The sequence below is a fragment of the Cibotium barometz genome, chromosome 61 (genome assembly GCF_041138505.1).
Source record: "Cibotium barometz isolate CiBa-2024 chromosome 61, ASM4113850v1, whole genome shotgun sequence".
NCBI classification, from domain to species: Eukaryota; Viridiplantae; Streptophyta; class Polypodiopsida; order Cyatheales; family Cibotiaceae; genus Cibotium; species Cibotium barometz.
The window spans coordinates 28,451,916-28,524,004 of record NC_141106.1 but is presented as its reverse complement, the minus strand read 5'-3'; the positions used below and the strand labels follow the sequence as shown (position 1 = coordinate 28,524,004).

Below are 72,089 nucleotides of genomic sequence, written 5' to 3'. Positions count from 1 at the left end.
CTAGAAATTTACCAATTTGCTTGCGTTTTCTTCTTCTTTTTCCTCCTCCTCCTCTTCTTCTTGTCGATGATGAGGATCACCTTCTTCTTCTTCTTCAAAGCTTCAAGAACTTGTTGATGATGACGGAATCTCCTCTTGATGAAGCTCTTTTGTTGCTTTCCTTCTTGACACCTTTTTGCTTCTCACCTTCTTCTACCACCGCCCTTCTTTATGAGGATGTGAATGGCTCATGATAGTGAGAGAAAAAGAAAAAGGAGATTGAAGGGGAACTTAGCCTTTTCAAGGCTCTGATACCATGTCAAAATTATGGGGAGTATGCACAATGGCAGCAATAGTTGATAGCAAGATAGAGCAACATATATGAGAGAGAGCAAGAACACAAGATGTATAAAAAGCTTCTATATTACCTTTTATTTTAGCCACTCCAAAGTTGGCTTGACCTTCACCTTGTGAATGTCTTGATTGTGTTACAAAAAGTGAGGCCTCCTACCCTTTATATAGGGTTCACCAAAGGCTAGGGTTGGGCTAACCCTAGATCCCTTTTCCACCCATATGCCCACTTTATTTGGGGTGTGTTCACACCTACATGACCTCTTTCTCTCACCCTTTATCACTTGTACATCATATATTTCAACAGGAATGAGCTATTGTTCAATGATTCTTCCTCCCAAGGACTGACCTCATATGGTAATATTTTCGGTCAAATCTAATATAGCTAATATTTTAAGTTCACTTGTCTTTTGGGAGATTCTTCCTCCCAAAGGACTAACCTTGCATATGGTAATATTTTAGGTCAAACAATATTTTAAGTTCACATACCTTTGGAAGATTCTTCCTGAGCTCCCATATGATAATATTTTAGGTTCACTTGCCTTTGGGAGATTCTTCCTCCCAAGGACTGACCTCCCATATGTTAATTTTATACGTCAAATCTAATATAGATAATTTTGTAGGTTTAACAAATGGGTCTCAGAGCCTATGTTTCTCTACTTAAGTTACATATTCCTCCTATATGAGAAAGCTAAGTGGAGATATATCTACAATAAGGAGCTATTGTTTTCATTTTTTAACAAAATAAAATGATATAAAATATTTTTTGTATATAAAAATAAAAAACAAGATAAGAACAATTGGTTACAGAGAGTCTTAAATGGAGTGATATTTTTCTAATCAAGGTTATTTTTGGTTGATTATAATCTACAAAATAGTTTTATTTTGTACCCATGGACACACCCACTAATTATTTATGCATATTCTTCTTACTTTTATGCCACCTAATAACTAATTTATTAATTATATATTTAAGCTCATTCTAGTCCCTAATCATAACCCTAACCCTAAACCTAACCCTAATTTTTTAAATTTAAATATTTAAGTTTCTTGGATTATTTCTCCCTTTCCCTCCCATCCTCTCTCTCTCTCTCTCTCTCTCTCTCTCTCTCTCTCTCTCTCTCTTTATGGAGGCCAAGCTACTATTCTCCCAGCTTACAGATGCTGACATGTGTGTTCCAGTGTGCAATGGAGAATGTATTAATAGCAAAAGGAAGCTCCTATTCCCCCAGCTTACTGATGTTGACATGTGTATTCCATTGTGCAATGGAAAAGGTATTGTTCGCAAGGACTTTTTGATTAAAAAATCTTATCCCAAGGAGTTCAAGTCCTTAGATGCCATCATTTATAGAGAAGATGAGGAAAAGCATGTGAGCCTTATTCCACATCAAGATATGGAGGGTAATGACCTAGGTTTTTAATCATTATTAATTTTTATTAATCTTGATTACTTTTAAATTAGGATTTTTAATCATTATTTATTTTTATTAATCCTTATTATTCTTTATAAATATAGAGCAAACCTCCTTCATTCCATTGTAGCCTCCTTTTCAAATCCTCCCCCTTGCCAGGTTCTCTCTCTTTCTCTCTCTCTCTCTCTCTCTCTCTCTCTCTCTCCCCCTTCCTTCGTATTTATTTTTTTGATCATCATAGTGTTTTGTCTTTTAAGAGCCTAACAAGCGTTGTTGTGTGTGTGTTGTGCCTTCTGATTAGCCTTTACACGAGGGTAGCAGATGGCTCCTAAAACTTGTTTTCTAAGAAGGCTCATACACAACACGATGTGGTGGATGTCTCTAATTAGAAGGATCCAAAAGCACCGAAGCACCTCGTGTGAGTGAGGAAGCCTCTACATTAGTCACACCCATAGTGGATAGTCATGTTGGTGGCTCAATGATGCCCCAAAGCTCTAGGAAAAGGCTATTTCGTGAAGACCCACCAACATAAGATGTGCCTTCTTTGCTAGATGAGTTTGGCCGGTTGGTGACTACAGAACTATTGCAAGATTGGTTGTCTAAGAATTTTGTGGACAAGGAAGAAAGGCTTCTAAGGGTACCATTGTGTAGGCTTTTGGTGAACCCAGCCATAAGGACCATGGATGATCATCTAAGAGAGCTTGAGGAGAGTTTTGATCAACATGGGTATGTGCTTACACAGGGTGAATTTATTATGTCACAGAGTTTTCTAGGAGAACAACTAGTGGAATTTAACCCTCGAGAAGCAAAATGGGCTAATGGATTTTGGACAAATTAGTCCCATTGTTTCCATGTGGCAGTATGCATATCTCCTTATCTTTACTTTATTGATGCTATTTTATTTTATGGTTTTTACACATGATGATTGTGTTATGTGTTTCTGTAATTTGCAGAGATTGATTCACAAAGATGGAAACACCTTCATAACAAGAAACTTATCGTATGGGGGGATGGAAACCACAGGGTGGTTGCATAGACTAATGAAATATTTAAAAGTAAGTACAACTTATCTCAATGCTTTATTCTTTTGTTTCCATTACCTATGTTGGTTTGATCTTGCCTTTGATTGTAGAGTGGGATAAATTCCTCGAAAGATATCCGTTAGTTTGTTGTCATATCATCGCCTTCACCAAGGAAGAGGAGGCTAAGCTATTAATGTACCTAGCGAATCTAAACAGGTGACTTCATGAATTAACCTAAAATTATTGCATATATTTGATAGTGTAGCTAGTCTTTAACTTTGTATGAGTTACTTTAAGCAGAGTGACACACGTGCATGTGCCTCAAACGATGGCCCATGATGTATTTTTAATGCAAAGGTTTGGGCTTGCCAGCCCAACCACCTTACTCGATAAGCTAACGGATGAGGAGCGAAAATGGGTTGAACTCATTAACGACACGTGATAAGCACAAGCCAAGGTCAAGATGGTAAAAGGTGCCCATGACCTTGTTGTGCCAATTTGTATTCCAAGTATGCTATTTTTTCTTGCCTAATTGTAGAAATGTCTTTACTTTTGAAACTTCACATCTTAATATATGAAGCTTTCATGCTTGAGTGAAATAGGAGGAGTTCAAAACAACATTAAACGCGAGGACACATCAATTGCCTAGTGGAGGCGATCACACAGAAGAGGAGGTCGTACCAAACACATTTGAAGGATGTAGAAAAGGTCTTCACCAAAAGGGGGTATCTCTTCATGGCCATTTCTAATCCTGCCAATGGAAAGGGATTCTTCGATGTAATTTTTAAATACTAAGATTGGAACGTGAAAGGCTAACAATTGACCATGGACAAGTTACAACTTTTGGGGCACTTAATCTTGCTTGAGAGAAAGTAAGTGTCCAATACATAAGGTTGAAAGAACATGCATATCTCTCTCTTGCACGCAACCCTTATAATTCTATTTTAATTACATCAGGAAGGCAAAGATTGTACAAGTAATTGTGGGTGGAAAACAAGCAATGATAGATGCAAGTTATGGTCATAGTGACAATACATTCCGATCTTTCTTGTGTAAATATGTTTATTGATATTGCCTCTAAAAAAAACGACATTGGAGATATTGCTTGGTATTGAGTGTGAGTCTGCAGAGGTTCAAAAGGCTCATGAGAGGATGCAGTGGATCTTGGAGCTAAACCATTCTTGACTTACCTCAAGGAGTGAAAAAATAAGCATTTTGCACATGTGTTTGGATCATGGCTTTCTATTATGAAGCTTACCCCCTTTTGGTGAAGACCTTTTCTACATCCTTCAAATGTGTTTGGTATGCCTTCTCCTCCTCTTTTGTGCGATCGCCTCCATTAGGCAATTGATGTGTTCTCGCGTTTAATTTTGTTTTGAACTTCTCCTATTTCACTCAAGTAAGAAAGCTTCATATATTAAGATGTGAAGTTTCAAAAGTAAAGCAATTGCTACAAATAGGCAAGAAAAAATAGCATACCTGGAATAAAAATTGGCACAACAAGGTCATGGGCACCTTGTACCACCATCTTGACCTTGGCTTGTGCTTATCACATGCCGCTGTAAATGAGTTTAACCCATTTTTTCTCCTCGTTTGTGAGCTTATCAAGTAAGGCGGTTGGGTTGGCAAGCCCAAACCTTTGCATTAAAAATATATCGTGGGCCAACGTTTGAGGCACATGTACGCAAGTCACTGTGCTTAAAGTAACTCATACAAGGTCAAAGACTAGCTACAATATAAAATACATGCAATAATTTTAGGTCAATTCATGAAGGCACCTGTTTAGGTTTGCCAGGTACATTAATAGCTTAGCCTCCTCTTCCTTGGTGAAGGCGATGACATGACAACGAACTAATGGATATCTTTCGGGGAATTTATCCCACTCTACAATCAAAGGCAAGATCAAACCAACATAGGTAATGGAAAGAATAGAGTACAACATTGAGATGGAGAATACTTACTTTTAAATATTGCATTAGTCCATGCAACCACCCTGTGGTTTCCATCCCATACAATAAGTTTCTTGTTATGAAGGTGTTTCCACCTCTATGAATCCATTGTCTGCAAATTATAGAAACACAACACAATCCTCATGTGTAAAAACCATAAAATAAAATAGCATCAATAAAATAAAGATAAGGAGATATGCATACCGCCGCATTGAAACGATGGGACTGATTTGTCCAAAATCCATTAGCCCATTTTCCTTCTCGAGGGTTAAATTCCACTGGTTGTTCTCTTGGAAAATTCTCTGACATAATAAATTCACCTTGTGTAGGCACATACCCATGTTGATCAAAACTCTCCTCCTCGAGCTCTCTTAGATGATCATCCGTGGTCCTTATGGCTATGTTCACCAAAAGCCTACACAATGGTACCCCTGGAAGCCTTTCTTCCTTGTCCACAAAATGCTTGGACAACCAATCTTGCAATAGTGCTGTAGTTACCAATCGGCCAAACTCATCTGGCAAGAAGGCACATCTTATGTTGGTGGGTCTTCATGAACTAGCCTTTTCCTAGAGCTTGGGGGGGGCATTGAGCCACCAACATGACTATCCACTGGGTGTGACTATTGTAGAGGCTTCCTCACTCACACGAGGCACTTCGGTGCTTTTGGATCCTTCTGGGTTAAAAAACATCCACAACATCATGTTGTGTATGAGCCTTTTTAGAACGAGTTTTAGGAGCCATCTTCTACCCTCATGTAAAGGCTAATCTGAAAGCACAACACACACAACAACACTTGTTAGGCTCTTAAAAGACAAAACACCATAATAATCAAAAAAATAAATACGAAGGAAGAGAGAGAGAGAGAGAGAGAGAGAGAGAGAGAGAGAGAGAGAGAGAGAGAGAGAGAGAGAGAGAGGGGAGGGAAAACCTAGCAACAAGGGGGAGGGGTTGGAAAGGAGGCTACAACGGATTGAAGGAGGTTTGCTCTATATTTATAAAGAATAATAAGGATTAATGAAAAAATAATGATTAAAAATCATAATTTAAAAGTAATAAGGATTAATAAAAATTAATAATGATTAAAACCCTATATTTTATTGCATAGCTTGATCCTATCCGAGTGTGTAAAATACTTAAATTGCATGGCTTGATCCTCATACCATCTCCTACGGTTGGAGCAAAAGCCCAAGGGCTGGCGATGGTGCACAAGCTCTCCGATGAAGCACTGCTAACTCGGTGGATGCACTACCTCATGAGAGAGAACTATTATACTATTATTACCTCTGTTGATGTGGCCATGCTATTATTACGTCGTCATGGGGGTCTCCATGAGAGTCATCATTCAAACCATAGTTGACGCTTACATGGGCACCGTTGGAGCGACCTCTGTTGAGCGATCCTCTCCACCAAGTTGCAATTCTTCTTCTCCATTCCCTATTCATCACACAACAGAGCTGCAAGGATCTGGGACATGACTCACTCGCCACCTGCAGAGGTCCCCACTATTGAAGCTACTTAAATCTACCAAGTTCAATGGAAAGATTATGGTGAGGCATTTACCGATTGATCGAGGGAGATGTCGACCAGTGTTGCTACAGGCAGAAGGTTCAGATGTGATTCAACTTGATCTCATTAAGGCCAAATTGACGAAAGCCCCTTCTCTAGAAAGAGGATTATCTAAAGCATGAGTTACAATACTCCACCTAATGGGTTTCTAATCCACACCAACCACCAATCTCTTCAATATCATCTCAGCAGTCCCATTAGGATTTGTCATCTTGTCGGATTTGTTATTGGCATTTTCTCTCATGAATTACCCTTTAAATTGAGTATTTGCCTCAGATGGAGTATGCGGTGGCTAATGCCATTAGTACAAGGCGGTATACAATGCAATCAATGCACAGATCTCACAACGAAGTCAATTACCAAGGCTATTCATGACATCAAAAAAATGAGGGTGAAGAAAAATGACAAGAAGCAATCCAGATTATTTCCTAGCAAGTTGGCGCATAGCTTGCATTGATCAGCTTCCTCCTCATGCTCATCTTGCTTGTGCCACCTTAGATTGCCGACGGTCGGCAATCTGACGTGGCAAAAGCAAGATGCATATTTGCTCACTTACTATGCACTCATGCTCATCTTGCTTCTGCCACATCAGATTGCCGACCGTTGGCAATCTGACGTGGCATACACACGTGGCAATCAATTGATGCCTCTAAGTACTATTTGCATATAGCATAAATCATCTTGCATGGCAGTCAATTGATGCCTCTAAGTACTACTTGCATGGCAATCAATTGATGCCTCTAGCTACTTTGAAATACGTGGCTAAGACACATAGATTGATGCCTCTAAGTACTACTTACGTAGCATAAATCACCCTTTAAATATTTCATTATTTGTCCACACCCTTAGCAATAAGAACCCACAATTCTCAGTGGGAAGCTATGGGTTGAAACCACACTTTTGAAAGTCGATTGTTTGGTCACTATTGAACTTGCATGTCACTTCGATCCCTTTGCTCATAAACACCAGTGCTTCCTCACAAGCTTCTTCCAAGAAGGGTACCAAACCTCAGCTCCCTTAGAGTAGGTAACTCCACCACAAAAATCATTGTCCAAATTTTTGTAAGGCATTAAAAGATGGGTGAAAAAATAGATGCTTATAGCTCAAGGCTACTACAAAGGTGGAAATCTAATTTGGCTACCTTGATAACCCATGCTACACACTCAAACACTTAACATAAATCTCAAAAGTCTTGAAAGAAGAATATCTAACTACAACTTCAACATAAACCCACAGGATCCCTCTACCAACTCAAACATTGTTGTAGATGGCTAGCCATGTCATGAGACTAGTCCTTGGTAGCAATTTTTTTTCTTTTTATTTCATATGTTACCAAATTTTGTAACACAACTTCATAACTTTTATCTCCTATAGATTTATGGCCTTTTGAAGACATTTAATAGAAATCTCTCTCTCTCTCTCTCTCTCTCTCTCTCTCTCTCTCTCTCTCTCTCTCTCTCTCTCTCCCCCCCATACTATTTATTATCATATCAAGCTTGTCCTCTGCATGGTCTTGTGTTGTTTGTCACTATAAATTGTTTTATCTCTCTTTATTGGGATATGTCAAATGTATAGGATCATTTGACCCTTATCCCTAGTGATATTATATATATATATATATATATATATATATATATATATATATATATATTTATCAGGATACACCAAGCACATAGGATCATTTATCCCTCATTGTTTAGACCCCTTTTTTGTAATATACATCTTCATTATTTATGTACCCATTTAATCTGCCAAGCATGTACAAGCTCATTTAATCTGACTAGTTTCACCTCCTTTATTAGTGTGTGTCTCTATAGAGGAACAAAAATTGGCATAGACATAGGTCAATGCAAGTGACTACTCTATGGTCTCACTATATGATCTCTCTCTCTCTAACCTGCTCTTGCTACCATGTCTCTCTCTCTCTCTCTCTCTCTCTCTCTACTTTCCCCTCTCATGAGATGTGGTAGCAAGATCAGGTTAGAGAGAGAGGGGGGAGAGAGAGACAGAGAGAGAAATATATCTTATACTTACAAGTCTTTATACGTTCATTTGTTAAGATACACCAAGCCCATAGAATCCTTCACAAATGCATTCAAGGTTAGACAATATCCAACCTTGGAGTATGTTCTAATGATTACATAAGTGGCTAGTTTACTTTGTGTAGTCATCTATAAACAGAAGAGAATTGTAGGTTGTATAAATACATAATGATGTAATTATTTTTTGTGCCACCTAATAACTAATAACTAATTTTTTGTGCCACCTAATAACTAATAACTAATAACTAATACATAATGATGTAATTATTTTTTGTGCCACACCTAATAACTAATTTATTAATTATATATTTAAGCACATCTTAGTTCCTAATTATAACCCTAAACCTAAACCTAAACCTAACCTTAAATTTTTTAATTTAAATATTTAAGTTTCTTCGATTCTCTCTCTCTCTCTCTCTCTCTCTCTCTCTCTCTCTCTCTCTCTCTCTCTATGGAGACCAAGCTACTATTTCCCCAGCTTACTGATGCCGACATGTGTGTTCCATTGTGCAATGGAAAAGGTATTGTTAGTAAGGACTTTTTGATTAAAAAATCTTATCCGAAGGAGTTCAAGTCCTTAGATGCTATCATTCATAGAGAAGATGAGGAAAAGCATGTGAGCCTTATTCCACATAAGGATACAGAGGGTAATGACCTCTATATCCTTAAGGGGTCACTTTCTCTCTTGTATGAGGTGACATTCACTTCAGAATGTCATACACCCATGTGTAGTCAGGTGTTTGTGGATCTTGAAAGTCCCTCACAGTTTGTTGATGCAGTTTCCTTTTACGGACAGAGGTTCCTCAGAGACAGGATCATTTTCTCGTCACAATAGTAAGAGCACCGTGGATTTCTTGCTTACAATGAAGAAGGAAAACACTTTGACAAAGCTTGTGTGGGGAATTTAACGAGTTGTACAAGTTGAAGAGCTTCTAAGGTTTTATGATGGAGATGTGATATTCGAGTTTCCAAACATAAAGGGATCTGGTTCAACAATGGCAGTGATGAACCACAAGTTAGATGGTAATATTTGGACAAAGCCAGCCACTTCATATGTTTCCTTTCAAGAAGGAGTATGCAGGATTAGCCATTGTATCGGCATAATGGAGTGCCCAAATACAACTTGTCCACCTGGTATTTAAACACTGGCATTAGCAATGATAGTTGTTTCAAAGGATGCATGAAGAGGACTTGCATAGTGGGCCTCCTAGCCATACATAAAGGGAAGATCATTTGCCACTACTGCAAAGAAGCCAGCTACATGCAAGGGATCATGTCGTTGTTATGTGTATTATGTCATGCCTAGTGATGATGAGACCCTCACTTGGTTAATGATACACATGGGAAATCATTCACACACTGTGCAGGTAAGAACATCGAAGAAATTATTGGACAACACAAGAGAAATGGTGGAAAAAGTGGTTAGTGTTAATAGGAATGCTGGTCCAAGAAGGGTGCAAATGTGTGTAGCCAAAGAATTGGTTTTGACATCATTGGTAAGGGAAGGGGGACATGTAGAGCAACTTGGAGAAAAGGAGTTCAGTGATGCATTGGAGGAGCTTGGACCTCTAGTTGAAAATAATAAGTAAGTATGCATTGAGAATTACTCGAAGAGGTGGTTTTAGCTTATTTAACCAATTGTATATTGCAGGTTAGTATTGCAAGCACGTAAGGGTCCTCCAATCAGGTCTTTTGGCTATGATGATTTATTGTGGTTGAAGAGGGATTATACCTATGATTTATTGTGGTTGAAGAGGGATTATACCTATGATTTCTTTCATGGAAGCAGATTTCTAGGCCAAGGGAGTGAATTCGATCGATGTTTTGTCTTCAAGATGTCAACAAAGGGACCTGCAGCATCAGGTGTTGATCTTGTAAATAGAATCAGGCACTCTGGCAATGGTGATTTAAGGAAAGCTTAGATACAATTTGACCACACACATCACATTTTAGATTGGGTGACAATGGCATGCCATGTGTACGATCTAAGGTAGCAAGGAATTCATTTATGAAAACACTATAATAGCATTAATGTACATCATGTCATCATGTCATCACTTTTTTTTTGTTGTTTTTGTGTGGTAGCTTACAGGAGCTTCTTACAGTAGCTACATGTGAAATGAAACAGGAGGACAAGACCTCCCAAGTCTTATTTTGGGAATGCTTGAATAATGTCATGGGGTGACACATGGATTTGAGAAGGCCGATTTCTCTGGGTTTGGCAGATGAGGCCCAAGCAAATCAGAATGATATAAGAGAAGTATACAATGAAGGGCTAGATATGAAGGGTCGAGAATGGTTATGCTTGTTCCATTGGGCACAAAGCCTCAACCTTCATACCACAAAGTATGTCATGAAAGCAGTCCAAGGTGTACACAAGAACATGTGTGAGCAATGGCGAACGACAACGACAAAAATAGTAGCACAAGCGCAAGCTCTGTCATCCGACAATGGTGGTAAAGTGGAAATGTGAGTGATTGAGACATACCTGCTATGGACGTATGGTTTAGTTGGTGGGAAATTCGTATTTCCCATTGGGGCAATATAATGATTTCTGTATGACTACTACCTCTATCTCTTATTAAGTTTGGGTTTTTGAAAACATAACCTGCTGAGAAATTATTGTCATTGGCATATTTGAGTAAGTATTGTAGGTAGAGAAGAGTAGTGATCAAGCACGCACACCACACTCAAACTTATCAGCATCCAAGCATGGAAGTTGGTTAGTCGGGGAGGGTTTCAAGCAAAGAATATCATTATATGATGCTTGTGTTACACAGACATGGCCAATGCCCTCTTGCAAAGTGCAAAACAGAATTCCTACAACCTTGGCAAACACATTGGAGCAGGGCCTAGTATTGAGAAGCTTGTTGAAAGGGAAAATTCTACCACTCCTAGTCCAGCACAGGTTATATGGACTATGAAAAGCAGCACTGCAGGTACTCCCATGTACAAGGAACCAACTCCTTTAAGTGCTGATCGAGAGTCAACAAGCCATAAGAGGCAATCTTCTTTGTAATTGATGTGGAGGATGATGCAAGCCATAGGCCAGAGTTCAATGTGCATATTTGAGATAGAAAACTAATTGGAAGACCTAGAAACATTCATTTCTTAGATGAAGAGACAAGTGCGGGCAGTGAATCCACATATACTAGTGTGGTGGAAGCACCAATACATCAAACCTTCTGGGCAATCAGGAGGACTCCATAAAATAGCAGGGTCAAATGTCTGTGGCATTTAGGAAGGATGGGAAAATGTGGGCGAACTATTGTGGGATGTGCAAAGGGGGCACCTGCTCCCTCGTTTTTTTCAACAAGGTCTCATGTGGCTGGGAAGACTAGTAAGATGATGTGGTTTTGCAACACAGATGTAATGCACACATGGGCCATTGATTAGAACATTGATCATCCTCCACACAAAGTCCCTTCAATTGATTTAAATTCGTTTGAGATTAAATAAATAAATTGCCATCTTTTTTCTTTTGAAAGAGAATCGGTTCTCCCCAAGGGGATATGTTAGGCTAAATAAACTCTTAATTAATTAAATGAGAGAGTCGTTCCTTTAACTCAATTTCCTTTAGGTTTGACATCTTATAAGCTCTTTTGGCCACAAGTTGGAGAGGTAGGCTATACCTCTATCTCATGATTAACTTCCCTATAAGGCGGTATTTTTGTAAGCTCCTCAAGGAGGAATAGGTCCACATATTCACTAAGCCATTGCAATTCCCATTTTGGGGGCTGGGCTTGTCTTTAGCTTTATTTAATTTCATAACATACAAAGCTAATCCTTTTGACCTTTGACTAAACATGTAGCTTTAACTACATGCAATCTAGTCTTACCATGTACCCCATTTCCTTGTAATTTGATGATGTATTGATGAGACATGCTGAAATATTTAAACATGCAACTTGAATGTCAACATCATTCCTACTAAGCTAATCCATACCCAAACTATTATAAAATATTCCTAAGGGAATAACCTTGAAAGATTGAGAGGCAGGTTTTCCATCAAGGAGACATGGAATTTCATCTATTTTTGACTCAGAAAACTCCATGTGTCCAACAACCATTTCTAACTTTAATGATTTCTTAGTTTCCTTAACCTTGCTACTAAGCATCTTTAGACATTGAGGAGAGATAAATGAATGCGAACTACCTAAATCAGTTAAAAGATGGAAACTTATAGCTTTTAGGGTTTCTGTAATCTCAATGATAGAATACTACCTATTTGTCCCTCCATAGGTACATGAACACGGGTCTCTTCTTTCGACAACATGAACACGGGTTTCTGTAATCTCAATGATAGAATACTACCTATTTGTCCCTCCATAGGTACATGAACACGAGTCTCTTCTTTTGAGACAACATGACCTACACTCTAGCTAGATCGATTTTTTTGAGGATTGGAGTAAGAGTTAACTGAAGGGGCTAGATGCCGATTCTTTGTAGAAGGGGGAGACAAAGTCAAGGTTCCACGAAGGGGCGAGAGTTAACTTAAGTAGGGTTGAACATCAATTCTTCATAAGGAGGAGGAAAATTCCACATTCACAAGCTTGGTGGTTCTTATCAACACACTTAAAGTATCAATTCTCCTCTTTGGTCCTTCAAAGAAGTTTATGAGTAAGATTCAAAAAGAAAGGAGGGGTACTTTGCGTATCAAGTTGAGGGGCCTTGAAAGCTTGACCATCATGGGATTGCCCACTTCTAGGAGGAGAAGAAGGATGCTTTCTCTTTAGAGGGCAAGGCTAACTTGATGCTTGATTGGCCCCAACAAGATTACCTTGGCTTTGTATGGCTCCTTCTTTGGCCTTGGCTTAGAGCACGACATCAGAGATAGAGGCTGAAGAGCTTCAACTTCAAAATTTAGTGGATGACCCAAGCCAATGATAGAGGTTGGTTGAAGAGCTTCAACTTCAAAATTTAATGGATGAGCCCAGCTAGTGATAAACCACCTTAGTCCCTATGCCTTAGTCAAAGGAGGTGCACACTTAAAAAGTTGGATAAACTCGAACAATGATACACATTCAAAGGTATACCTCTTCTTTGCCACTATAAAAAGGTATCCATATTTTTTAATTCAAAGTTTATAGGGCAGTACCTCTCCTTAAGAATTGCTTTGATTTTCTCCCAAGTAAGACTATTTTCATTAATAAGTTGATGTTGGCATGCAGACTTCCACTAAGACTTGGCTAGGGCACAAAGCTTTTGATAGGCCATGATTAACTTACTAGTTTTATTATAGCCAGCCATGGCAAAGTAATCCTTGATGGAGTCTCTGCATTCACCTAGAGTCTATCCTACCTTTGGGCCTTTGCTTGAGAATGTCCCAGGTTAGGCTCCATGCAAGAGATCTCAAAGGTCATGCGAATAACCCCTTAGACAACTCCACTAGATTCTGAAAAAAAAGAAAAGAGTACAAAACTCTTTAGCTTATTGGATAGCCCTTAAAAAGAAACAACTTCTCAAAAGTAAAACCTTTATATGTGAGAAATATTTACACCACTAAAAAAATCTTAAAAATGTTTATATACAAGGGTTTCCTTTCCCCCAAGTTTCCCTAAACGTTTCCAAGACCTTGAAGCCTCCTAATATTTTCTAGGATGACTATTTTATGGGCATGAAGGAGTTGTCTAGGCTGATCAATTTCTCAACAAAAGTCATCATTCTCGGAGTTGTTGTTTATATCGACAATCCAACAATACTCTATAAGCCCTGCCTCTTCTAACTCATGACATGTGGTGATATTTTGAACTAATATCTCTATATCTCGAATAGAGATTTTCACAATATAAAGTCAATATTGGTTGTCCCAAATTTGGGTCCACCTAGCCCATCCTCTATCCCCAAGTATTTCTACTTCATGTTCTAGAATTTGTCGAACGGTACAGATGCATTGCTCATAAATCAAACCCATTCATGTTGTAAAGGCCCCTCAAGAAAAATATCACTTAGTCTTCTAGCCATTAATAAAAGCATAAAAAGTACATGGGAAGAAGCGTGTATGAACATGTCCTACTCAATACATTTGACAAGAATATTGCCACAAAAAGAAACATCATTAAAGGCCAAATTCTTCAACTGATGAATTGTCGTTTTTCAATGAATCAAATGAGGAACTGAGAATCACAATCTCATTCTGATGATTTTATCTATGTTCCTCCAGATCCTTCCTTCTCTTCTCCCCCATTATTAACATCTCTTAGTTTCCCAACTAACACAAATAACATGTAATTCTGCTTATAAATGCAAAAAACAAAGTGAGCAAAAAATATATCAAAAAAAATCATAAAAATATAAAAATGCAATCACTAAATAAAAACCCCCACCCTGTTAAGAATTCTCGCTTATCTCTAACCTTTTCATTTACTAACTAGCCTTTCTTATTCCTATCGGAGGGATAAAACCATTGAACGTCACTCAACATCAAAAGCCATCACCAAATCTTGTCAATTCTCCCCACACAAAGGTATTCAACCCAATCACAAGGATGTAATCGGTATTAGGAAAGGGAAAAATATTAACCCATTCTAGGGTTAACAAGAGCTACCGACATTATCTTATATCAAGGAGCATGTGGTAGCAAGTTAGGACGAAGTCCCAAGTGATGTACTTCATAGATATATTATGAGAGTAGTCATTGTATAATAGCATTAGGCCTCTTATGAGCCTAAAGTGCTCGGTCGACCACAATTTAAGTGAGTGTCAACACTTTTGGCCATGTATATAAGTGAAAATCTCTTATAACACATCGACCACAATTTAAGTGAGTGTCAACACTTTTGGCCATGTATATAAGTGAAAATCTCTTATAACACAAAGGACTTTCCCATTGTGCAATAGATTCTTGCTCTTGCTAATGTCTCTCTAATCCATGCTAGTGATTGTGTGTGAGTGAAATGAGGTGAGAGGAGAGACGAGTACACGTAGTGCAATGTTGCGGTGGTGTGACAGCGCTCGCGGGAGGAGGTGCGGTGGAATTGCTTCTTAAGGAGTTGTGGAGCTTGGAGACCTCAAGGGTTATGAGCTCGGCAAATTGAAAGAAATCTATGATAAATGTGGTTTTCCAAACTGCTTTCTTATCCTTAGGCAAAGGAACTAATTCTTCTGTCGCATTTGTATCTAATGCTACCATCTCCTCATCCATGGCATCTTTCCATTTTTTATTTCCGAGTGTCTACTCAAAACACATGGGCTCTAACTCTTGTTCTACTTTAACCATCTTAACATAGTGATGGGTTGGACATCCATCATATCTCAGCGTATCAACAAGGTATCTAACTCTTTACATGTACACCACCTCAATCACTACCGAGTGTCCTCAAAATAGCACTGGTTCTTTGTGTACTGGGAGTAACCACCACTAACAAAATGCCAAGCTCCTTATCAAGACTCTACTTAGAGCCACTAGAGTCACCATCCACATAAGAGTGCCTTTGACAAATTTGATAGATCAGGTACAAAAGGTTGGTCTACATTTTCTTTTCTTTTACATGATACATGTGTACGATCACTTGTAGTACCATGAGATGATGTATCTATATTCCTTTTCATTTATCTGCAACCTGCCTGACCATGGATTAAAACCAGATCCACTTCTAGAGAACTCTAGGTCTACTAAGCACCTATGGGTTGCTGCTCTACATGTGAAATAGTATCATTACTTTCTTACATCTACATCTTTGGTTACTTTCAGTGGTGCATACCAGCTACTCATCTCATCAAAGATAACATCTCTACTTAATTCCATATGCCTACGTATACATAGGTCCATCTAAATTATGCTTGACCTTTTGTACACCCACTTACATCTAGCTGCCTTCTTATCCTTAGGCAAAGGAACTAATTCTTATGTTGTATTTGTATCTAATGCTACCATCTCCACATCCATGTCATCTTTCCATTTTTTATTTCCAAGTGCCTGCTCAAAACAAGTGGGCTCTCTATCTTGTATTGCTTCAACCATCTCAGCATAGTGATGGGTTGTGCATCCATTATATCTCAGTCTATCAACAAGGTATCTAACTTGAGTAAACCTTTGCGTGTACACCACCACAATCACTATCGTGTGTCCTCAAAATAGCCCTTGTTCTCCATGTACTAGGAGTAACCATTAACAGAATGCCAAGCTACTCATCAAGGCTCTACTTATAGCCACTAGAGTCACCATCCACATAAGAGTGCCTTGTTGACAAATCTGATAGATCAGGCACAAAAGGTTGATCTACCTTTTCCTCCCTTTTGTGTGATACATGTGTACTAGCAGTTGGAGCACCACGAGATGATGTATATATACTCCTTACATTTATCTACAACCTACCTGACCATAAATTAACACCAGATCCACTGCTAGAGGACTCTAGGTCTTCTAAGACCCTGTGGGTTGTTGCTCTATAAGTAGGATAGCATCATTACTTTCTTACATCTACATCTTTGGTTACTTTCACGTGTGCATACTAGCTACTCATCTCTACTTACTCACACCTCATGAGTGGTAAGGTTATAACATTTATACCTCTTTCTATTCCAAAGCATAACCAATAAAGATGCATTTCTCTATAATTGGGCTCAACTTGGTTCTCACTTCATTAGCAGCATGCACATATGCAATACATCTAAACACTTTCAAGTGAGACACATCTATTTTATGCCTATAGACTTTTGTTCAGGCATCATGCCATGAACACTTGCAATGGGGGTTATGTTTATAATGTAGGTGCTACTCTTTCAGCAACGCCATTCTATTGCGGAGTGTACCTACATGTGAATTTCTTCTTGATTCAACCCAATAATAATCCAGCATATTCTTTTCAAACATCAAGGCACAAGCAACTCATGCAATGTGCCTATTTTTCCTTTCAACCCAACAACACCATTCTGTTGTGGAGTGTACATCTACATGTGAATTGCCTCTTGATTTCCTGAACTCATTAGAGAAATATGCTTCTTAGAAATTTTATTTGCATACCTTTTTCCTTCTCAACTACGGCTTTAAATCTCTAAAAGTGAGAAAACACCTCACTTTTCTCCTTCATAAAATAAACCCACACTTTCTTAGTGTGATCATCACAATGAATGTAACATAGTACCTACAGCCTATAATTGTTATAATATTGGTTGGTCCGTCTCCATATATCAAAATGTATAATATTTAATGGCCTTGTGTTCATATGTTTTTCATGTGGAAAAGCATGTTTGGCATGCTTTTCATGTGGGAAAGCATGCTTCACATACTACCATCAACCTTAAACTTCAATAAACGTGTAACAATATTTTGAGCATGAATTTCAGTTGCCCGTTGTATATCACATGACCAATGTGCTTATGCCATATGTTAATATCTACGATGACACATGTCCCATGTGTAAACATGGTTGCCTTCACCTCAGGCATGCTAACATTTAAAGTAAACATCCTATCATTTCTATTATGCTTTGTAACCAAGCGGCATTGATTTTTGATGTCTTCCATAAAGCATTGTTGAGGATTGAAACTCACTTACAAGACCTTGGTCAACCATCTATCCAAATGAAACAAGGTTTATTGTAATATTAAGAACATGAAGTGCATCTACCAGGTACTTCATAGATAGTGGCACTTTACCAAAATCTCTATCCTTCATATTATTATCAAACCTTGTTTACACCTCACAACAATCATTCTAGGAATAACTCCAAGTCTTGTTTTAGATCTTTTTTAATGGCTACTAATCTCTTCAAAATAGCATTTCCCATAAGGGCTACTAATCTCTATGAGAGTCATTCTCATTCGTCATTTATGGTAGTTTAAAGAATATACTCCATCGGCATCACTGCTTCTAGCCTAAAGCCTAAATTGTAAGGAGTGTTATTTATTGTGACCTTGTAAGCTGCTCGATAAGCCCATATAGCTACCATGAGCTTATGCTGCCAATCACTTCTATTGGCTTCAACTATTTTGGTAAGAAGAGCACATAACATCTTCTTGCTAGTGTATTATTTTGGTAATTTGCACATAATGTCTTCTTGTTTTAGTGCACTATTTTAGTGCACTATTTTGGTAAGAAATGCACATAATGCCTTCTTGTTAGTACTCTTCACTTGGCTTGGGGGTAGTAGGTCGAAGACTTGCAATTAATTCTTATATAAAAACTTCACGGTTATCCTTACATTAACATCCTTACGTGTAGATTTAGCTTCACTCCATTCAATCATGTAGTCTATAGAAATAGTGATGTATTGAGCCTTTGTTATTTTTTTGCATGGCTAATTACATCTACAAAGTCAATACCCCATTTTTTAAGAGATTGCTAGACAATAGGGGAATTCTATCCTTCTTATGGAGAGATACAAATCTTTGGCATCAATCATACTGCTTCATAAATTGGAGCGAGCTTTTTTTGACATACACTCTCTCCCTATACCCTCTATTACCCCTATCCTCTCTCTCTTCTCTCCTCATCCTCCCTCCTCTAGCCCAACCCTCACTCCACTCCACTCTCCTCTCTCTCTCTCTCTTACTCATTGTCATGTTGCAAACACAAAACTCTCCCTCTTACTCATTGTCATTGCAAACACAAAACTCTCCCTATTTTTTTCATCACAAATAGGAGATTGGTAAAACGACCATAGATAGATAGATAGATAGATAGATAGATAGATAGAGAGAGAGAGAGAGAGAGAGAGAGAGAGAGAGAGAGAGAGAGAGAGAGAGAGAGAGAGAGAGAGAGAGAGAGAGAGAGAGAGAGAGACCTAGGGTAGGATTGGTTCTAGTCTTCCTTACACGGTGTTTAAATAGAGATTATGCCAAACTTATTATCCAAGTCCTCATCTAAGCCACCAGATATGAAACCATGTGTTATAGTCCACTTTATTGCTTTGGTATATTACCAATTCTTAACATCTTGCATGGATGATAATAGGGCTAATTGGTGAGAGAGAGAGAGAGAGAGAGAGAGAGAGAGAGAGAGAGAGAGAGTCAGGGCAAGGTTGGCTCTAGTCTTCCTTACACGGTGTTTAAATAGAGAGTATGCCAAACTTATTATCCAAGTCCTCATATAAGCCACTAGATATGAAACCATGTGTTATAATCCAGTTTATTACTTTGGTATACTACCAATTCTTAGCATCTTGCATGGATGAGGATAGGGCTAATTGGTGTTCTATTCATTGTTCCAAATTTGTGCACACTTTATATGAAAGTAACCAGAGGCATCTAAGTGGAGAGGGCACACTTTGTATATGAAAGTAACCAATTGAAATGAGGCATCTATGTGGAGAGGACACACGACTACAAACTATACTAGAATGATGTGGTGTTCATGAAAGCATCATGACTTGTATTCTCTCTATTAAACTCCAATTTGATGATGTGAGATCTACATCCCAAAATGTTGCTCCATACATGGTTGATAGTCTAACTAGTGAGTCAAGGGAATTTGTATGGATTTATTAGAAGTGTTCTTGAAAGCATTCTCAAGCATTTCATATACTTCAACTAATCTTTCCTCTACTCCTTACTAGTTCTAAGAGGACTTTTGGGTCTCACATTATAGCTTTGTAGATATGTATATTTCTTATGACTTTCATTCTTATCCTTTAAATTGAAATTATCTTTTTGCACCCCATGATAAGTCATGTGAAAGCCCATGGTCTTTGTCTACCAAGGTTAACATGCAAGTCTCACTCCTTATTATAAAAAGCGTGTAATTCATCCATGTGCCTTTGCAACCCTTCTGTTGTGTGTGACAAAATTGCTACATCATCTACATATACTATAATAGAGACTACCATCTCATGTGAAGTGAAGCCCTTACACTAAGTTTTTCAATGAAATTCACTATTCATCTATACACAACTCAACAAAAAGGGTGAGAGATAGAGGATCACTTTGCTTCACATCAATCCTGCTCCACATTGGCTATGAAAGTCCCTATTCGTTGTATACACAACCAATGACCTATACATATAGTGTGATTGTGGCCCAAACAACCTCATCTTTCACCACTGCTCTAGCACATGGGATTGTCTTAAAAGTCCTACTATGTAAATACAACTTATTTCCTTGATGGTCGTGGTCCACATCAATGATGGTCCAAAGTGTGAAGATGTGGTTCTATGTGGGTCATATGTGTACATAAATTGATTACTATACATGGACATTGATTTCATGTGAAGTATTTTTAAGGTGGAAAGCAGGGATTAGCCACCCTAGATGCTTGAGACTTATAAATCATAACATGTGTGAAAGTTGTGTTGGAGGGGAAAATCTTGCATGGGTAGTGGGATTGCAAGATGGGTAAAGGGATGCCATGTAATCTCACATGCAAAGGCATTGTGGAAGATAAGAGGGTATATATAGTCTAAAGGACCCCTCCTATCTTCAACTACCCCAAGCTTATATTTTGTGAGAGATTGGAGGGGTGCTTAATGTTACCATATTATAGTAGTGATGTGTGTGAACACACTTAGGACCGCCGGGGCACTTTTTCCCTCACTAGGAGGTTTTTTCCCCCGTGCATTGTATATACGCCCATTATCTTCTAGGGCTAGTAATCTTTCATTTTTGGCACTCATAATACACTACTGTGTTGTGCTCAAGCTTCCTCATCTTCTTGAAGTTGTGTGTGCATTCTTGCAACCCTAATTCCAACAATTGGTATCAGAGCAGGCTTCCTCCTCCCGGGCAGCATCACCGGCACCTGCCGCTTCATCTCCTCCGATTGCAACGAGGTTTCACGAGCGTCTGCAGGTTTCAGAATTTTGATTTGAAGTCATTTCGCCCTCCGTTTTTGCATTCCAAGTACTGCGCAGGCAAAATCGTCCTACTGTGCAGATTTTCTGTCAAGTTTAAAATCTGCAGGACAGGTGCCCATTCGTCTGTTTTGGGCTGTGCTACATAGCACAGGTCGATTTTATACAGGTTTACCTCTTACAGACAGCATTTACATCTAGTAGTACAGTCATTGGCCATGGCTGACAACAATGATGTATTCCGCATGTTGGCTGCTGAGGATAAGTTGGATGGCACCAACTATCCATTGTGGGCATATATGATGCGACATGTATTGGTAGCAAAGGGGTTATGGAACATTGTGCAGGGTATTGATGCACGTCCTATTGTGGCTGGGAATGCTGCAAACACATCAGAAACAGGTACTGTTGATGATGGTGCAGGCACAAGTGCTGTAGCAGCTGTTCGAGAACCACCACTTTCAGCAGAGCAGATTCGTTGGGATGGTAGAGATGCGCAGGCTCATGCCTTGATTGCGCTGTCTGTCAAACGTACCATTATCCCACATATTCGCTCCTGCAGGACTTCTAAGGATGCTTGGGATGTACTTGCCACATTGTATCAGGCAAGAAATGAGGCTCGTGTTGCTTACCTCCGAAAACAGTTGGAGAATGAGCATATGAACGAAGGTGATTCTATGGATAGCTTTTTGACAAAGATCAAGGATTTCAAAGAGCAGCTCATTTCTGCAGATGAAATCCTGTCAGACAGTTCACTTGTGCAGACTGTTTTGAATGGTCTACCAGATTCTTATCAGGGTTTTGCTTCCACTCTTCGCTTGATGATGAAAGGCAATCCCAATGCCTTATCATTTGAGGAGTTAGTTTCTGTTTTGCTGCAAGAAGACCAGTCAAGGCAAAACAGGAATAATATGCGTGTCGCAGATCAAGCTTTCGTTGCTAGTCAGAGAAGCGGGAAAGGTAAAGCTGGCTTTTCTTCTAGTAAGCAGAAATCTGCAAATGCTGCGCAACCAAAGAAGGAAGACAAAGATGAGAAGAAGGGTGACAAACAGAAGACATTTTGCAAGTACTGTAAGGGAAATGATCATGTCATCAAAGCGTGTCCTAAGCTGGCTGCGAAAGAGGCTAAGAAGAAAGAGGCTGGTATGGCTGTTGCAGATGCCTCTCCTTCTAACAATGAATCTGCTAATGTTGTGCTAGATACAGAATGGGCATTCAATGCGCAGTGCAGTTATGACCCATCTTTGCATGACACATGTATGTCTGCAGTAGATTCAGATGTATGGTACTTTGACAGTGGTGCCACTAAGCATATCACCTCGCAGCGCAGTTTATTCACTTTCCTTGAGTCTGCTCCCACAGGGAATACTGTCACTTGTGCCAATAACTCCTCTTATCCCGTTAAAGGAGTTGGACAGATTGTGCTGAATGTTGCAAATGGCAACACCTTTACACTTTTTGATGCATTGTATGTGCCAGGGATCAAAAAGAATCTGCTGTCAGTCTCCGCATTTGCCAAAACAGGTTTGGTTGTAAAATTTGTGGATGACAGATGTACTGTTCATGATCTCTCTTGTGGTGACATCATTGTAGCATCTGGTTCACTATGTCGAGGGCTGTATAAGCTCAATATGGATGGCAAATGTGTAGAGGATTCAGCATGTGCTATTATGGATACGCAGGCTATTTCAAATGCAAAACTGTGGCATGCACGTTTTGGTCATCTGAATTTTGCAAGTTTGCTGCGCCTGCAGAAATCTGAAATGGTGTCTTCTTTGCCTAAGCTTGAGGCACCTGTCAAGCATGTTTGTGAGGGCTGCATATTGGGTAAAATGCAGCGTGCTTCCTTTCCCAAAGATGGATCAGTGAGAGCTGAACGCAGATTGCAGCTTGTTCACAGTGATGTTTGTGGACCCATGCAAACTCCATCATTTGGAAACTACCTTTACTTCGTGACTTTCATTGATGATTTTACCAGGCATGCATGGGTATATCCTTTGAAGGCAAAGTCCGAAGTGTTTTTGTGCTTCAAACAGTTTTTGGTTATGGCTGAAAATGTGTCAGAAAGTAAGATGGGCACCCTCCGTTCAGATCGAGGGGGGGAGTATATGTCTTCAGAATTTAATGCATTTCTGGCTGAGCGTGGGATAAAACACCAATGTACAGTGCCGTATACACCACAGCAGAATGGTGTGGCTGAGAGAAAAAACAGGTCTCTCATGGAAATGGCAAGATGTATGGTTAAGAGTCAAAGTCTACCACATGGTTTTTGGCTTGAGGCTGTCATGTGTGCCACTTATGTACTAAACAGGTGTCCCACCAAAGCATTACAGGTTGTCACTCCATATGAGGCTTGGCATGGCCGCAAGCCATCTGTTGGCCATTTACGTGTTTTTGGTTGCCTGGCATATGCATTAGTGCCTGTGCAACATCGCAGAAAATTGGATGACAAAGCTGTCAAATGTATTTTTGTTGGATATAGTGCTGAGAGCAAAGGCTATCGTTTGTATCATCCACAGACAAAGCGCATTTTGGTTAGCCGTGATGTTGTATTTGTGGAAGATGCAGTTCAGCCCTTGGTTTCATGTACTAAGGAGACAGATATCAGCTCACGTGATGTCTATGATACATTGTTGCCTCTTTTCAGTGGTGCACAGTCAAGTGCAATACCTCATGAGGCAGTTTTTCAGCCTATGCAGGTTTTAAATGATGGCACAGATCAGCCTATATCTGATGCAGATGTGCATGATGCACTTGAGGATGAGAGACAAGAGATTGAGGGCTCTAGGAATATGCCTAGATGGCTGGTGCAGACTTTGCGTGACAGCAAGTTGGATGCCCCTTTGTCTAGTCGCACTCGTTCTGGCTCTCATGGTGCCTCTTATGCGTCAGATTGTTATGCATTGGCTGTTTCTAGTATGTGCGATGAAAGTGAGCCTGTTTCATTTGATGAGGCACAAAGTTCAGAAAATTGGATGGCTGCTATGCAAGCAGAATACGATGCTATTATGAAGAATGGTACATGGTCTTTATGTGACTTGCCTCCTGGCAAGAAGGCCATTGGCACTAAGTGGGTATACAAATTGAAGCGTAAGCCTGATGGCACAGTGGATCGCCATAAGGCTAGGCTTGTTGCAAAAGGTTATGCTCAAGAGAAGGGCATTGATTTTGATGAGACTTTTGCTCCCACATGTCGTATGACCACTGTTCGTAGCATCTGTGCATTAGCAGCTCATAATGGTTGGAATGTACATCAGCTGGACATAAAGACTGCGTTCTTAAATGGAGATTTGCATGAGAAGGTGTATGTATCGCAGCCTCGTGGTTTTGTTCAAAGAGGGCAGGAAAACAAAGTGTGCAGGTTAAAAAAGGCTTTATATGGTTTAAAGCAAGCTCCACGAGCTTGGTATGAAAAAATACATGCATATTTGACTGCACATGGGTTTCAGAATAGTCCAACAGAAAGCACTTTGTATGTTAAACGTGTGGATGGTGTACATCTAATCATTGCTCTCTATGTCGATGACATGCTGCTCACAGGACCAAATGAGAGTCATATTGCTGATTTTAAGGCTGATTTGAATGCCTCTTTTGAGATGTCAGATTTGGGGCATTTGCATCATTATTTGGGGATACAATTTAAGCAGTGTGATGGAGGTATTGCTTTGTGTCAGACAAAGTATATTGAAACATTGTTGCGGAGATTTGGCCTTGAAGACTGCAAGCCTATTGCTACTCCAATGGAGACAGGTTTGAAGTTGAGTCTTCATGATGCTGGAGATCACTTTGATGTCACACTCTATCAGACAGCTGTTGGTTGCCTCATTTATGTATGCATTACGAGGCCAGACATTCAGTTTGCAGTCTCACAGGTGAGCAGATTTATGCATAGCCCAGGCATTAAGCATTGGCAGGCAGTGAAGCGTATCTTTCGCTATTTGAGTGGTACTCGGCATCTTGGGTTGTTTTATCCCAAGGGGGGATCATTGCCGCCAGATTTACATGTTTTTTCAGATTCTGACTGGGCTGGTTGTTATGACACACGCGTGTCCACGAGTGGTTTTTGCTTCATGCTTGGAAGCTCATGCATATCATGGTTGAGCAAGAAGCAGCCTACTGTGGCCACTTCTAGTTGTGAAGCTGAGTACAGGGCAGCTTTCACAGCTACGGTTGAGTGTGTGTGGCTCAGACGCCTTATGGCTGATTTGGGTGTTGGGCAGCCATCTGCCACCACCATCTTCACTGACAGTCAGAGCGCATTGGCAGTTGCGCGGAACCCAGTGTTCCATGCTCGTACGAAGCACATTGAGGTGCACTACCATTATGTCAGGGAGAGACTCTCTGCAGGAGAGATCAGTTTGGCTTATGTGCCAACACAGGATAACCTTGCAGACCTTTTCACAAAGGCTCTGCCTCGTGAGAAGTTCGAAGCTTTTCGCAAAGCTTTGGGCTTGCTCCCTTTTGTGGATTCGTCCACATAGCTAGACACTTCCCTATACATGAGTGCTAGCTCTTGTTCACCGCATCACTCCAGGGGGGATTTGTTACCATATTATAGTAGTGATGTGTGTGAACACACCAAAGGGACCCCTCCTATCTTCAACTCCCCCAAGCTTGTCTTTTGTGGAGGATTGATGGGTTGGTAAGGCAAAGTGGAGACTTGCGTTAGCATGCCAACACCTCCGCAAGCCCATGATTTGATTTCATAGGAATAATTTAAAAGGTGGAAAGAAGGGATTAGCCACCCTAGATGCTTGAGACTTATAAATCATAACATGTGTGAAAGTTGTGTTGGGAGGGGAAAATCTCGCATGGGTAGTGGGGGTTGCAAGATGGGAAAGGGGATGCCAAGTAATCCCACATACAAAGGCATTTTGGAAGATAAAAGGTTATATATAGTCAAAAGGGATCCCTCCTATCTTCAAATACCCCAAGCTTATCTTTTGTGGGAGATTAGAGGGGTGGTTAGAGTGGAGACCTGCCTTAGCATGCCAAAGCTCCATAGATCTCGTGGATGTGTGTGCCTCCAAGGGTGCTAGCGGCTAGGGAGTACATTGGGTACATATGTTCACTGCAGAATCAAACATGGTGTGGTGCCGAAACTTCATGGGTGGTGTGGCAACTCTTGATTTCCAAGATGGTGTGAGCATCCCGTTGTTCATGGTCTTGATTACTTCCCTCCGTACTCAATTTGAGGGGATCCTTGGAGGTGAAAATCTCACATGCTACTGGAGATTGCAAAATAGGGAAAAAGGATGCCAAGTACTTACACGTGCAAAGATAGTGTGGAAGATGAAAGGGTATATATAGTCCCCAAAGGGACCCCTCCTATGTTCAACTCCCCAAGCTTGTCTTTTGTAGAGGATTGGAGGGCTCATAAGGCAATGTGGGGACTTGCCTTTTTTAAAGCATGCCAACACCTCCACAAGTGCATGTAGATGTGTGTGTCTCTAGGGGTGCTATCATCTTCAACTCCCCTAGTCTTGTCTTTTGTGGAAGATTCGAGGGCTGGTAAGAAAGGGTAGGGACTTACCTTAGCATGCCAAAACCTTCACAAAAGCCCATGCAAAAGTGTGTGCCTCTAGGGGTGCTATCATCTTTGGGGAGTATGTTAGGCAAATATGTTGTGGTTAGTCGACATGGCATAATCAAACATGGATCATGGGCAGTATGGCAACTCTTGGTTTCAAGAAGTTAATAGTGTAAGAGAAAGAGCAACATGATCGCTTGGAGTGCCAAGCCTACACTATCGTTTGTACATGTTTTCCTTGCTATAATGAAGATCGTAACATTCACACATTTCTCACACAAAAAAGGAAAGACCGCAACATTCACACATTTCTCACACAAAAAGGAAGAGTATAGCGTTGTCCACCTTCATTGCAGAGATACTACACCATCGATCTCTCTAACTTCCCTTTGTATATGCATGTCATGCCTTTGCAAAGTTCTCAACAAACAATAATGATGCTCTCTATCTGTGTCTTTGTCTATGTGTGTTATACAAACAACCTTGTAAGAGATGTATGGCAAGATCACTCCACCGATACACAGTTAAAGCTTCATCATACCAATGTGACCTGGAGCACAATGCCGACACTTATGCCCACATGGTACAAATGTTAATATGATAGTAGCAAACTGCACAGACAATAACATATTGGCATCAAGAAGTTGCACACATGTGAAATGTCCATTTCTAACACGTAGGTTGGCACACACATGTGTGGAGTGTAGGGTATGGTGTCTAGTGATTGTGTATTGAAAGACCTCACAAACGATCTATGGCTATTCTCAAAGCAAGGTTTTTGGATTGGATGCCAAATATATGCTTACAAAAATAAAGGAGATTGAAAGCCATTTTCTCTCTAGGTATTTTATATTCAATGTTTGTGTGCATGCAAGATGTGGAAAAGGAGGGATAACACATGCTCTGGTCCCCATTGCAATGCATGCACACAAATCACATATACGCATGCACCAAAGCGCGAGATACACAAGCACCAAATTCTGTGTTGTTGCACATCATATTTGCAATGTTTTGTTGTTAATGGTTCATTCATCTTATAAAAAGACCCAATTAGAACAATATGGGCTACTACAAAGGCTGTGGGCATGGACATATGGCCACCTCTATTTGCCAAAGATAGGTAGCTTATACCATAAGTTTTTGCTCATTTCTACATAGAATGGCACTCCATTTCAACCTCAACAATAGGTAGAGTGTTATATATGGCCGAACCCAATCTCCACCAAACCCAAGCTTTCTCACACCATCATCATCCAAACAACCCCCCATCAATGGAACCTTCCCAGCATCATTATGGTTCTCTAGGCTATGCCATGGATCACTCAATGCACCGAGATGAAGAAGTGGCACCCATGAGAAGTCAACATTGCCAAGAGTTTTGTGTTGGAGCAAGGTTGCTTTTCAAAGTGCATCATGCCCTTTGAGTCACAGTCACGGAAAAATAAGACAAAGTGTCAAAAAACCAGCACTATTTTTACTAAACCTGTCATTTTGAAGGGTAACCCAACCAATCAAAAAAACATGTTATTATGGCTCACCCAAACCCTCGTCGAAACACATCCAACAAGAAGATTACCTGGCAAAGTGCAATTGTCGCGGGGGGGGATCTTTCCATTGGCCAAGCTCGTAACCCTTGAGATCTCCAAGCTCCATAACTCGAGAGAGATTAGCAAAAGGATTAGCAACAACAAGACTCTATTGCACAATGGGAGAGTCCTTTGTATTATGAGAGATTTTCACTTATATACATGGCCATAAGTGTTCACACTAGGCTTAAACTGTGGCCGACCATGCACTTTAGGCTCATAAGAGGCCTAATGCTATTATAATGACCACTCTCATAATATATCCATGAAGTACATCACTTATTTAGGACTTTATTCTAACTTGCTACCACATGCTCTTGAACTAGAAATGGCCATAAGTATTCCGTCGGACCATTACGGATGCCCGTCAAGTTGAAGATTTGAACACCATTGCTTCATATCTTGAATGTATTACCTTTTGGTGTGTCTACCTTGACTCCTTGATGTAATATATTTTCAATAGCTCTTGTTAACCCTAGAAACTGGTTAATATTTCCCCCCTCCTGATGTCAATCGCGTCCTTGTTCACATTGAAAACCTTTGTGTGTAGGGAGAATTGACAAGCTTCGGTGATGGCTTTTGATGTTGAGTGACATTCAATGGTCCTTGTTCCTCCGATAGGAATAAGAAAGGCTAGTTATTAAATGAGAAGGTTAAAGATTAGCAAGAATTCCTAACGGGTGTGTGGATTTTTATGTAGTGATTACATTTTTATACTTTGTTAGCATTTTTGCTCACTTTGTTTTTGGCAATCATAAGCAAAGTTACATGTTAGCATTTTTGCTCACTTTGTTTTTGGCAATCATAAGCAAAGTTACATGTTAGTTGTGTTAGTTGGGAAACTAAGAGATGTTAATAATGGGAGAGAAGAGAAGGAAGGATCCAGAGGAACATAGACAAAATCATCAGAACAAGATTGTGATTCTCAGTTCCTCATCTGATAAATTGAAGCGACATTCATCACTTGAAAAATTTGGCCTTTGATGATGTCCCTTTTTGTGGCAAGATTCTTGTCAAATGTTGTTGAGTAAGACATGTTTCTACATGCTTCTTCCCATGTGCTTTTTATGCTTTTATGTATATTTAAGTACTCTATGAAGCACGTAAACATGAAGTACATTAAATGAGTGAAATAGACTCTTATTGAGCTACTGCTTGTTGAATTAGCCACTTGTTGGTGAGGCATGAAAGAATTACGACAACTTGCGAGGCTAATATAAACATCTTCACTAAAGAATAGAGATCAATGTATTGTGAAGACTCTAGTTTTCGTTTGGAGAGGTTTGCAATTTGAAGAAAATTTCAGGCAATGGGTTGTACCATTGACCAGGCTTTCACCAACCATGGCCCGCCTATCTAGAGATGTACTAGGAAAGTTATCAACAATAAATATAGATATGTACTCATGGAGCAACTACTGTATTAACTTAGCCAAAATAATAGTAAGCTATAAGCTTAACAAAAATGTAATGGCTATTAAAGATCGTTGGGAGTTTCTTGTGATATTCTACCTTTTTCGATACGCTATTTGTGTGACTCTCTTATGTTTCTGTCCTTTTTTTTATTTTTTAAATATTTTTTTTAAAACCACCTTCTTGCGAGTAATAGGTTCCTGTGGCTACTCTCCTTTTTTTGAGATCTTATGTCTGTCGTGTAGCTTCTGTACTCATACTTCTCATATAGAGGAGTAAAAAGAGCATTGTGAGTTTGTCCTTGAGGTGCTCATAAGTTTCTGTTTTGCAGATGTGGGAATTGATCCTTGAATCTGTGGCTCAAGTGTTGTTAAGGCGGTAGGTATAGCTTCTGGTTAGTTACCATTGATGTTGCCTAAACATGCAAGCTCTTGTGTATGTGTTGTATACACGAGAGGGGTTGAGTGGCTTGCTTGGTGATGCTTGGGTATCCATTCTTGTCAAAATTTAGGTGAAGTTGTTGGAATTGAAGTTGTGGTGAGGCTTTCTTCACTTTGTTTGATCTTAGTAACCATATCATGGGATTGCCATCATAATACCCTTGTTGTTGAAGCACGTTTTCACAGGAATCTATTTTAGATGAACATGAGGAGCTAATGGTTGATGCCTTTGATGTTGAGGCTTCTTTTTTTAAGCAGGCTTGGGTGACTTCTTAATGCACTTGGGTATCCAAGCTTTGGTATTACCTTGGCATTACCCTTGAGCTTGTAGTAATCTTTTTGTGTACCCATACTTTTTGAGTTGTTGGAGTTCTTTGAGAAACTCGCATAGACTTTTGTGGACAGTGTTGTGTGGAGTAATTTTATTCTTCTTTGGCCATTGAGTTTTGTGTTGAGGAGGAAGAGGCTTTGATTGTCGAGGCACCCAAATTGGATTGGCACCTTCGTAGTAGCCTTGAGCTACAAGTAGCTGCTTTTCCACCCATATTTTATTACTATTAAGATACCTTGATTTTGGTTGTCGTGTGGTGGAGTTTTCGTGGACAGTGTTGTGGAGTAATTTTATTCTTCTTTGGCCATTGAGTTTTGTGTTGAGGAAGAGGCTTTGATTGTCGAGGCACCCAAATTGGATTGGCACCTTCGTAGTAGCCTTGAGCTACAAGTAGCTGCTTTTCCACCCATATTTTATTACTATTAAGATACCTTGATTTTGGTTGTCGTGTGGTGGAGTTTTTTTTTGGATGAAGTGGAAGGTTTGGGGCCTTCCTTCACATTGGTTGGCACTGAGGTTGTAGGCTTAAGACTCATGGGCATTGTTGACAATGAGGCTTGGGTCTCTTGCAGAGTAGCTTTCGATGATGAGGCTTTTAAGCTAGCATCCCGCTCTTTTGGTGAGGTTGGTTGATGAAGAGGTGTTGGCTTCAAGGCTTTTCCCTTGAGTTTCTTTTCATAGTAAGAAAGGAATGCTTGAGAAGCTTCTTCAAGAGTGGTTGTCGTGTTGAAATATACAAGTGAATAGGGTGTGTGCGGGAACAAGCCCTTGGTTAGAGACTGTAAAAGAGCATGTGTAAATGTGAAAGAACATGTAAAAAGGTGAGAAGAATCTACTGGGAGAGAATAAAGGGTAGCATGAGAAGATTTAGGAAGTGTGGAGATATACTGGGAGATATTCTGGGAAAAGTGAAGAGGTGGAGAGAATCAAGAAAAAGAGGCGGAGTGAATCAAGGAGAAATCAGTGGGATTAGATGCTTGGATGTAAACTCTATAAATTGAGGCATTGGCCTAATGAGAATTTGCTGGTTTTTTATTATCCATGCTTACATTAAGCTATTTGCTAATTACTCACTAATTACATCTTAATTATTTACTAATCACTTTGTTAATGATGTTGATTCTAGTATTTGATCCACCATAGCTCATCACATTGCTCTAATTTCAACATGGTATCAGAGCCATGCCTAGAATCCATCAGGTTTATGAGCCCATTATCTAATTAATTAAGATTAGTAGATAATTAAAAATTAATCAAAATTTTAAGTTATTTTTCAACTCACCTCTGCACCCCCAGCCAGTGGAGGAGCTCTCTCTCCTTGCACACATCAAATTAGCCCAAACCCTTCTAGCATAACATAGCTATCTCATTGCTCTTCAAGCTCATAAATCAGCGCAGCAAACCGTCGATGGGTGCAGGAGAAATCGCGAATTTACCAGGCGCCTGCTTCTGGGAGAAAATTTGAGATCTTCACTTCCACAGTTCAAATGGGTATAATTCCTCTTAGCCCCAAGTGTTTTCAAGCATGCTCTACAAGCTGGTGAAGACAGAATTCAATTTGATCAAGTCTACAGTGAGATCCAAGCTCTTCATCAAATCTGCAGGTGACTTTGGTAAAACAGAGATTAAGCTTTCAATATTTGGTAAAATCTTATGTTTCTTGGCTTAATCCTCTACTAGAATCATTGCTATTGATGTCCTTGAAAGAATTTGAGCTCATTTGAAGTCTAAGATACTAGATCTGGACTCCCCGCATACTCTGTTTTCTGCACACAAAACAGAAGATTAATTTGCTAATCAATGATTAATCAATGATGATTAATTAGTGCTAATCACTATATTTTTGATGCAATTGAGGGTTCAAATTAACCATTAGGTACTGCTTCATTCTTGCAATCTTTCCCTAATGAGTCTTCTTGGCTCGATAAGTTCATTTCTGTAGAGAGTACATCTTCCTCTTGAAAGGGAAAGCGATACTCCTCCGTTTTTTGTATTTTGGTTTCTTTTTTAGGTTTGACATGAGTTTCAATCATAACCTATGATCTTATACGACACTCAACAATGCTAAGCATGCTCTCCTAAGCTTTAAAAAAAGGTAAGTGAATAAAAAAAGCCCACTTTTATGACACCCATTTACACTCTTTTCATAAATGACTTCTAAAAGTTGTTTGCTAACTAAAGAACATCTTTTCATTCAATGCTCATTAGTCTTGATGAGTGATGAAAAAAATGCTTACATATTAATCAAAGATTACTCTTTTTGAATTAATTAAAAATTTTAATTAATCTCTAATCACTAATTCATTCACACCATTGAGTACATCATTAAATAAAGCATGAAATTACTAAGCTATGTGCATCAACTGATGTGTAAATTAGTTCATAATTAAATATTAATTAAATCTTTAATTTTAATCTCCTCTTGTAAAATTAAGCAAAAGAGCGAAATTCTTCTAATTGATAAAAAAAATTGATATAATTAGGTGTTTTGATGCATCCAGATACTCTCAAAATACTCAAGATCATTAATTTCAACCTTACATGATCAAATTTGATCCCAAAAAAATATTTTTAAAAATTTTTTTTTACCTCTTGAACTTGATTAATCACTCCTTAATGATGACAAAAATCAATCAATTAAGAAAGATTAATTAATTTCAAGAGTTTTTAAAATTTATAAAAAATTTTAATTGATTAAACTATCTCTAATACTTGCTAACACTCTAATGCATATAAATCAAATAAAAAACACACAAATCAAGCAAAAATTAATAATTTTAACTATATCAAACTAAAAAAGAGAGTTACAAATATATTCTATTGTATTTTTTGATGCAATAAAAACAAACAAAGCTTAATACACTCTATGTACAAGCCCTAGTAACATTAAAAACCAAATTAACAACAACAAAAAACGAGTTAAGCTAAAAATTAGCACAAAAGTATTTTTTACAAAACAAAACAAAAAAGAGAACTATTCTTCACCAAATCACGCATAAATCAACAAACATCAAAACCACATCTTTTTCATGGTGAACCATTATTGTTAGCCCATTGGAATCAACGTCTGAACAACACAGCACTATTATCTTGCTCTTGAATTTACAGCTTCAGCCTTTGTATTATGTTCATACCCACAAACCACAGAAGAAACTTAGCAAAAGCATGGAAATAATGCCCAAAAGAGAGTGGAACACATCCTTGAATGCAAAAAAATGGGACAACTACTTGTATCCAGCCCAACATGAGTCTCCCCAGCTCGAATGCAGAAGTGGTATTACTTCCTTCCTTCCAGCTCAACATGAGTCTCCCCCAGTCTCAATGAAGAGAGGTCCAAAAGATGCCTAATGAGAGCAGAAATAAAGGCTTGGGGTGCTCAAGCACACTCTGCAAAATGGCTTTAATTGCTAGCTGCAGAATTAGAGCCTACGGTGCTATCAAGGCTGCCGGCAGCCTGTTCAAGCTTTGCTAGTTGTGCTGAAACCATCTCCGTGTTCTCAACTGTATGAACCTGAGCTGGAATCACTTCCTCTGGATGGACACGTTCGAATAATTGACTCCTCAAAACATTATGCAGCTGGGTAAACAGTTGCTTCTTCACAGAATCGAACGCAAGCTCTAAACGATCTAACTGCAAAAGCTCAAAAGAAGACTCATCAGACGAGTGGCCAAAAAGCACAAAAAGAACCTCACAGACAAATATGATGCTGCACAAAAGTTCTCCTCAGAAAGGAAGAGCTCTTGATAATATGGCAGCTCTTAAGTCTTTTCTGAGCAAGATTAGAGTAGTTAAGATCCATCTTGGTCTTCGGCTAGCATGAAAGGCCAATGGGGGATAAAGCCTCCTATTCACGAGTAAAAGGTGTGAAGATTTGGCAAAAAAAACAAGTTACCACACCTCCTCTGTAGCATTGATATTGTACATAAACAAGCCGTAGTATAGGTCAAAACTGTCGCCTTCTGTATTCTCAACCTGCCTCAACGTGGCAGAAGTCAAAATCAAAACAATTATCTTTAAAAATGAAATAACAACAAAATCACACCCAAAAATGTCCCTCTTACCAGGTCTAGTAGTGTCTCGTAACCCTTCGTATTGATTGGTGTAGAATTCAAACCAAGCTTGCCTAAGACTCTGCCAATCCAAGGCTTTCAAAAGCTTAATTAAGTTGATGATCAGGAAAAAATTAGGCCACAATCCTGTGCTTTTAAGATGATGAGGAGACCACAAACCTGCCCACAGTGTGAGTGATAAACTGACTACTAGCTGCATGCCGATCATGCTCTTCACATGACATCTCGACCATTCGGCAGCCCTGCCATACAAGCATTTGAAACAGAGTATAAACCCTCCAACAAAATAATCTATTTAAGCTCGAATCTCTTAACGCAAAAACTCATGCAAGCATGCAGGTGCATGCACCCACCCAACCATGCCCCCACGCACATGATACCTCACTGAGGAAAATATTCAAGAACTTTTTGCATCGATTTTCTCCGGTTCCTTTGCCTATGCGGACTTTCTCATACACAAATGGTAAGCTTTCCCAGCTCCTTTTCCCACTTTGCGGTCCAAACATCGGATGGGTACAAAGCACATCAAATTCTGCGGGGAGAACCTGTGGCATAAACATTTAAGAATATATAAAAAAGAAAGGCAATTTTAAGTTAAACCAGACCTTAACTTTGAAGATTTTAAGAGCAGCTAATGTGAACACTTGCATTACAAAACTTGGGTTGCAGAATACACAATGGATGTCTAAGAACTTACCGGTAAATGACATAGCCTTGCTTAAAAAATCAAGCAACCTGCTCTACAAGATGTCACCTACTTTACCTATTCTGAAGCACTGAAAAAATGCAGTGCCTAGATCATAGTCACAAGAAACGTTTTGAGGTTTTTGGGGTTTTATTTCAAAAGGTTTCGTCCCTCGGCTAAGAAGCCGCAAGGTTTCGAAAAATCAGTAAGTATAAATACTTAAAGAGCTTATAGTAGCCATCTAAAAAAAATAGTGTAATGATGAAAAAATGGTCTCTTCTCACACATCTCAGGGAACCGGCCTTATTTTGGTGAGGCATAGATGCCACAAGTGGTTCAATCAAGGACTCTTAAGAAATTGAAGAAGAGAAGGTAGAAATTGGGAAAGAAGAAGGAGGAGAAAGGGGAAAGAAGAGAGGAGAAGAAGAGAAAAGGAGAAGAAGAAGAGGAGAGAAGAAGAGAATCAAGGGGGGGGGAGCCGGGGGGAAGCAAAACCTGAAATTTGGGCGAAACTGCCGTACTGGAGAGGTTTCAAGGTTTTTAAAAACCGTTTCAAAGTTTCGAGGTTTCAAAAGCTAGAAACATGTTTTTTTGTTACTATGTCTAGATAGGAGCACAATTACCCGCTGGTCCTTTTTCTTCTAGCCTTAGTTCCCCTACCTAGGACCCTAGGGCAGTTGCCATGTGCAAGGCATGGGAGAAACTCTTGGACCTAGGGACACCATCCCAATGCATTACAGGCTTCAAACCATCCACAACACCATTTTCAGGTGACTCTGACTTATCCCCTTCTCATAGGGTAAGGAGTATGGCATATAAAGTAAGATACTCACTAAGCTTTTCCATTAATGTTCAACAGAAAATCTCCTCCTGCATTCCAAAGGTAATTCAAAGAAGCTCCTTCAAAGCAGCTGGCCAGTAACCTTCTTAGTAACAAGCCTTGTGATGCTTGATGTAATCCTTCCACCAAAAGAGTGCAGCATTGATCAAAGTAGTCCAAACAAGGTAAAGCTGATAACTAACAACAGGTCGTCACCTCTTGTAAGGTACCACGTCATCTTGTCAGTGGCATATGCACGTATTCTCAGGATCATGGCAGCCTGCCTCATCTTGCTATTGGCATTCTCCTGGTCCCAACCTTTGGGATGCCTATCCTCGTTTACTCTGTCACCAACATCCCACCTAGCCATGACAAGCCACTGTGGCCCAGCATAAAGGTCTTTAGTGGGCACACCTCCATATTATTATTAAAATATAACTATGAAACGTTCAAATTATTTCCTAAACTTAACAAAAAAGTGTGATCTTGACTCCATGAGAGTCTTCTACTCACAAAGCTTCAAATTATCAACTCTATCAAGCATAGCATGGACCGCACACTATGGCATCCCCATGCACATCATCAGCACCCAAGAAGAAGTACAGGTTCATGCACAAAGATTTGTCACCATAGCAGACATATCTTCTTAGATAAACCATCAAACCGAGTTTCTACCACTTCTCCATAGATGAAGGGTAGGCTCAACCACGACAAAGGCCAGCCCTAAAGAGGGCACATGTGCACACCCACCCCCCCTCCCCCCTCCCCCCCAAAAACCACCCCCCCCCCCCCCCCCCCCCCCCCCCCCCCGCGGCCCTGCCCTGGCACAACATAGCTGGTTGTTGGGAAATTGCACCGCTCTGGATAGAAAGAATAAATATGAACCAGCTGGCCGCAACTTCGACGAATATTTCGAAAGAAATCTCCATGACCCTTAATACGGAAAAAAGAAATACCTGTGAAAAGTTCATAACAAAAACCAAGTCCAATCTTCTTCTGTTTTCTTTTTTTCTTATTCTAAGAATCTGTCTTCTCATCTCAAGAAGACCCAAAGTTCAAACATCTCTTGTCAAGGTAGTCTATGAACCTGAGTGCCACCTCATTGACTCACAAAGCCGACAAACACTAGAAAAACATTGCATCTATGAATCACCGAGCTGTGACCCCTCTCTGGAGTAAGACTCGTTTCTATGTACACATCTAGCCCACTCCAAGGAGCCAAACTACAAAGTGTTTTCTATATATCTTCACAAAAAAGCACGCGTGCACACATTCATACAAAGTCACAGGAAATGTTTTGAGGTTTTTAAGTTTTGTGTAAAAATGTTGTCCTTTGCATAGTTACCGCGTGTTTTTAAAACGCCTTTCAAAACGTTTTTGAAACATTTCATACAAATCTAGGAAGTTACATAAACGTTTCAAACAAGCAAAAACATTCATTGTAGTCTTTAGACTACCACACAACATGCATTATCTTAAACCTTTACAGAACTTATGGTGCCATCTGCCCAAGGCGCTAAAGGCAAGCATGAAGTTTGAGCCATCAAAATTTAGATGTTTTCTGGATTCATAACATTAAACAAACACACAAAAAAGAAAACCAAACACATGAAAATAGGCAGAACAACATGCTGGGGAAGTGCTCTTGAAGTTGCAGAGTAGCTTTAGTAAATCAAATTGTCTAAAATACAAATGTCATGAGAGATAAGTGGTCCATGGACCACTCTCAAATCACTTCTAAAGATACTAGTACAAAAACTCTAATCTATCTGAACTGAAAGGACTTGGGAGTCTTGGAAAAAAAAATGAAAAAGCACTGGTGGTTGAGGGCGGGGGTGGAGGGGGTGGTACAGTTGTGGCAGTAGCCACTGTAGAGGATTGTTGCTTGCCTTTTTCCGCTTGCCATTTGGAACAATCCTTCTTTGCATGTCCCGTGTGGTAGCCGAAAAAACAATGGTTCTCTTTGAAATACCGCTCCTTCTCATCTGACTGTAGGAATCCTCTGGTAAGGCCCTCCTTGATCTTTTCTTCAGGTGTCTTCTTGGGTCCATCTTGTCACTCCTTCCCCGTAGAAGAGCTATTCTAGCCCTTCTTCTTCTGGTCTTTGTTGTTGGGTGCCCCCTTACATGACTGTTGGTTAGACGCCTGATGTGAGGAGACTCTGAGTAGAAGACTAGTGCAAAAGCTAAGACGAAGTCGGAGCCAAAGCACGGTCAATGACGAAGGCTCGCGTTGATGTGAGGCAAAGGCACTCAGTGAGGTGGTCGGTGTCAAAGGCTTGCCTCGATGTGAGGCAAAGACACTCCGTGAGGTGGTTGGTGTCAGAGGCTTGCGTCGGTGGATGCAGAGGCACTCTAAGGTGATAGTGAGTAGCGGAAGGTGAAGTGCAGGCAGCCAGCAGTCCGCAGCATCGACTACCGTCATTCAAAGTCAACCAAATTTTAGTAAGTATGATGGTAAGTGTGATCATTTAGCAGTTGATCAGTTTATTCATCAATTTATTGCTCATTTTCCATTAGCTAGAGTATATGACCAGTCTAGCAGATGAGTTCAATGGACTCAGATAGAACGGGTCTCCAGTGCTTCAGTTTTCCGGAAAGGTTATTACTTTAGCACATCAGTTAGGACTATCTCCGCAGGCCAAGATGGAGCAATTCATTCGTGGATTGGATCACAACATCCGGTTCACAGTTCGTAACTTTGAACCCAGGATATATGACTGGGCTTTGACTCTCGCTCAGAATGAAGAAATGAAGATGAACGGAGGCAAGCCCAAGCAGTCATCCCAGTCCAGTACCAAACCCCAGCAGCAATCTGCTACACAGCCAGGGAAAGGTAGTGCATCTTCTAAAGATGCTAAGAAGGACGACAGTAATATCTCCAGTTCAGGGGGTAAGAAGGAGAAAGAATCTAAGCCTAAGAAAACCCCCGTTGAAAAGGCTAAGGTAGGCATTATTGGAGGTTATCTTCCTCCAGAGGAGCAAAAGAAATACCAATCAAAAAACAAATGTTTTTTTTGTCACATCATAGGACATGGTAAGAAGGATTCCCACAAATGGCAAGCGGAACAAGCCGCCAAAGCCCCTTCTGCCACAGTTGCCACAGCATCTCCAGCTCCTCCAACCCCGCCTACTACTACCAATGGGGTTCAACTTTTACCTTCTATGCATCCTATGCCATCCATGGTATTTGATGCTAAGCAGGAGGGTGAGAGCGATGCTACACAAAAAAGCCTCATCCGAGCTTATGGCTCTGCCAAGGGCCGACAGTTTGTAGTCCTATTCGACATGGACAGTTCTAAAGACGCCATCTCTCCCTAGTTGGCTAACAAGATGAGCTACACATTAGTACCATATCATCTGGATATGGACGGGTTCACACTTGGTCTTTGCACAAACATATCTCAGAAGGCACAACAGTTTGCCTTTGAATTTCAGAAGGCCTCATTCCAACGGATTTCATTGTCTCGTCTCTTTTGGGGTGTGACCTGATCTTAGGAATCAAGTGGTTTTGCTAATATGAGCCTATTCCTGATTGGGGGCAAGACACTTTTACTATTTGTAAAGGTTTTCCTAAGCCCGTCATGATTCGTGGGGATAGAAGCATTCTCAGCATCCCATTGATTTCGTACCTTAAGGCCCAACGAGCTATCCGCAAGGGAGCAGAAGGAGCACTACTTTATGTTTGTGCTCAAACAGCCTCTACCTCATCGGTAGCATCTATCTCATCTTCAGTCCCATAGTTAGCAGACCTCCTATCCAGACATCAGGACATTATGCTTAGGGACAATCTTCCGCCCATTCTCCCTCCATCCCGTCCTGAGGACCATCATATTGATTTGGTCCTTGGATCAGAACCTCCTAGCAGGTTTCCCTATCGTCTTTCCAAGACTTTAGAGAGCGAGCTAGAAAGACAGTTATCTGAGCTCCTCCGAGCTGGATTCTTTCGGCCTTCTTCCTCACCATTTACTATACCCATCCTATTTGTCCAAAAAAAGAACAAGTTTGCACGCCTTTGTGTAGACTACAGGGCATTAAATAAACTCACCATTAAGAATAAGTTTCCTATGCAAAGGATTGAGTATATTTTGGAGCGTTTAGACGGTGCAAAATGTTTCACTAAGATCGACCTCAAGAGTGGTTACCATCAGGTCCGCATTTTTGAAGCTGACATTTCAAAAACAGCTTTCCAGACAGAGCATGGTCACTACGAGTTCGTAGTCATGCCTTTTGGGCTTACAAATGCATCCGCGACCTTCAATAAAATGATGTCCAGGATTTTCGCAATCCTCATTGGTAAGTGTGTCTTCATCTTTCTTGATGACATACTTGTATTCTCAGCCATCGCGGAGCAGCATGAGAAAGATGTGGAGAAAATCTTGCAACTTTTGCGAGATAATGGGCTCTACATAAATGCCAAAAAGTCTATCTTTGGCATTAAGGAAGTTCAATACTTGGGCTATATCATCGGTTCCGATGGGATTAGACTGGATCCATCAAAGGTTCAGGATTGGGACATCCCTCAGACCGCCCAAGAAATCCGTTCTTTCGTAGGTCTTTGTCAAGCCTACAGCACCCATGTTGATCAGTTTTCCAACCTTGCAGCACCTCTCACCGACAAGACTCGTAAACAAAAAGTCTCGGTCACAGACAAGGCGCTTGATGCATTCCGTGCACTCTAGAAAGCTGCCTTAGAAGCGCCTGTTTTGAAGTTCGCATCTTGGGATGAACCTTTCGAGGTCATTTATCGATGCAAGCAATGTAGCCATAGGTGCAGTTCTCCGGTGCAGTTCTCCAGTAGGACAATAGACCCGTGGCATACTACAGTAGAAAGTTAGATGTCGCTGAAAAGAATTATTCGGTTTATGACAGAGCTTTTGGGTGTAATCACAGCACTCAAACATTGGAAGCCTTTTCTTTATGGACAGGTCTTCACAGTAAAAACAGACCACCAAGCACTTAAGTGGCTTCAAACCATGCCCAGTGCCCAATGGAGTGATTGGCAAGCCAGGTGGAGTCAACTCTTCCAACAGTTTGGAGGAATGATTGAGTACATCCCTGGTAAGCATAACCCAATAGTAGCAGATGCTCTTAGTCAAAAGGCCAGCATCCAAGCAGTCCAGGAGTCTACCATTCTCGAAATCACGGGGAAGGACTTGGATAGCATGAAAGACCAATATGTCGATTCCCCTGAGTTTGATACTCAGTATAATTTGGCCCTCACTTCTAAGCCTGGCTATTATTCAGTGTAGAACGGTTGGTTGTTCTTCAAGAACCATCTCTGTGCCATTCGGAAAAAGCGATCAACTCTTCTTCATGATGCCCATGACTCCTTAGTTGGAGGACATAGAGGTATCAACAGTACCCTCAAGAAATTAGAACGGTCCTTTTATTGGCCAAAAATGAGGCGTGATGTATATTCACATGTTCAAGCTTGTAAGATTTGTCAAAAAGTAAAGGTTCCACATACAAAGAAGGTTGGTTTGCTTCAACCTTTGTCTATCCTCGACGGACCTTTCATCGACATATCTATGGACTTTGTAGGGCCTCTACCAGCATCCACCAGATCCCGTAACACTCAGTGTTTCACCATTGTGGATCGCAAGGTGGTACCAAACATTATGTACTGTACGGATCCGTACGTACTGTACGTTGTTTGGTACGGAAAAAAATTTTAAGGTACGTAAAAATACGTACCATTGGTAAAAATACATAAAATCTCAGAAATTTCAGCCACCTACATAAAATTTTAGTCCATGTCCACATTGACATATAAAACTTTCGAAATAGAGACACAACAAGGTCACAAACCTACTAATTCAAAAGTAAGAAATTAGAATCACAAGTCGTCAATCATACTTAATAAGTTAATCATACTTAATACTTAATACTTATTACTTAAGACAAGTCACATTGTCACAAGTGAGTCGTCCACAGATGGTGGGCTAAGGCTCTGAGAGAGAGAGAGAGAGAGAGAGAGAGAGAGAGAGAGAGAGAGAGTTATGTTGCTGCCTTGGGGGCCTAAGCAAGGGTGGGTGAGTTATATTGCCAGCCGTACTGGGCGCTAGTGGGGCGAACAGAGAGGGGGCTACGCACAGAGGCGCGAAGCGAACAGGGGCGGTGAGAGAGTGCGACTGTAGAGAGGAGAGAGCATGGCGGCTAGCCCTTACCGGAAGGTTGAGGTCGTACAGCCTCCAGAGTCCATACGCAAGACGCAGACACAAGACGGAGAGGGGGGGGGGGGGGGGGGGGGGGGAACCGTACGATCGATCCGTACGTACGGATCCCCGTATGGTACGGATTGGATCCGTACGTACGTTTTGATCCTACCTTGGTGGATCGCCTCAGTAAGTTCTGCATGCTCATCCCATGCAAGCATACGGCCACAGTTGAGGACGTAGCCCGTGTTTTTCTCTAACATTGGTACCCAATTTGTGGTTTGCCTAACACCATCACCTTAGATAGAGATTATTGCATAGAGGCTGAATTGCTCAAGCATTGATGCTCCTAGATGCTGATGAGGAAAACGCTCAGTTATGAAGTGCTGAATTCTGCAATCGCTTTATGCTCCTTGTGCTAAAGGCTCCAAGCGTTGAGTGCTTCAAGGCTGAATGAGATATGAATGAATAAATGGATGATATGTTGGGCTATTTATATGGGCAAGGGGTGCTGGTTGGCTGGCTACAGGGCTGGCCGACTGCACTTGTCCAAATAAAATATATAAATGATGTAAAAAATGGCCAAAAAATGCTGTAAAATATGGGAATAATACTGGATAAATTCTGACGGCTGCTAGATGATATTTGAAGGCTTCTGCAATGGTCTAGCTAGCCTACATGCATATGGAATGAATGCTATGCAATATGCAGAGTGCTTTCTATGCAAACCCTAAGGTTTCTACTGACTCTACATGCATGAATGCATCTCTTCAAGTGGGTTAAGGGACTTGGACTGAATGACTGACTGTCTAAGGCTGAGAATGACCTACAACTTATCTTGGACTGAGAAGTACAATGGGGTCACGGCATACGGCAAATATCATCCTAAAAGAAACTAATACTGTACAATGTTGCACTGATGATGATGATGAGCCAGCTTATCACCATGCACTACAGTGCATGTGACATTCCCTCCTACTTAGCTTAGCGGCAAGTGTTAGCACTTTCATCCCCAGTTTCTGCTCTGTATGGTGCCCATTTGGTCCCCTTTTGTATGGCCCTTGCTTGTGGGCTGGCCACCCCTTTTTTAGTATTTTTCTGGGATTTTGCCCAGCCATTCTAGCATTTTTCTAGGGAGCCATGTCCAACAGCTCCAGTCGGCCTGTTTCTATGCTCCAGTCGGCCAGCTCTTCCCCACTATAAATAGTGGGTGCTGGCCTCTCATTTTTCATAGAGTCTTGTACTTATTTGCTCCCTCACTTATGAGACTATCACTGTCTCTTGCTTGGGACTGCTTTGGTTCAGTATATTCAGCATAGTTTGCTTCATATCTCTCTCTCTCTTGCACTCTCTGTTCAGCACATTCTAGTGCCACTCTGCTTCCGCTCTGTGCACTCTTTCATGGTATCATCGCTCTAGGTTTAGCAACCTTTCTGCTGCCCCAGATTCAGCCCTGTTTTCAGCACCTTCTCCTCTGCGTTTTCTTCCAGATCCATAGCCTTTATTGCTGCGTTTTCTGGACAGCACTCTGCTGGTCAGTTTTTCTTCAGATTGGCTTCACCGATTCAGCCATCTGGCTCTTAAAGATCAGCGTTTCATTGCCCACTTGGAGATTGGACTGCAGGCGGCCTGTTTTCTACAGGACAGCACTTGTTCATTGCTGCGTTTTCCTCTCCAGTGGTCCTTGCCCTTTGCAGAGGGGGCTTGTGGTGTTGCAGGCTTTGGTGGCACTCTTGGTACCTGTGGAGGACACCTTTTCTTCAGAGATTGTGCATTTCTTGAGATTGAGCCCAAGCTTTTGTGATGGCTGCTCCCATTTCTCTTCATATGTTTGCTGAGTCTGCCAAGTTGGATGGTTCCAACTACACCCTCTGGAAGGTGAAGGTGAAATCGGCCTTGCGTGGCACGGATCTCTGGGATTGGCTTGTTACACCAGCCAATGCCACCTCTCCCACCCTTGCTTCCGGTGGTGTGACTCAGGCACAGATTGATATTTGGCAGTCGAATGATCGACGTGTTTTCTCCTTCCTGATGTTGAACTGTCAGGATGCTGTTCTCTCTCATGTGCGTACAGCAGATGCTGCACATGAAGTTTGGAAGGCTTTTGCAGATCTCTATGAGATTAAGTCTCCGGGTCGGATTTTGGCATTGGAAAAGCAACTTATGAACTTATCAGTTTCTGCATTTCCATCTTTATCTGCTTTCATCTCGAAGATGAAAGATCTCCGGGACGAGCTTGCTGTTTGTGGCAAGGACATCTCCACAGAGGATATGGCTATTCGGCTGCTCTCCAAACTTCCAGAGAGGTTTTGATGCATACTTTCAGTCTCTGGTTTCTTCTCCTCGTCCTGTTCCAGTTACTTGGGAGGAAGTTCTCCCCTCCATTATGCAGATAGAGTCTCGCTTTGAGGAGCGGACTGGCACCTCCGGTGGCGCTGATGGAGCTTTGGCAGCACGAGATAAAGGGAAGTCTCAACAAAAGAAAGGTAAAGGGGGTTCTGACAAGAACTCCAAGGATTCCGATAAGGATAAAGACAACAAATCTTCAAAGAATAAGGACATTGAATGTCATTATTGTGGCAAGAAGGGTCACAAGTCACCCCAATGTCACAAGAAGAAGCGTGATGAAGCAGCAAAGAACTCTTCCTCAACGGCGGTGTCTCAACCCAAGAAGGATGATGGAATTCTTCTCTTAGCAGGTACTCGGCGCATACTTGCTCTTGTGACTTCTCAGTCACGGTCTTGGATTGTTGATAGCGGTGCTACTGCTCATATGACACCCCATCGAGATTGGTTCGAGGACTTCGCTGCCAGATCAGGCGAGATCACTCTGGGTGATTCTTCTTCTGTGCCAGTGCATGGTCATGGCACTATCCCCATCTTCCGTTCTGAAGAGGACAAGAGGTACTTCTCTGACGTTCTGTATATTCCAGATTTGGCTTTTAACCTTTTGTCAGTGAGTGCTCTTACAGCTCAGGGTGCGGAGGTGATCTTTTCTCGTTATGAGATTACCATTCGTGATAAAGCGACTGGTAGCATCTTGGCTCAGGGAGTCCAAGATAGTGGCCTCTACAAATTGACCGCTCTGCTTTCTTCTGGTGCTTCTTCTGCTCTTTGGCATGCTCGGTTTGGCCATTTGAGCTATCAGCTTCTGCAGCGAGCTTCGAAGGATGGGTTGGTTGATGGATTACCAACCATCAAGGCTCCGTCTTCTCCTTGTTCCTCTTGTTTACAGGGGAAGCAGCACCGAGCCGCCTTTCCGAAGGAGGCGACACACAGATCTTCGACATCACTTGCTCTCATTCATGCAGACTTATGTGGTCCTATGAGTACCGCGTCTTTGAGTAAGGCGTTGTACATGCTCGTGATGGTGGATGATTTTACCAGATATACTTGGGTTTTCTTTCTGAAGACCAAGGATGAGACTTTTCATCACTTCTGTGATTGGAAAGCCGAGGTGGAAAAAGAGACCGGTCACTCGGTCAAGGCTCTCAGGACCGATGGAGGGGGTGAGTCTACATCCCAGGAGTTTCAGCAATATTGCAAGACACATGGCATTCGGAGACAGCTTACTACTGCATATACTCCATCTCAGAATGGAGTTGCCGAGAGGAAGAATAGGACCATTATGGAGATGGCCCGTGCTATGCTTGAGCATTCTTCATTACGTCGACGTTTCTGGGCTGAGTCGGCTTCCACTGCTGTCTACATTCAGAATAGGTCTCCTACTGCTGCTCTTCCCGACAAAACTCCATATGAGGCTTTCCATGGTGAGAAGCCCTCTGTTGTTCATTTCCGGATTTTTGGATGTACCGCGTATGTTCATGTGCCTAAGGAGCACCGCTCCAAGTTGGACTCGAAGTCTCAGCGCATGACTTTTCTCGGATACAGCACTGTGTCCAAGGCATATCGTCTTTATGATCCTCAAGCCGGTAAAGTTGTTGTGAGCCGTGATGTGGTGTTCGACGAGACTCCTACATCTTCAGAGGGGGGTGGTGAGCTTCTTCTTCCTGCACCTCCTCCTCCTCCTCCTCCTCCTCCTCCTGCTCCCGCTGTTACTGTTACACCTCCAGCTGAGGATTCTCAGTCAGATGATGATGACCCTGCTCCTCCTCCGGCGAGTTCGAGCAGATCTGTACCTGGTTGGTATTATCAGACAGTTCGTGACTCTGGGTTACGTGAGCTTCCTTCTGCTCCTCCGCCTGGTTCTCTTCGGCGTTCTTCCAGAGTTACAGGGAAACAAATTCATGAGGGCAACATGTTTGTTAATTATGCTCTTATGTCTACAATCATTAATGGTCCTTCTGATCCCACTTCTGTAGACGAGGCTCTTTCACATGAGTCTTCGCGTCATGCTATGCAGACAGAGCTGGATGCTATCGAACGGAATGGCACTTGGATTTTGGTGCCTCGGCCTCTGCAGCGTAAGGTGATTGGTGTGCGTTGGATTTTCAAATCAAAGTTCCGAGCTGATGGCAGCTTGGACAAGCACAAGGCGAGGTTGGTTGCCAAGGGTTATGCTCAGCGCCCTGGTGTCGACTTCGATGAGACCTTCGCTCCAACGGCCCGGATGACTACCATTCGCACCATTCTTGCACTTGCAGGACATCATAGATGGCCCGTTTTCCAGATGGACGTCAAGTCGGCTTTCTTGAATGGAGAGCTTACACAGGAGGTTTATGTTGATCAGCCGCCAGGATTTGTTGTTCCGGGCAAACAGGATCATGTGTACCGGCTGAAGAAGGCTTTATATGGTCTAAAGCAGGCTCCGCGGGCTTGGTACCAGCGGATTGATGAGTTCTTTCAGAAGCTTGGCCTGCGCCGCTCTCATGCAGATTCGAACCTTTATATCCTCCTTGAGAGTGGGTTGATTGTTATCATTGTGGTCTATGTTGATGACCTCATCTTTACAGGTTCTTATTCTGTGCGGATCCGTTCTGTTATGGATGCTTTGGAGACAGAGTTTGAGATGACGGATCTCGGCCTCTTGCACTATTTTCTTGGCTTTGAGATTTGGCAGACCTCGAAGGGCATTTTCTTCTCTCAGCAGAAGTACACTCGGGAGATTCTCGACAGATTTCAGATGACTGGGTGCAAACCAGTATCTTCTCCTTTGGATATTGGTGAGAAGCTTTCTTCACTTGATGCTTCTCCAGGGACTGATCAGGGACAGTATCGGGTTCTCGTCGGTTGTTTGGTATGGTTGACCTACTCCCGATTGGACATATGCTTCGCAGTCAGTTTATTGAGTTCCTTCTCATCCAAACCCCATCAGCAGCATTGGCGGTGTGCTCTCAGAGTTCTTCGGTACTTACGTGACACTCTGGATTTTGGCATCTTTTATGGCCAAGGACGCACTCTTGTTGGATGGTCTGACTCAGACTGGGCTGGAGATCCAGATACACGGCGTTCGACCACTGGTTGTGTTTTTTCACTTGGGTCTGGAGCCATTTCTTGGAGCAGTAAAAAGCAGCCTACTGTGGCGCTTTCCTCTACCGAGGCGGAGTACCGTGCAGTTTGTTATGCTGCATGTGAGGCGATATGGTTGCGGAGATTATTGGAGGAGCTTGGCTGTCCTCCTACCGGATCTACTCTTCTTTGGTGTGACAATCAGAGTTGCATCGCCATCGCCAAGAACCCTGTGTTTCATGCTCGTACGAAACACATTGAGATTCAGTATCACTATGTTCGTGAACGGGTTCTTGCTGGAGATTTGCATTTGGAGTATTGTCCTTCCGCGGAGAATGCTGCAGATTTGTTCACCAAGCCGGTTTCTCACGCTTCCTTGGCTCCTCATCTTCGGATTCTCGGAGTTTGTTCAGCATCTAGTGCTGAGAGGGGGTGTTAGCACTTTCATCCCCAGTTTCTGCTCTGTATGGTGCCCATTTGGTCCCCTTTTGTATGGCCCTTGCTTGTGGGCTGGCCACCCCTTTTTTAGTATTTTTCTGGGATTTTTCCCAACCATTCTGGCATTTTTCTAGGGAGCCATGTCCAACAGCTCCAGTCGGCCTGTTTCTATGCTCCAGTCGGCCAGCTCTTCCCCACTATAAATAGTGGGTGCTGGCCTCTCATTTTTCATAGAGTCTTGTACTTATTTGCTCCCTCACTTATGAGACTATCACTGTCTCTTGCTTGGGACTGCTTTGGTTCAGTATATTCAGCATAGTTTGCTTCATATCTCTCTCTCTCTTGCACTCTCTGTTCAGCACATTCTAGTGCCACTCTGCTTCCGCTCTGTGCACTCTTTCAGCAAGTTCATGGCTTCCAAGTAGTCCGCCAATAACTGGGGGTACTCTTGAAAGAATTTCTTGTCTAGCCATACGGCTTCGTGGGTACCTCAATCTCGGAACTTCTTATAGAGTTAACTGACGTATCCGTCGACCGGAACCATGCTTCCAACGATGAAGAAGGATCTGCTCAGGCTCGATGACTTCGGCTTCGTCTACCACGTCTGGCTGTTGTTCATCTGAAACATCAAAAACTTCTGGTTCAACATATGGTTTTAGCCAAGAAACATGGAAAACATCTTGCATCGTCCAACTGTTAGGCAATTTCAACTTCATGGAGACATCACTTAACTTTTTAATTATTGGAAAAGGTCCAAAACTACGGAATGAAAGCTTGGGACAACGTTTGCCCACTTGTTTCAATCTTTGTTTCATGATGCGTAGATAGACCCAATCCCCTTCTTCTTGAAGTGGACATCTCGTCTTGACTTATTTGCCTGTCTGCTATAGGCTTCTTGTGCTTTAGTCAAGTGGTCCTTGACTGACTCAATGATTTCGGAAAATGCTTCCGTGGTTTTATTAACCTCTAGAGATGAGACACCAATCTCGTCAAAAGAGAAGAGAAACGACGACCAAAGGCTGCTTTATATAGAGTCCATCCGACACTGGATGAATGAGTATCGTTCAAGATAGCTTGGACCAATGGAAGATAACGTTCCCATTTGGACTGTTGGTCATGACAATATGACTTGAGAACATCAAAGGCCAACTGGTTATAAATTTTTATCTGGCTGTGGATGGAATGCACTAGACAACTACAACTTAGTTCCAAAGTTTTCGAATAATGTCCTCCAGAAATGCGAGGTAACATATAGACAAAGACTGCTACTACAAAAAGAAGGCACAAGAAAACCTCGTTAAAGAAGAAGAAGAAGGGTCAACCTCTACATCACCCGAAGGTGTCAACATAATCCAAGATGATTGGGCACTCTAAAAAGGTCTTCACCTTAATCATCCCACTTCTTATTGTATTCCTAAAAAGCCTAAATCTTAGTTAGTAAATCCAACTAGGTGTCAAGGGACATCATTTGGAGGGGGGATTTGTTGGGTATGTCCAAAAGATGATCACTCTCGACTAGACTTGGGCATTAGCATTTAGGGTGTGAAGCACCTCTAGGATTAAGCATCAGAGGTTACCATGAGTACCAAAGAGTAAGAGTAAAGCATCAAAGCATTCACCCTTGCATGAATATAGGCAACGACTCCATTGATGTAAGAGAGGTGGAGAAAAACATGGGCAACAATTACGGGCACCTAATTACACTTCGTAGGTTCTAATCATCTTTGTGTTCAGCCTAAAAAATGGCTCTCGAATCGATAAATTGGTCAGTTGTTAATGTGCTCGTCTGTTGATTTGTTTAACTCATTCTTTCTTTGTTTAATTCAAGTCTGTGTTTTGCATCAACATGTCCCCAGATGGTGTAAGAAGACTCCCAGAGCTTCTGCATGTAACATTGGTATCAGAGAGCATCAGGCTCGACAAGGCTAAACACTGCTTCAGTCCCAAATGAAGGTGCACAGGTCCAAGGCACAGGAAAGTGCATAGGTACGAGGCCCAAGGCAAGGAAAGCAAGACATGGAAGAATTCCCGGGAGTTTGATTGGTGGTGTTCCACAAAGCCCAAGGGAATGGCAGTCCTGTGAGTTGGGTGCCACTTGGGGCACACCAAGAAAGGCTTTCAGGCAACGGTTCCAAGGGAGGTTGATCCTCCAAGGGGTGGAGTGAGAGTGCCAGACTCAATACTCAAGAAATACGACCAGAGACAGTGTTCAGGGACAGGGAAGGAATGGAAAGGGGACTGGATGGAACAAATGCATAGATCTTCATCAGAGTTAAGAGTGGATTTGGAGACCGGGCTGGGTGTTCAGTGAAAGGGTTGCCAGAGAGGGAAGGATGACAGGGGGGACTCCAGGAATAGAAAATGGGATGACGACAGTCATCCAACAACACAGATTGGAATCCCGTCATCAAGTTTAGCACAGGGGGGATGTCATGTACAAGGCATGTGCAGGGCTGATCCCAAGCTAGATCCTGAAGAGGCAACATGATAAAGACAATTCAGAACCAGATTTTTGAGCATGTGTTGCTGCTTTGGCAAGGGCATGACTAATAGTGGACAAGGGGTTGCTGTCGGCGGCCAACACTTGATTAGGAGAGAACCTGTCGACTGTAGCATATCATAAGGATTTTGTCCAGGACCTGGCCGACCACCAGTTGGGTTGCTGTCGGCCAGCGCTTGATTAGCAAAGGACCTATCGGGTGTAGCATATCATATGGATTTTGTCCAAGACTTGGCCGACCAGCAGTCGACCAGTCCATGTGGTTATTCCGAAGCTTATAAAAGGCAACTTGGCCCAGTGTTTTCAGTCATTCAGTCCTTCCTGGGCTGAGTCACTAGAATAGGCTTAGATTAGGGTTTTGTACCTTTTCATGAGGCAGCCTATGGCTGCAAGATCTTGTACACCTTTTTGTACTATATGAATATACTAAATACTCAGCTATCTCTCTCCTAGCATCTACTTCCGTTTTGCATCAACATGTTCCCAAATGGTGTTTAGGGCTGAAAGAAGACTCCTAGAGCTTCCCCATGTAACACTCTCTCTCCAAGAGCTTTGTTCTCTCTCTCTTTTTAAACACACACTTATGTCATGAAGATCTTAAACCTCCATAGCTTAGGACATTCAACAAATGGTGTCAAAGCTCCAGGTTGATATGCCTCAAGCGTTACGTCCTACACAACAGCCCGAATTTTTGTGACTGTACGCACAATGCCCCACCTCGACATCTGCCAACTAGACGCCCAGTGTAACGTTGCTCCATTTTCTCTCCCGCACCAGCTAGCTATTATTGGCCCATGCTTTCATTTATAAGCTTTCTTGCTTTTTTAGCCATTATTACCCTAGGCCATTAACTATAAGCTCTTAGCCAATCTAGACCTCATCCTACTAGCGCCCTTAGCCCAACTTATGAACCCTCTAGGTCGCCACGCTCCAACTAAGCCCTAACCTAACCTGGTTAGTCCACATCCCAATGCCCCAAGTAAGCCCTAACCCTAACCTATGGGTTAGTCTGCATCCGTAGCCCTAACCCTAACGTAGGTTAGTCCACATCCATAGCCCTAACTTAGGTCTGTCATCGAGACATAACACTATAGGTGCCCAGAGGTACCAAGGACATTTACCAATGATCCGAACAAGTATTGGACACAATATGAACACATTTTATGACATGTGCACCAACAATCAAAGCATACCATGCATATAACAAAAGATAGATTCCTATGTGAAAGAATCTATCCATGTCCATGGTATGCTTTGACTGTTGGCACTTATCAAAGCATACCATGCACATAGATAGATTCCTATTTCCAAGAATAAGCACCTGCAATAAGAGGTTTTTTGGAAACTCTTTCACAGAAAGGACGTCAACAAACAATGTGCTCCTGCGCAAGCGCTGCACTGGTAGCGCACGAAGAACCGCTTCTGTTGACAAAATCGAGGTACACAAGACAATCACCTCGGGATGCTCCTCACAAAAATCATCTGCATCCCTACAAAAGGCAAAGAGCTGGTAAAAGACTAAGGAAAGAACTCAAGATTTAGAAAATATAAAATGAAAAAAAAAAACACTTTTCTCGGACAAACAGTATATCCTTCAATAATCAATCAAACCAAAAAACAAAAAAAATGACTCACCTAATTTTTTTAAGAATCAAAATAATGACGTGATGCAATTAGCTTGACAATGTAAAAAATGCAATCTAATTTACCTTTTTGAAAAGAGAAAAAAATGAAAGGTGGTATGTGACTAGTTTGAATATTTTATTTGTCAAAAAAAAAAGAGCTGGCTATTAATTCTTGATATTTGATGAGTAAATCCGGGCAATATATTTGGGAAAAAAATTTACTCTCAATGATAACTCAATCCAAGTAAAAACAAAAATGGATTGAAAAAAAAGTAGGGTATTTTTACATCTTTTAAAAATTAAATCTCTTGCTTTCAACAACATATTGCGATAAATTTGATCCAGTTACAAAATCACGCTTAGAGTGAAGAAATATTATCAGTGTATTTTTTGCAAAATTAATGTGCAGTAAAATTTGATATTGAGAAAATATATTATTTTTTAAAAAAAATGAGAGGGATAACAATTGCACATATGAAAAAGAATAAGGCAATATACCTTAAATGTTTTTTAAAAGGAAGCGATTAAATTAATTAGAAATTTTTGTTTGAAAAGAAGAAAAATACCTGAAGAACTGCACCTTCATTTTTCGCCCTAATTCTGAATAATCAGATCTGGAGTAAGCCAGGACAGTGTGCCCTTGCTTCACCATTTTCTCTGCGAGGAACTGCCCATAGTTTCCAAACCCTACTAACCCTATTTTCAGCTTCTTCTGCATCTGCAGCTCCTGCAGCTTCTTGGCCTCAAAATCGAAAGCCTGGGCGGCATCCACAGCCTGCACCTTCAATGGCCTGCTTCTTCGTCTTCTTCTGTGTTTGCAGAGAAAACCCTGCCGGCAAGAACTGTTCTTACTTGGCCATAAACATACAAAACGAGGGTTTGTAAAGGCCTCTGTGTTTTTGGCAACTGCCAAGAAGGAACTCTGGATTAGGGTTTCCATAGAAGAAAGAGCTCTTATTCATGTGCTTCTGTGCCTGTTCACACAAAATCCCAAAAAGAGATGGTCAAAAAACCACAGAATTACTTTAAGTTTCCCAAATGCAGACATGAACAGTAAGGATCGTCAAACCCTAACCCAAAATTCAAATTCAGTAATCAACATCAAACCCTAACCCTAATTCATAAATAAACAATAATGATAATGAATTTCAAACTGAGAGGAACAGGAATGATAATAAAACCCTAACCCTAATTTCAAACTCTACTCGACCAGAAGAATCGCCTCAAAAACCGTAGCAATTCAGATTCTCCAAAACCTTTTTTTCAACATAATTACACATTTAGGTTGAAATATGCCAGCATTAATTAATTTAATTCAACAGGAGAGGTAATTAATTGAAATATTACCCTAACCCTAATTTCAAACTCTACTCGACCAGAAGACCACTTTAAGGAGAGTGCTCTAGAGTGAAGCACCAAGCTTGTTGGCTATGTAATTATCCATGTATAAATAAGCCCGCTCGAACAGATTGATGGGTGACAAGCAAACTTTGTTCTTCAAGTCTACCTGGCCATATAGAGCATACAGTTGAAGTCCTCGCGTTATCTCCTCATTGGAGATATTGTGTGAGAAGAACTTGAAATAAAGCTCAATGGGCAGAGTTTCTCCAATAGTTTGACTTTCAACTAAGATATAGAAAAGGACGTTACAATGTGGTAGCCGATTCATTGAGTCACATGCCCATGGTTAACGAGTTGAGTTTTACTCAAATTAAGAGTGATTTTTTGGAATCGCTTAAGGCGAAGTGCGTTGATGATTCGCATTATGCCCACGTGTGGTGTGTCATAGAGAAGAGGGATCCCTTGATTACAAATAAAGCCTTATTCACGAGACAGACACTTCCACCAGCGACGATGAGTCTCGAGAGATGTCACAAGGAGACACGTCACTTATTATGAGTGATGAAAGAAATTGTTGGAAGATTTTTTCCATTGATAATGGTTACCTACTTTACAAAGGTAGAGTATGTATACCTTTGGATTTAGACATTAGGCATCAAATTTTATATAAATGTTATGATAGTCTGAGTGTTGGTCATCCTGGAATACGGAAGGCATATGCACTAGTTAAGAGACAATTTTATTGGTCTGGCTTAAGTAATGACATCCAAGACTATGTCTTAAATTTTCAAAAGTGCCAAGTCAACAAAGCAAAACGCCTAAAAGTAGGTGGTTTACTAAGTCCACTAGAGATCCCAAATGGCAAGTGGGAGAGTATCTCAATGAACTTTATAGTTGGATTACCTAAAACGAACAGAGGCCACGATTCGATTCGGGTGGTTGTAGATAGGTTGACTACAATGTGTCAATTTATTCCGACAAAAATGACAGTGACTACGCTTGAGTTAGCAACAAGGTTATTCATTGAAAATATCTATCAGCTATATGGCTTATCTACTGATATAGTCAGTGATAGAGATACAAAGTTTAATAGTCACTTTTGGTGTGATGTGTTTAAGAGATTAGATACCATGATAAGTATGAGTATGTTTGATCATCCTCAAAGTGATGGTCAAACTGAGAGAGTCAACCAAGTCTTGGAAGACATGCTACGAGCATATGTAAGTAAAAACCAAACCAATTGGGAATAATATTTATCCATATTGGAGTTTGCTTATAATAGTGCCAAACATTCAACCACGGGATTTAGTCCATTTATGTTGATGTATGGTTTTCAACCCCGAGCTCTAGTGGCCGTTGGACTCGAGAAAGAAAAGATACAAAACATTAAAGATTTTCTTCAAGATCTCTAAGAGATGAGGAAAATCACAAAAGACAATGTTAAGAGAGCACAGGACCGTGTTAAACATTATGCCGACAAAGATCGTAAGGCAAATCATCTTTGAGGAAGGTGATAAAGTGTTTTTAAAGGTTTCCACACATTCCGAATCTTTGAAAACGGGAAGAAGACCGAAGCTATCTCCAAGGTATTGTGGTCCATTTACAATACTTAAAAAATTAAGTGGTGTTGCTTACAAGTTAGCTTTACCAGAAAGCTCTAAAGTTCATCCAGTTTTTTATGTCAATAGACTATGATTGTATAGAACTAGAATTTGTCAAATGGACTTTACAAATTGGACATGACCATCCAAACAATCAATGTAGAGTGGTAATTCCACCATGAATGTTGATTTATAGGAACTCCCTTATGAGTTTGGTAGAATGGGTGTACAAAGATCTTCAAAGAGTGGAGTATTATGCATGCTTCTTCAAAGACCCCGCTATTCTTGCACCACGAAATCAAGAGATCGATGAGATCAATGAACTAGCCTTGAGTGCATGGTCTTGAAAGAGAATGCCTCAATGTAGATTCAGTTGTTTCTTCTGCATAGGACATAATATTGTATGTAATTGAGTACTTGAATAGTTTGAACTTAGGTGGTGGTTACCCTTCTCATCGCTTGCTTCTAAAGACGAATGCTCTTATCATGTTGCTCCGCAATTTGGACCCATGGGCAGGGACTTTGTAATGGTACCAGACTGATATGCAAGCAATTTCACTTAAAGGTGGTAGAAGTAGAAATCATTACAAGTACAAACATTGGAGACATGGTCTTTAGTCCTAGGATACGATCCATACCATCTGTAATGTCATTGCCTTTTCACATGAGAAGGAGACAATTTCATGTGAGGCTAGCTTTGGTATGTCAATAAATGAGAACATTAAGTGTGTTGCAACTTTATTTGGCCACACAAGTATTCACACATGGACAATTGTATGTTGTTATGTCACGTGTTAGATCATCAGATGCAGTGAAAGTCTAGTTAGACTATACCAATGAGGAATTGTGAGCTTGAAAACTCATTAAGGAAGGGACTAGAAATCTTGGTTGAGCTTCAAGCATCCTTAAACCCCCTAGAGAATTCAAGCGTAGTTCAAACAAGCATTGTTGAACCAAGCAGAGGCTTAAAAAGAGGAAAAAAGTTAAGCCTATAAAAATCCTTACAGAAGAACTCCCTGATTCAAAATGACCATGATTGGCTTTGTTATCATGGAGCTATGGAAACCCACAAAGATTTTTGTCAAAGTTGGGAAGTCAATAGGGAGAGGGGAGCACAACCAACACAAACACCTCCCTTCTTATGCAAGCTCGAAGTTCCTCCCCTCAGGGAAAACCATTCTCTGAGCGAGTTTTTTTTATAACAAAGGGAAAAGTCGAGCGAAGCTCGCCAACCTCCAAAAAAGTGGAAATAGTTACACTTTCTAAACATACAAATTCAATAATAATATTATAGTTAACATGCAAATTAGAGTATTTAATCAAACAAATGGCACCAGCCATCACCTAGAGAAAAAACATGAAAACATTGGTTTCTTTGTACGCTATTAAAACTTAGCCAGAGTGAATCTATGTTTAGGTTTTGTAGTGCAAATCCTAGCTAAATTTTAAAATTCCAAGGGTACAAGCATGCCTCTAATATTGAGATCATCATATGCGAGTGAATCTTTTTAGCAAAATTCAATTCCCACAACCAAAACTTCCACCATATGTCTAGGTGCTATATTTGAGCCATCAAAAAGTGACACCAAAAACATCCCCACCCCTCACACAGGCACATTAGATCTTTTGCGAATAAGGTCCTCAAAAAACTCCAACTTGGTGAGTGTTGCATGAACTCATGAGCCAATGAATCCAATCCTAGAATCTTATGATCCCTATATCTTAGATGATAAAGCACTAGGAACTTTTGCTATAGTTGCATTTGGTTAAGCTAACTATAGAAGTGGCCCCCAATTTGAAACACAAATCCATTTTCTTAAAGCATTTGTATCTCATGTGGTTGTAGACATGTCCCATCATCCATTGGCCACACCCTAGGGGTAGGGGGATAGGTGTATCATCACGTGGTCTTCACCCTTAATAACCCAAGGTTTGGTCTTAGGCAAAGCTGTAAGAAAAATATCACCTGCCATAGCCCTTACTATCTTGATGATTGAAGCAGATCAAACGCACGTAGTTGTTCAAATAAAGCCCATAGAAATGTATTGAGTTAAGGTGAGTAGAAGGGCACTCTTCTTGCACAACTTTTTATGCAACAAATCTACTACTCGCTCATGTCAACAAATTTGTGTCAGAAATGCGACCTCTAGTGCCTCTTTTAAGGGTTTAGGTGTGTGACAAAGCAAGGTCTTCCTTCTCTTACTTTTGGACCCGCATCCTTTACCCTAAAGAGGAATAATAGTCCTTTGTGATCTTGGTATCTGCTATGGCCTACTTAGCGGAAGGCTAAACTGGTAACAAATTGAAATGTTTATTTCCCCCTAGTTTTGATTCTCTCTCTCTCTCTCTCTCTCTCTCTCTCCATGCCAAATGTGCAACCTAGTGTTGCTTGCCCCTACTAGTATTTTGAGCCTCAAGTAATTTTGGCTGTATTGATAAGAGATGCTTTAGGGTGGTATACATTTAGTCTGTAAGAGAGAGAAGGTCTTTCATATCTAAAGAGAGTTGCGGCACAACACGTAAGAAGGAGAAATACACAGTTCAAGACATGGGAAGAATGTTGTAAGTTGCAGGGTGTCACGTACGATAAGGCATCTGGCAAGGTCACAGCTCTCTGCTTCCTATGTGTCTAGACAAAGAAGACTCATGTGTCTATACATTAAGGCCAAGTACGATAAGATACTGCTCTTTCTTTGAGAGTTAAAAGAAAACATGCAAGCTTCTACCGTTGTAAGTGCTTCAGTGGGAGGGATGCCAGTGGCTCTCCCGCCCAAGGAAGCAACATGAATGTCGGTACATCTCACTCTAGAGATGTTGCTGCTATTCTAAAAGATTTGAAACCTCCGACCTTTAATGGGGAGGAGAAGGAACGCAATAAGGATGCGATCAACACTTTCTTACAAAGTGGCACGACTTGCATCGATTGCGTCGCACTCCAGAAGAGATACCCTCTTTTAAAGCGAGCTTAACTCTAGGAGGTAAAGCATGCAAGTGGTGGATGAGCTTGGAGTCCAAAAATCGGCCTACTACATGGGTTGAATTTGAAAGTGCATTCATGAAAGAATTTCTTCCAGAGAATAAGATGGATTGGGAAGCATGGGACAATTGTGAGATGAGAAATCTCACATTGACTTAATATATCTCAAATTATGGAGAAATTATTCTCAAGTTGAAAGGTACAGATGACTTTATGAAAATTTGTGGATTAGATTCGGATTATAAAAATCAAGTTAAACAAAATGAGCTGAAAACTTTAGAAGAAACAATTAAGTTTGCTCAAATTTTTGACGACACTGTCAGAAAGAAAAAGTGTGCGCATAATACATAACGGACATCTAATGTGTCCGAAGGTTCCAAGCATCAAGGTCAAAATAAACGAAAGGGACCTAACCAAAAGAATGACCAATATAAGAAGTCTAAAGGACCACAAAAGTTTCTAAAGCATGAAGATTTTGAAAGAGATGAAAAAGAAAAACTATGTTTTCACTGCATGGAAAAGGGTCATAGTAAACTACAATGTCCCAAGCTAAAAGAAAATGAGAAAAATTAGTGTGATCAAAGTAAAGAAAAGCAAGTGCAGACTATTCAAGTGCTTCCTCTAGAGACTTCTCGTCGTAAGTTTAAAGAGGTTCAAGTTTATCATGCTGATTCTACTCATGCGTGTTGTGTCATGTCATCGATGTTGTGGGTACCAACATTTGGATCACATGAGTTGGTTTGAATGCATGGTCACATTAAAGGCCACAAAGTAAGAGTTATGATTGATGATAGTGCCAAACACAATTTCTTGAACTATACTTTAATCAAGAGATTAAAGTTGTCGCAAAGTCCAAGTGATCATAAGTATGTGGTTTCTTTGATTAACGGTTATGATAAAGATGTCTGGGGTATAGTAGTTCATGATGTTCTGTTAGTCATTCCAGGTCATGAGATACATTTGGATTTTCAAGTTATGCATACACTCGAGCAGATGTTATTCTAGGTCAAGGGTGGTTATATAACATTGGTCAATCTTTGTCTAATACATGGTAAGAAAGTGCGCTTATAAGGTGAACATGATGTACCCTCCTCACCTCTTATATGCTCTATGGTACTCAATCGCCTTGTACAATCTAATGAAGTAGAAAACATCTTTTTGTGCTACACGAGTCTTGATGATGTTGTTTCTTTTTTCGCGTGTGAAAACATAAGTGGTTTAAGTGAGCATATTGTTTACATGACTTCTTTTCAATCAAAGCATGTTAACAATAAAAAAGTTAATGAATTACAACAATTTAAAGACGTGTTTCCAAATGAATTACCAGAAGGACTACCTCCTGTTCGCAATGTTGAGCATCCAATCAAAGTGATGCCTGGCTTAAAGCCATTAAGTAAGCCTACTTATCGCCTTAGTTTTAAGGAATCACAAGAAGTCAAACGACAATTGAAAGACTACCTTAAAAGTGGATTCATTAGACCAAGCGCTTCACCTTGGGCTTCACCAATTCTATTGGTGAAGAAAAAATATGGGTCTATGCGGTTATGTGTAGACTACCATGGTTTGAATTAAATCACGATTAAGAATAAGTTCCCTTTGCCACGAATAGATGAGTTATTTGATCAACTCCGAGAGGCAAAGTACTTTACGAAAATTGATTTACGATCTCGATATCATCAAGTGAGAATTTGGGAAGCGGATGTTTAAAAGACAGTTTTTCAAACTAAGTTTGGTCACTACGCATTTTTAGTCATGCCCTTTGGTTTGACTAATGCTCCGGCCACAATTCATGACACTCATGGATAGTGTCTTAAAACCCTATTTAATTTGTTATGGTTTTCCTAGACGATATTCTGATCTACAGTCGTACCAAGAAAGAGTATCTCGAATACTACGACAAGTATTTGAGTTACTCAGAAATCATTCACTTTACGCTAAAAAAAGTAAATGTGAATTCTTCATAAAAGAAATTCAATACTTAGGCCACATAATCTCAGAAGATGGCATCCATATGGATCCAACGAAAGTGGAAGCCATCATATTGAAATGGCCATATCCCACAAACCTAGAAGAATTATAAATTTTTCTTCATTTGTTTAGAGTTTAGAGAAAGTATGTTCGAGATTATGCTAAGATAGCTATTCCCATGATGGATCAGCATAAAGGAAAGGGAATGTGTCTAAATTGATCGTGAGTAGTTGAAATTGGTGATTTTGAGTGTTTTGAGAGCATCTAGATGCATCAAAACACCTAATCACATCAATTTTTTCATCAATTGGAGAAATTTGACTCTCTTTGCTTAAATTTACCTTAAAAGAGAAGACTATAATTAAGAGTCTAATTAATCTCCTAATTTAGATTAATTTACACAATTATTGATGCACAAAGATTAGCATTTGCTTTCTTTATCCAATGATGTGCTCAATTGTGTGAATTAATTAGAGATTAGTGGTTAATTAGTTCATTGATTAGTATAAAAGAGGGAAAGATTAGTGAAAGGATTAATCTTAGATTAATACTTAATCACTTTTTTACATAACTCATTAAGGCTAATGAGCATTCAATGAGTAGATGCTCATGAGTTGTCAAAATTGTCCATTTTGGGGGTCATTTATGAGGGGTGTAAGGGGTGTCAACTTTTTTGATTCTCACTTACTGTTTTGGGAAAATGCCCATATCCCTTTCATTTTAAATTCAAAAACTATTCCCCCCCAAAAAGGGAAATTCATATTTCTCACAAGACTCGAAAAAAATAAAAAAATAAAAAATTAATTTTAAAAATTTTAAAAAAATTCCGTGAAAGACCAGGTCGTGAGCCGCCGCCCGTGAAACACCAGGCTGTGAGCCGTGAAAGACCAGGTCGTGAGCCGTGAAACAGCAAGCCATGAGCCGTGAAAGGCTAGGCCGTGAGCCGTGAGCCGTGAAAAGGCTAGGCCGTGAGCCGTGAAAAGTCAGACATGAAAAAAAAAACGAATGTAATATATTTTTTTTTTGGAAACCACCCCTATTTGGAGGCCCGTATCTCCTAAACCGTATATCCGATGATGAAGACTCTCTAGGGCTCATCGGAAAGATGACATCGAGCTCTTCGACTTTGGATTCGATTGTCCGAAGTCAAAATCGACCATTTTGGCCTCCGACCAACAACCTCAAAATTCGACCTGAAAATCGATGCAAAAAACAACCCAAAAACTACGAAAAATCACAAAAAAAAAACAGCGTGAAAACAAGGATGAGACATATTCGAGCTACTTTTTGAGAGTCTAAATGACAAAATCACGGATGACTCAGGGAAACAAAGTTGTAGTACTCCAAAATTACTACAACTCCCTACATAGTTTTTCAAAATTCATTTTGGAACACCCTCAAAAACGTGCTACGAAACACGGAAGGAAAAAATTTTCGTCTTGAGATAGTGATGGAAAATAGATTTTAGGACCCCCTCTTCCATCTGGGAAGTTCCTAGTATACTCTTTTTCCAGAAAAATATCTTAGGTCGTTCACGTGCATATAGCACCTAAGCTAGTTAGGGCAAATGGATACCCATTTGATCCAACGAAGAGTACGCCAAGCCTCTTAAGGCTATAACGGGCTATGGGAAAGTATAAAAAGTAAAAAAATAATTATATATATATATATATATATATATATATAACATAAACAACTGTGATTGAGCGCTCTCATTAAGAAGCATTTAGGCACTTTGACATGGCCACAATAGAGGTATTGCCAGGGATTACACAAGGACTGAACCCAATGGCTGACATCTTTGAGCCATTGAGATCTATGCCCCAAATTCATCTCCCCATGCCATTGGCCATGCCTATAACAAGCGTGTCATCGGGTTTTACACCCCCTATGACTTCGATCCCACCGGGCCTTGGTCCCTTGCCTAACATTCCCACAAGTCCTATAAGTACCAACCCTTTCCTGGATGCCCACACCTTGGACATACTGACTAGTCTAGGAAGGGGGGTGGCCCAAGGACTCACTGAGTCTCTTCCAACAAGAGCACTCACATACGGCCTCATCAGTGACTCATACTGACTAGTCTAGGAAGGGGGTGGCCTAAGGACTCACTGAGTCTCTTCCAACAAGAGCACTCACATACGGCCTCAGTGACTCATACTGACTAGTTTAGGAAGGGGGGTGGCCTAAGGACTCACTGAGTCTCTTCCAACAAGAGCACTCACATACGGCCTCAGTGACTCATACAGAAATATGGCCTCACTCACATACGGCCTCAGTGACTCATACAGAAATACGGCCATATAAATTTCCAAAATCATGGGCAAATATGACGGAACAACAGACCCTGTTCAATTCATTCAAATGTTTGAACAGAGATGTGAAGCCTTTGGAAATCCCAACTGCTCCACTTCAAAACCTTGAAATCAGCCTTTATAGTAGATGGCTTTTCTAGACAAGGTGATTGGTGGAGTGCAACAATAGAACTCTATTCAATTGAGCGTCAACCGAATGAATCCATTGGAGATTTTATCCTTTGGATAAAACTATTGGACTCACGTTGTGAGTCATGGGAAAAATTAAACGATGTTCAATTGAGGAGATGTTTCATGATGGGCTTGAAGAATAACAGCTTACACAACTTGATCATTGTATCCAATCCGGAAACATTCGATCAATGTTGCAAAGAAGCAATACGTTTAGATGACAACATGCTAGAAGATGAGCATGCTACGAACGATCGATCTCGGAATTAACATTACTAGAATTTTATACAGCCTTACTTGAAACCTTACAGCCAACATCTCTAAGAGAGGATAAAAACCTTCAAACCCAGACATCCTTAATGCCTCTAAAAGTGAGGAACGAGATACCTTGTGTTGAGTGCAATCACTACGACCATCCCAATCCGCATTGTGCATACAAGGCACATGTTCTTTTATACTGCATATATTGTAAAAGCTTTGACCATGATACTAAAAAGTGTCCCGCTTCATCCACAATGGACTCAAAACCTCCATTTCCCGTGCACCAAAAAAAAACTATCCAAAGGGTAGAAACTGCTTAGGAGGCAGTTAATCAAACACTTCAGTGTTTCTATTATTGTGGACCTCACAAGGTGGCAGACTGCACAGTTTGGAATGCTTCCATGCCCATAGTCACTGACACCTTGCGACCAATGTGTGAACGATGCGGCATTGATCACATGTTCCAAGCTTTCCCAAGACGAGTTGCTTCAATGCAACTTGTCTCACAAAATACAACTCTTAACATCTTAAGTGTATAAAACAGGCAATTTTCACAGTGCCATTGAATGTGCTTACACGTTTACAAGCCAAGGCACGACAAATAGTCAAAAAGAACGTAAAATACAATACCTCAGTATGGGTAGAAGAACATGCTTTAAAACAGAACCCAAAAGAGAAAACAAAATCTTCTAAAACCAAGAAAAACAAAGTACAACAAACTGTCAAAACCAAGGTCGAATTAAAAGATAGGGAAAAGGAGTCTATAAAGGACATAAACCCAAAAAGGGACATAAACACGAAAGAGCCAAAAACTATACATGATGCAAAAGCATCCACATCAAAGACCACCACACAAACCTCAAAAACCTAAAAGAAAATTCGATCTCGTCACATGGGTAAACATAATGAAAAACTGACAAACCAAAGAAAGTCAAAGAATGAAACAAGATCTATTACATCACTAAGTGGGGATGAAACAAGTTCTTACTCTTCGCTCAGTGCACCACATAGACCAATCAAGAAACTAGAACCCACCCAACCACCCCAAATGGATAATGATAATCACATGACATATGCAGAACGCAAAAAGCAAGCTCAGGAGAGCATGCTTAGCTTGGTTGAATGTCTTACAGGGTCACCAATTGTGATTGAACCTCATAATGCCAAACCTAAACAATAACCAAGATATAAAGCCTAGAGGAGTACCGCTTTCCCTTTCAAGAGGAAGACATACTCTCTACAAAAGAGTCATTTGAAACAGACTATACAAACTATAGGCTTGAGAAAGCACATGAGGATTCAATAATTCCCTTACAAGATTAAAACAGTCTCTTAAAACCTCATTCGGTGGAATGCTCTTCTCTCATAATAAAGCCAGTATCACATTGGCACTTGCACCTTTAATGGCTTAGCCTGAGTCAAAGACATAACGAACTCCATAAAACAGGACTGTGAGGATTCGCAAGTTTCTAAACAGCCCTCATTAAGAATTGTCAGAGAGCCAAGTGTGCCAGTGTACGCATTGGGTACTCTTGAAAAAGCTGAGACCCCAAACAGAGGATGAAAGTGAATGGGAATATGAAACAAAAATAGGATCTGAAGCTGAAACAATAACCAAAACACCCATGGTTCCTTTGGAAGATTCTATCATGGTATGGTTGGATTTCCCTACAAGCAATGATGTTCAGCGCAAACGCGCATTGATTAGCCCTCGAGCTAGTCATAACATCGTTTGACAAATAGACACTTGGGTGTCATTCGGACAACCCAAACTCATCCCTGCAAAGCAAGCAATAGTCTTGCAAGAGGAGCCAATGGACAAAACATTGAAGTTCCAGGTTAATTTAGATACACTACTCAAACAATTGATGGCGATATGGAATTTACATTCCATGTTACCCTAGATTCCCTTGAGTATGATGTCATCCTTGGAAAACTTGGATAAGTGAATCATTGTATTCTCACTAGATGAATCCATGCAAATGGTCACCTTGAACACTCCTGCAGGCAATGTACAATTGCCTACGGGAGGAAGAAACCTTGCAAGAGCTGGAACTTTCAATATATCTTACTGAAACGATCCCTAGGATCTTGGTGGGATTGGAAATTTCAAATAAAACCACCATAGCTAAAGCAAATCTTTATCCAACTCATGACTCTCGAGCTATGGGATTTGTTAGGTCAACCAACACTCATGGCAAATCCTGAAGGATTACCTTTACACAAGACTTGGACATGCCATGTATGGGGTACTTTGAACATACAGTGTATATTAAAACTAACCCCCTCACTTGCAAGTTTTTTGTGGTTGAGTGTGTTGGAAGCAGATTTGATCTTGGGGCATAAATGGACTATTGTTTCCCAAGCACCACTGTGCTTTGCTAACGATAGAGTCATCATGATGGTGGTCAACGACAAAAAAGTTGACAATACCAAATTGCCAGGAAAAGGATCCAACTTGTTGAATGTAAAAGGATACAAGTCTCTTCCACAAAAGCCCCTCTACACAATGACCTACCATCTGCGTCAACCAACTCCGATAAAGCCTCTACTCCTTCAACCCCATCCTCACCTACGAAGTTCAATGCCAAAACCTCGCAAGCTATTCTTGAAGAAATTCCTAGAACCCAACCATATATCTCTAACAGGGAACTCAAAGGAAAGGCCCCGGATCCTAGACAAACCTCATCAAAGGAGACAACCACATTCTCAAAGGCCTCGTCACATCGACAGCCACTCCACAAAATACTCTAACCTCATCATCATCAACAATGCCCATGAGTCTCAAACCTGCAGCACCAGCCAAAGTCAAGGAGGGCTCCAAACCTTCCACATCAACCCTAGAGAAAACTCCACCAAGACTCCCACAATCACGATATCTTAATAGTATCAAAATGTGGGTGGAGAAGCAGCTACTTGTAGCTCAAGGCTACTATGAAGGTGCCAATCAAATTTGGGTGCCTCGACAATCAAAACCTCTTCCTCAACGTAGCACTCGAAAGCCAAGGAAGAAGAAGAGTACCCCACAACACCGCCCACAAAAGCCTATGCGAGTTCCTCAAAGAACTTCGGCTACTCCATGAGTACATATCCATACTCATGCACTGGAGAACATTTGCACCAAAGCCTCACCATTGACAACTTCTAGGTAAATCTCTAGATGGGGGGCCATGGTGGGCGAAAGCCTGATCAATGGTACAACCCATTGCCTGGAATTTTCCTTCACATTACAAACCTCTCCAAACGACGCCACAATCTTCACAACTCAATGATTTTCAATCCTTAGTAAAGATATCTATATTAGCCTCACAAGTCGACGTAATTCTTTCAATCCTCACCAACAAGTGGCTACTTCAACACACAGAGCAGTTCAATATAAATCTATATGACTCAATTCTTGTACTTCATGTAAATATGCTTCATAAGAGCACTTAAATATGTATAAAAACATAAAAAGCACATGGACAGAAGAAGACAGGATCAGGTCCTACTCAACAACATTTGACAAGAATCATGCCACACAAAGGGACATCATCACAAGCAAATTACTTCAAATGATGAATGTCGCTTCAATGAATCAAATGAGGAACTAAGAATCACCATCTCGTTCTGATGATTAAGTCTACATTCCTCCAGATCCTTCTCTTTCTTCTCTCCCATTATTAACATCTCTTAGTGTCCCCACTCCACCACTAACAAAAATCACTTTGTAACCTTGCCGATGATTGCCAAAAACAAATTGAGCCAAAAAAAAAGCTCACAAAAATATAAAAATGCAATCATTCGCAAAAACCCCCCACCCCGTTAGGAATTCTCAATACACCACTAACTTATTCATTCATTAACTAGCTTTTCTTATTTCCTCCGTGTTGAAAGAACGGTAGAGGGGGAGGAGACACACACACAAGAGCAAACCCTAATAATATATTGCAAACCCTAACCATAGAGGGAAGCCATCTCCACTCTCACACAAAGCATAATGCCGTAATCCATAATACACACAACACCCAATGAGTTGTGTCCACACTCTACTAACCCTAGCTAATGTCCACACACTATGACCAGCCGGACACGCGGTCATTTATGTCTCACACACGTTCCTACCTAACATGCCAGCACATAGCATAGCTGGCTCACACTGACATCGAGCTTGAATCTCAATAGCCCCTCTCAAGCTCATGATGTACTGCCGATGAAGATGTAGATGAGCTTGGGATATCAAGACTCTCAACACTCCCCCTCAAGCTCATCCCATGTACTCCCAACATAGTCCGGAAGTACTCAAACTTCTCCCTGCTAAGTGGCTTTGTGAAGATATCAGCCACCTGCTCATCAGTCTTTACATACTGAAGATCAACTGTACCATCCAGCACCTTTTCTCTGACAAAGTGATAATGGACCTCTATGTGTTTGGTCCTCGCATGAAACACTGGATTCTTGGCCAACTGTATACTGCTCATGTTGTCACAATGAATGACAACTTTGCCATCAATAGGCTCACATAAATCTGCCAAGAGACCCTTTAACCATACTGCCTCACAAGTAGCAATGGCTACACCTCTATATTCAGCCTTTGTACTAGATAAAGCAACTGTGGGTTGCTTCTTGCAACTCCAACTCACCACGGCACTTCCAAGTGTAAAAGCATATCCACTAGTAGACCTCCTGTCATATGAGCTACCTGCCCAATCAGCATCTGTGTAGCCATGTATGTCCAAGCTTTTACCACTCTCATAAAGTAGACCATAATGTGCAGTGGTCTTCACATATCTCATGATGCGTCTCACTGCATCTAAATGTGGTTTTCTGGGGCTTTGCATAAACTGGCTTACTAGCCCCACAGTATAACTCAAATCCGGGCGTGTGATAGTCATGTATATGAGACTACCAACCATCTTTCTGTACATAGATGGATCATCAAGCTCATCACCATAATCAGCCCGCAACTTCACATTTTGCTCCAAAGGTGTACTCATAGGCTTACACCCTGTCATGCCATACTTTGCCAACATATCCAATGCATATTGGCGCTGTACTAACCATGTACCTGCATGATCTTTGACCACTTCAATTCCAAGGAAGTATCTCAACTCACCAAGATCTTTCATGTCAAATTGCCCACTCAATGCTTTCTTGACATGTATCACATGTGCACCATGATCACCTGTGATAATCAAATCATCCACGTAGATGACGAGTAAAACAATCCCATGCTCTGTCTTCTTCACATAGAGTGAAGAATCTGCTCTGTAGAAATTTGAAAACCAAGTGAGATAAGATATCTGCTCATCTTATCACTCCAAGCACGAGGTGATTGCTTCAAACCATACAATGCCTTTTTTAATCTGCATACGTGAGTGGGATATCTTGGGTGTACATACCCTTCTGGCTCTGCCATATACACTTCCTCTTGTAGATCTCCATTTAGAAATGCATTTTTGACATCCATCTGATGCATTTCCCAGCCATTAGCTGCAGCCATAGCAATGACTGATCTCACTGTGCCCATCTTAGCCACTGGACTAAAGGTTTCATCATAGTCCAAACCTTGGGTCTGTGCATAACCCTTTGCTACCAATCTTGCTTTATGTCTCTCAATAGAACCATCAGATTTGCACTTCACTTTGTAAACCCATTTACATCCAATAACATTCTTGTCCTTTGGTAATGCAACCAAGTCCCATGTGTCATTATGGACCAATGCGTCCATCTCAACATCCATTGCTTTCTCCCATACATGCTCTCCAATAGTCTCTGTATAGCATGTAGGTTCCACATGCTTCACCATAGATGTCATGTATGCATAGTGCATAGCAAAATCTCGATATGTCAATCTGTCAACTGGATATCTGACTCTCTGGGATCTCCACAATGCATGCGGGTCACTCTGTACACCTGTCACTCTAGCATGTGGTGGCACATATCTATCCTGCCTAGCACCAGGTGTGCGTAAAACAGGTATGCCAAGCTCCTCGTCCAAACTCTCTGAACTCGATGACTCATAACCTGTGATTCCAATTCCTTCGACCTTCTTCTTTTCTTTATCCATAGCACTACTCCCAGTGCTCACACTCTCATGCCTCAAACGTCCTGACCATGAATAGGCTGACTTCATGTTGTAAGGTGGGCCATAGAATTTAAGGAAAGTATATTACCCTTGTTCTAGAACTTGCTTGTGGCAAGTTCACAGGCACATCAGCCTCAAGTGACTCAATGACACCCTCATCTTTTGCTTTGTACCAACTAGCAAGCTCATCAAACACCACATCTCGTGAGATGACCACTTGTCTAGTTTGTGGGTTGTAACATTTGTATGCCTTTCGATCCTATGCATATCCAACAAATATACATTTTTCTGCCTTAGGATCCAACTTCCTTCTTCTTTTATTAGGCACATGTACATAAGCTATGCATCCAAAAACTTTGAGGTTTCCAATGTCTGGCCTATAACCTGTAAGCCTCATCTCTGGCGTGCTTCCATGAATGGCTGCTGTAGGTGTTTTGTTCAGTATATACACTGCAGTAGCACATGCTTCTGCCCAATAGTAATCTGGCATGCTCTTTTCATTGAGCATCGCCCTAGCCACTTCACATATGACTCTATTCTTTCTCTCAGCCACACCATTCTACTGAGGTGTATACCTGCAAGTCAATCGTCTTCTTATTCCATGCTTCCTCAAGAAATGCTCAAAAGCCTTTGAGGTGTATTCACCACCTCCATCTATCCTCAAACATTTAATCCAATAGCCATATTGCTTTTCTGCAAAAGCTTTGAAATCCATGAACTTTTCCAACACTTCACTCTTCTCTCTAAGAAAGTATATCCATGTCATCCTACTGAAATCATCTATGAATGTCACATAGTATAAACTGCCTTTGATAGATGGGTTTTGTGCAGGACCCCATACATCACTATGTACGATCTCAAGTGGCTTGCTACTCATATTTCCTTCTCTAGGAAACCTCAACCTTGCCTGCTTCCCAAACTGACAGGCTTCACAAACATGCATATTTCCATCATATTTGAATCTAGGCAATCCACTGACAATGCCTCTTGTTTGCATGTTCTTTAATCTCTGTATATTGACATGTCCAATCCTCTTATGCCACATATCAATGTCCTGTACCACATTTTTACTTTTGGAGAACATGGCTGATTTTAGCTCAGGAATTCTAGCATCCAGCTTAAATAATCTGCCTTCCTTCTTGCCTTTAGCAATGACTCTACATCCATGTTTGAAATCTTCAACGAAGCATCCATGCTCGTTGAAACGGACCTGTAATCCCTGTTCTACCATTTGACCAACTGAGGCCAAGCTCTTTGTGATAGAAGGCACATACAATACATCAGACATAGACTTTGTTTGACCATTGTGCATAACCAATGGTACACTTCCAACATGTGTAATGACATGCTGGGTATCATCACCTGTCTCCACATAGCCTTTTACATCTATAGGCTTCATCTGCTCAAACCATTCACCATGACATGTCATATGGTTTGATGCTCCTGAGTCCATATACCACGTGTCATCATTCTCAGCATTTGTCATCATTGAACCCACAACATGCTTCATGGCAAACAAATGATTTGTTGTGCCATCATTACTGCTTGATGCATAATTTCCACCACCATGTTGTGCATAATTTCCACCATAATGACCACCACGTTGTGCTCTACCCCCTCTCAAATCATTCTGTTTGCGGAAACAATCTCTCGCCATATGACCAAATTTGCCACAATAATGGCATTCAACATCTTGCATAGATGTTTGTTGGCCTTGCCAACGTCCTCTACCACGGGGGTTACCTCTGCCTCTCTGAGGTGCATATCCACGACCACCTCGAGCACCATATGAAGGCTGAAAATTCTACTGTGGTGACCTGTCCTGCCATCCATGACCATTACCACCACGTCCACGTGATGTGAATCTCCCCCTGCCTCTAAAGCCTCTCTGCGAATAGAAAGCCTGATTTCTGCCATCATCATGGCTAGTAGATGCATCCAGAAATGAATCACTGAGTTTGATTTCCTCAACCAGCAAGAGTGAAACCAACTCATCAAAGTCCGGTAAACCTGTACTCCTCACTGAGATAGATGTATCAAAAGATTTGTATTCCTTGCCAAGACCACGCAAGGTAATATCCACCAAATCATCATCAGGCATGGGGGCATTTATTGTGGCCAATGCATCTGCAAACTTCTTGATTTCTTACACATAATCATGTATGCTCCTTTTATTCCTTTTCACATTGTGTATCTATTGTCGCAACTGAGACTTGCGAGCACTCGTATCTGTATCAAACATCTTGACCAAAGTATCCCATGCATCTTTGGGATTCTCAGCATCCTGTATGTGTATGAGCATAGCATCAGAAATACATATAGACAGATAATGTAGCACTTTGAATGCTCTCTCTGACCATTGCTTATGAGCAATAAGCTGCTGTGTAGGTTGTCGAGGTAGCTTAGGCTCTGGCTCAGCACCTGTAATGAGATTCCAAAATCCTTTTCCTTTCAAGAAACTTTTTATCCTGTACTTCCATGCCTGGAAGTTCTTCCTATTCAGCTTTTCACCAACAATCTGTACTGGATTATCCGACATGTTGCTCAATGCAAAACACCTTGCGTACACTTCCAAATCTGTAAGCAAGCCTTCCTCAGCTCAACCACACTCCAATGAATGTTCTAGATACTCCAATGTAGCCAACAAACTCCAAATTTGATGAAAAAAATCAACCTGTATGCATCCAAGATGAACTGTCTCACGCAGTTCGAGATACCCTGCTTTGATGCGCTTCCACGGCTCCAAATCACAATGTAATGGTGCAATCAAGTATGGACAACTTGTATTGACACCTAAACAACCTCAATGTAGAGTATCAATACCATCTGACATGTGTACATATCAATTTTTGAAAACCCCTTTCTCTGTTTTGGGAAAAACCAAAAAAACCAGTAGTAAAATGGCTCTAATTTCTTCAATATTTGTCCAAATTGAGCAACCAGGCATTCATTAGCTTAGCAATAGTGTCCATCAACTCCATGTAAGAGGAATTTATCCAATTGTATAAGACCAAGGATTAATTTCTCAATTAAAATTGCTCTGTTTCTCTGTAACCAGTGGACAGCCTGTTTAATCAGCTCATTCCCAGCTCAATTAGGCATAATTCATCAATCCAATCACATAGACCTCTTCTCCAAAGTGTAAAACAACCAATTGCTAAAGCAATTGTGAAAGGAACCAAGCACCCAAGTAGAAATCGATCTCCTCGTAGCCAAAATGAACAAAATTCTGCCCTGTTTCACAGTAGGAGCTGCGCCGCCTGCTGTAGGAGGGTTTGGGAGTGTTTGAAGTATCAATTGATGATAGAACTAAGTGCCCAACACACCTAGGCAA

At 40.8% G+C, this 72,089-nt stretch overlaps 1 protein-coding gene across 5 annotated transcripts; it reads right to left on the bottom strand.

The window, feature by feature from the left end:
• Nucleotides 1-33,349: 33,349 nt before the first annotated feature.
• LOC147604723 (arogenate dehydrogenase 2, chloroplastic-like) lies at nucleotides 33,350-53,671 on the bottom strand. 5 transcript variants are annotated; one of them, XM_086794901.1, is made up of 8 exons: nucleotides 53,562-53,671; nucleotides 52,621-53,028; nucleotides 51,751-51,919; nucleotides 34,801-34,965; nucleotides 34,580-34,662; nucleotides 34,412-34,481; nucleotides 34,248-34,322; nucleotides 33,350-33,980 (listed from the first exon to the last, which is right to left on the bottom strand). In XM_086794901.1, the coding sequence occupies exons 2-8, from the start codon at nucleotides 52,992-52,994 to the stop codon at nucleotides 33,750-33,752; spliced, it is 1,167 nt and encodes a 388-aa protein (XP_086651027.1). In that variant the 5' UTR covers nucleotides 52,995-53,028; nucleotides 53,562-53,671; the 3' UTR covers nucleotides 33,350-33,749. The 5 variants fall into 5 exon arrangements, with proteins under 5 accessions (XP_086651027.1, XP_086651025.1, XP_086651024.1 ...); XM_086794899.1 differs by lacking the exon at nucleotides 53,562-53,671 and adding an exon at nucleotides 53,402-53,539; XM_086794898.1 differs by lacking the exon at nucleotides 53,562-53,671 and adding an exon at nucleotides 53,242-53,386.
• Nucleotides 53,672-72,089: the final 18,418 nt, after the last annotated feature.

Coding starts and splice junctions, on each gene's coding strand:
- LOC147604723 (XM_086794901.1), bottom strand. CDS start 52,994: ATGGAAACCCTAATCCAGAGTTCCTTCTTGGCAGTTGCCAAAAACACA. Junction 34,663..34,800: donor TGAATATTTTCCTCAGTGAG/GTATCATGTGCG, acceptor CTTGTATGGCAG/GGCTGCCGAATGGTCGAGAT. Junction 34,323..34,411: donor ACGAGACACTACTAGACCTG/GTAAGAGGGACA, acceptor ACGTTGAGGCAG/GTTGAGAATACAGAAGGCGA.